The sequence below is a fragment of the Ylistrum balloti genome, unplaced genomic scaffold (genome assembly GCF_031769215.1).
Source record: "Ylistrum balloti isolate Yb309-2 unplaced genomic scaffold, AGI_CSIRO_Ybal_v1 Utg370892, whole genome shotgun sequence".
NCBI classification, from domain to species: domain Eukaryota; kingdom Metazoa; phylum Mollusca; class Bivalvia; order Pectinida; family Pectinidae; genus Ylistrum; species Ylistrum balloti.
In genome coordinates this window covers 385,647-440,583 of record NW_026782507.1, presented here as the reverse complement: position 1 = coordinate 440,583, position 54,937 = coordinate 385,647, and the positions used below count along the sequence as shown (strand labels likewise).

General features: G+C 35.4%; 3 protein-coding genes across 3 annotated transcripts; 1 reads left to right on the top strand and 2 right to left on the bottom strand.

The window, feature by feature from the left end:
• Positions 1-4,905: 4,905 nt before the first annotated feature.
• On the bottom strand, positions 4,906-15,523 carry LOC132559330 (plasmanylethanolamine desaturase 1-like). Its single transcript, XM_060223942.1, has 5 exons — positions 15,367-15,523; positions 7,809-7,928; positions 7,310-7,401; positions 5,834-6,052; positions 4,906-5,227 (listed from the first exon to the last, which is right to left on the bottom strand). Exons 1-5 carry the CDS (start codon positions 15,521-15,523, stop codon positions 4,967-4,969), a joined length of 849 nt encoding a protein of 282 aa, XP_060079925.1. The 3' UTR covers positions 4,906-4,966.
• Positions 15,524-19,722: 4,199 nt separating this feature from the next.
• On the top strand, positions 19,723-34,444 carry LOC132559318 (mitochondrial ribosome-associated GTPase 2-like). The gene is made up of 6 exons (XM_060223927.1): positions 19,723-19,872; positions 21,904-22,051; positions 22,463-22,578; positions 24,145-24,366; positions 25,310-25,448; positions 32,680-34,444. Exons 1-6 carry the CDS (start codon positions 19,723-19,725, stop codon positions 33,054-33,056), a joined length of 1,152 nt encoding a protein of 383 aa, XP_060079910.1. The 3' UTR covers positions 33,057-34,444.
• A 3,619-nt stretch (positions 34,445-38,063) lies between these two features.
• LOC132559331 (interferon regulatory factor 8-like) lies at positions 38,064-50,061 on the bottom strand. The gene is made up of 10 exons (XM_060223943.1): positions 49,894-50,061; positions 49,319-49,496; positions 47,358-47,398; positions 46,621-46,675; positions 45,413-45,502; positions 44,810-44,974; positions 43,403-43,530; positions 43,003-43,166; positions 40,743-41,004; positions 38,064-38,623 (listed from the first exon to the last, which is right to left on the bottom strand). The coding sequence occupies exons 1-10, from the start codon at positions 50,059-50,061 to the stop codon at positions 38,525-38,527; spliced, it is 1,350 nt and encodes a 449-aa protein (XP_060079926.1). The 3' UTR covers positions 38,064-38,524.
• Positions 50,062-54,937: the final 4,876 nt, after the last annotated feature.

Genomic DNA, 54,937 nt, shown 5'->3' with positions numbered 1-54,937 from the left:
AATTCTTTATGAACTGAAATAGGGAATACCAATGTAAATTTCACTCAGAAATCTACTCAAATATCTGATCTGAACAGCCATATCAACTGAAGTACAAAATGTATAAACATCTACCGCATGTCACCGTAAATATAATGTCTTTCCATTATTTTCCAAACTTTCATTTCCAACATTACTAATTAATTACTAATTATAACAATCATTCTTTAAATTTCATAAATTAATTTTATTTATAGTAAAGTAAATTTTTTTTCATTTTTTTTTTTAATCGTTTTTTTTTTTTTTTTTTTTTTACACATTTCTTTCAATTTCTAACTGGATGGAAAACAAACATTTAAATACAATTAAAAATAATATGTATACCCAAACACTGTACAAATACACAGGCACTTAAAATTCTGTTATTGACAACTATATATGGTGGGTATATCAAAGTCAGCTTATTGATTATGGTCAGTCTGGCAAACCAAAGTCAGTAAACAAATGTTCAGAAAGGTAAATAAGAAATTAAGACGAAAGGTCAGTAAGGTACACCCGAGGTCAATTAGATCAAGTCATTGATGATAATTATTTATAGATATACATCAGATAAATAACAATGCTACTACAAAATATGACTGCTTTCAATGAAAAAAACCTGGTTAAATAAAACCAGGTATTGACTGCTGTGTAGCATTATATCGACTGCTGTGTAGCATTATATCGACTGCTGTTTAGCATTATATCGACTGCTATAATGACTGCTGTTAAGCATTATATCGACTGCTGTGTAGCATTATATTGACTGCTGTTTAGCATTATATCGACTGCTGTTTAGAATTATATCGACTGCTATAATGACTGCTGTTAAGCATTATATCGACTGCTGTGTAGCATTATATCGACTGCTGTTTAGCATTATATCAACTGCTGTTTAGCATTATATCGACTGCTGTTTAGCATTATATCGACTGCTGTTTAGCAATATATCGAATACTGTTTAGCAATATACCCTGATGATCAGTGGGGTAGCAGCAAGCCTATTATAGAAGCCAGTATGTAATTACTCATTGATACGGTGGGACTAGCATATTAAATCAACACCTCTCATTCTTGACATTTTCAATATTTTCTTTGATAAATTCAACTTTTAGTTAAACATATGCTAATAAGACAGAAATTTTCCAAGCAAGATATGTGAAAGTAAGAATCTCGGATAAATATGGTAAATAATTTGTACATATGGGGGTTACCAAACTGACCTTCTAGGACTGTGATAGGTTGTTGAACCAACCTGGAGAATGTCAGCTTAGTTATCGTTCTTTGGTTTCTATGGTTACCAACTCTAAAGATTGTCAGTGGCATAATGTGGTATTCAGGCAGAACCTGTGACAACATTATAGGAATACATCGTGGTGTGAAACATTGGCTTAGTGGTATAAAATTCGGTTACCAACTCATGCAAAAAAAATTTGTATTAGACATTCCACAACTTGGTAATAACAGTTAATCAACAGTTTTAACAATCATCTCCACACTTCATGTTCTGTTAACATAATAAACATATCCAAACATCGTCTCCATAATTCATACGCATTAATATAAATATGATCTGATCCATAAAATAATCAAAACTGCTCACACAAAATAATCAATAACATCAAACAATATATAGATTATACATTTAACAAGTGCACCACCCCAAAAAATCAAAAAAAAGAAACATCAAAAGATTAGCAGTCTTCATAAGCTGCACAACAAGGCTGTACTGCCTAGAAAATCTCCACCCACACCCCACCAATATATATATTGGTCAGTAAATTGGCCGTCCGCACAAGAGTAATCTGTGTTTGTATAAAATATAATATTTAACATGCTCCATTAATATAATTTCTGTAGTAAGAGAATTTATCTTTTCTCAAACATGTACATATCAGTGTAACTAAACCATCATCAGCATTTCTTGATAGGAAATTCAAACAAATCTCACAGAAAAAATGTCAATGGACCAACTGGCTATTAAAAATATTTCGTATACACATAAGAACCTGTTCGATGTTTACTCTTATATCACGTATTACACTTGTATTGTCCTCCAGATTGTTGCTGATCAAAGTCCAATAGGTTAGGATAATGAGTACTTGTATCAGATACAGATAACAAGTACATCCCCAACACAACTGTATCCTTTTATAGTACATGTCATTATACCCCGACACAATTTTGTGTTTACACTTTCCGTAACAAATGTTGTAGTGAACTTTATACAATCATATAGAACGTATTACAGATGTTATTGTGGAAATTGCATAATTTTGCAATAGTCAGCATGCACCAATGTTAAGTTTTTTCACCTGACTGAGAAAAAAAAGCATGTGTTGTGGGTTAGTCAGCTTGTACTGCTCAGTATTTTTAGCTGCATGCCCTATGTATTTTTTAGCAGTTGTTTTCATAGACAAATCAATCTTTTTTTCGCAGTAGTTAGCATACACTATTTTAACTATTTCAAATTGAACACTTTTCTTAAAGAGGTCAAGGATGCTTAGAACATAAATATATGGTCCATAGGATAATTTGAGGTATTAAAACGAAGTATATAAACAAAACAGAAAGATGATAACAGAATGAACCTAAGCTAGAGTACACAGTGTACCAAAAGGTGATAACAATGATGTGGTCTGATAACAAAAAGCTATGTACCGTAGTTCAGGTACATGCGCACATACTTCATTTTGACATGATATCAGCATATCAATTTTACATCGCAGAAAATCAAATCATCGTAAAATTGTTCATTCCATCAAAAAAAAGAAGATTCAATTTCAAAAATGAAAATGAAAATTAACAAAAAATTAAATCAACATGGCATGGTCATAATAAAATCTTTGAGACTTAAAAACGGAGGGATTGCTAAACAGTGTATCTGTTCTGATCTATCATTTTTACCACAGACACTCAAAATTAGTAAAAATTAAAAGGTCCATTATCAACTTTTGATTTGCCTCCAGAGAAAAGTGGTGTAATTCTAAAATCAGATACTTCACTATTTTAAAGTAAATTCGAATTTAGATAAACTTTCATTGTTAGTGTCTAATCTAATATTGTATCGATGTGAGGACGGATCATTCTTTTGCCTTCTGTACATAAATAAATTAACTTCATTTCAAATTGATAAAGAAATAAAGGTTTATTCTTATCCAAATCATTAAGGAAAGATCAGAGGTGCATAAAAACTCCCCGACTGTGATGACGTGTCTTTTATGATATCAAAATTACATTCGTTATGTTTGGCTGTTCCTTAAAGTTATGTGTATTTCTCGAAATGTGAAAATATCTTTTTCTAAAAACAAAAATATACCATTTAAATTTATACAACATCTTATAAATGATAGTATAATTAATTAAATAATATGTAATGATGCGGATGGTACAAGATTTATATAAATAATTCATAATGATAAAGATCGCAGCATATTTTGTAATATTTTCCTAATCCCCTTGAAATATAATCAGTATTTCAGAGGTTTGGAATAAAAACACATGACCTGAAGAAGAAAGCAGTTTTCAAATTATGATATTCCAGAGTAAGGACAAACTGGTTCCTCTTTAAACATTGAATTACCTCCCTTTAGCATTGGCACAGCGAACCAGCTTTAGCCTACCAACAATTAAACACAGACATACATTTCGATGGGTGATAAAAACTAAATAATATTTTTTAAATCAACAGCTTATGTATATAGAAATAGAGGGATTGATACCTATTTAGAATATAACAACGAATCACTTCCAATTTCAAAGAATCTGAAGCACTTCTAAAACATAGCACTTAACAACAGCTACAAGTACATACCTTATGAAACCAAACAGATACAGAAATGGAGTACTCTGCACTATTTTTTTCTGTATACCAACCTACACTTGTACAAAATGACTGTTCAAAGGTATTCTGTAAGTTTTACTTTCCCTATTGTTAAAACTGAACCTTGCAAGTGTTCAAGAGCAATTAATTGGACAGCACTTTTACATACATCAGTTTAATATACAGCAAGAAAAGATATAAAAATGATAATGAAATAATTTTGATTTAAAAGATGAGTTAGATAATCATACATAAACAATATCTATAAAATCTACATAATGCTGAATTGATTGATCAAAGCACTAGAGATCACATATATATTAACTAAAGGCGGACAGCGACAAAAACTTAATATTCATCTTCCTCTGTCATTTTTTACTCATCATTTCATAATACAAGGTATATGCAGCATTTTACAGACTTCTTTTATTTAAATTTTTCATAATTAAGCTTATTTGTTTCATAAAAATGAACTTTTGTAATTACTGCCTCAGATCTAAAGGACCTCAAATCCACAAGTTCAACTTATTTTACGTTGTAGAATAAATGCTGCTTAATGTGATTTAAACTTACTGGCAATTCTTTATGCTTTTCAATACTGTATTTATCATATTCTTGCGCCTTTTGTACTATAAAAAAATCAATTTCATTTTCTGCTGCTTTAAAAAACAGCACACTACCAAAGTATATATTTGATTTAATTCAAAGAATTTCTGAAACATTAAATAAATGGGGGAAAAAAGGCATGTTTGAAAATTAATTTGTCATACCCTGTCATTTACAATAAATGAAGGTTTGTAAATAAGATTTAAATCATAAGATTTATTCATGATTTTGCAGAAGCAAAGTATGCTATGTACATGAATCCACATGTAGGATCAATTTCATTTTGATTGAATTCATCCATCAAAGGCAACAGTTTTCTTTCACAGACAATTTTTAAAAAATAAAACCTAAATGTATATACCGACATTCTAATAATATTCCAAATTGGTCAGAAAATAAGAAAATAACAATGAGAAAAAAAATCAATGAGAGATGATTGTGTAAAACTGTGAAATAAGGAATAAAATCAATTTTTAAAATGTTAAACTTAACATAAGCCACATAATGAAAAAACCTCCATTAACTCGTCTTTTTGGCCCATCTGAGGTCATCAGCCCGAGGCTTATTACCTGTTGTAGCCTCTATAAGATACTCAAATGTGCTCCAGAAACGGATCTTCTCAAGTGGTAAATTAAGCCAGCCAGTGGTAATACAGAAGTAAGTTTCATGAGGTGCTACATGGTGGATGCGGTGGTGTTTCCGTGGCAACACAATGTGAAGGTCCTGTAGAAGTGTGATCCATCGTGGAAGGCCAAAGTAGGTATGGGACCATTTGTGACACTGAAAACAAGAGACAGTTTTATTGATCAACAAAATTTTTTTTGACTCATCCTGGCCTCAAAACAAACCATCTTGAAAAAAAATTTGAAATATTCTAAGAGTACATCTTCCAAACATATTTTTTGGAGGATGTCCTGGTAGTGTAATGGTAAGGCATTTTGAAATTTCTTTGCTAGACGATATGGTACCATTCAACTACACAAAAAAATCAGTACCACGGAACTATGTCTACAGAACTACACAGGAAAACTTCTACATTGTAATTATAACTAGAGACCTACACAGAGAACTTCTTCCCTGTAACTATGTCTACAGAACTACACTGAGAAACTACTACCGTGTAACTATGTCTACAGAACTATACTGAGAAACTACTACCCTGTAACTATGTCTACAGAACTACACAGGAAAACTTCTACATTGTAATTATAACTAGAGACCTACACAGAGAACTACTTCCCTGTAACTATGTCTACAGAACTACACTGAGAAACTACTACACTGTACCTACAGGACTATACATGGAAACTCTTACCTTGTAACTATGACGACAGTTCTATAGGGGCTTTAAACATTTGAACTATTGCATGTGGATATAAGACTTACCTGATTAGTGACACTTATAAAGATAGTCAGAAGAAAGAGGTAGCACTCAAAGGTATAAGTCTCGCGGATCTCTGCAGGATTATATGTAAGGAACTTGTAGGCTGAGAGAGCCATCAATGGGATTGTCACAGAGAAGTTGTCCCCATTGGTCTCAATAAAATCATGCCTGGTGATAGAGGTGGGGTCAATGTGATGCTCCCGGAACGGGCGGATAAATGCCTGTAAACATTGAAACATCATTTAAAATCTAAGTGGGGGTCAATGTGATGCCCTTAAATTGGGCTATTAAATGTCAGCAAATGATGGAACAAAAAAACCTGAGGTGCCTGTAAACATTGAAACATCATTTAGAATCTGAGGTGGATCAATGTGAGGCTCTAGGAAAAGGCTGATAAATGTCTTTAAATAAACATTGAAATATCACTTAGGACCTGAGATTGGGAACATTGCGGCTCCTAGAGCAGGTAGAGGAATGTTTATAAACATCATTTAAAACCGAGGTGGATCAATGTGAGACCCATTAAACCCAGGGGATAAATGTTGACAAATATTGAAAAATCATTTAAAATCAAAGGTGAGGTCAATGTGATGCTACCAAAGCAGACAGTACATTGAAACAATATAAATAATCTGAGGTAGGGTCAATGCCATGCTCTTGAAATGAGGAATAAATGCCAGTATACACTGATGTATAATATAGTGTATATAATCAGTTGAGGATCAATATTACTGCATGGTTATGTCCCTTGAACAGGCGGATAAACAGCCATTTAACATTAGATAACACAACATAATATCTTACATCATATCACCATTACACAACTTATCATAAGGAACATAAAAAGGGTTTGTTGGCATCATTAAGCATTTTTCATAACAAGGAAGTCCAATGCTTATATTTTGGTTTTGATTCCCATTTGACTGTCTTACCCAGATTCTTGAATTAAGCTAAACAAGAGCCTTGCAGCCTTGATGGTCACCTCAATCAAGCAATATTGAATATAAGGGTTACAGGGTAAGTAGTTTTGACATTGATGATAGTAAGACTTATGTGATGTTGTAAGCCCTTAGAATGTCAGCTAGTGGCTGGGTGAGTGGAGGGTTAAGTACCCTAAAACTTCACTCATCTTTGGCAAGGGAAGGTGTTTCTACAAAATTTAATTGAAATCAGTTCCAGTTTTTTTTGGAGAAGTCCAAAATGTTAAAAGTGTGCAGGCACATGCCAAAAGATGATTGCAATAGGTCACTATGAGACAAACGACCTAAATATGCTGTCCTTTACAAACAACATGATTCTTCAGAAAGAGGTAATTTTAACAAGGAATGTCATCGCTATAGTAACAATAATAATGCTAGAGATAGGTAACAGATGAGTTTTATTGTTCTTTAATTCTTCCTAGCTTATCTATATAGTAGAGATGACGTGTAATTATAATCCCTAATATGTATTTACACATGTCCTAACAGTGTACACACCTTTCCTATGATGGGTAATTCCACTGATCCCCATGTATCAGCACTCCAATGGACTAGTCCACTCAGAAAATCTGCAGTCAAAATCCCAAGGACTGGAAAACAAAAAGAGAACCATGGCAATATATGTAAATCTGTACTTACAAAGCACAGCTCATAAAGGTCAAAGGGAATCTCCCCTATTTCCTCTGATGTTGGATTCATCCAAACCTGATCCATTGGACCATGAAATAAAAGTACCAGTACATCATTGACAGGAATGACATCTAAATCAACAACAGTTCAAAAAATGTATTTATCCTTCTATCAACCAAGGGAGTAAAAACATAACCTCTAACCCAAAGTCTGGATTTAATTATCACAGAATATTGAAACAGAATTAGTTGATAATTCAACTAAACAGATATTTAGCTGTGTAAGTGGGTGCATTGTGAGATAAACATGGTAAGTGATAGAGTTGTGTGCTGCACTTTAAGTAAAGCGTATACACTATTACACTTACATGCATATGCAATGATGTAGTACCACAGATCAGGCTGGAAATTCCAACACAACATGATGAAGTTGTAGGTAATCAAGATGATGCTGATCACGATACCTATGGTCTCCTGTATACGCTTGCCTGGAATTACACAAATAAAAACAGGTCAATTGATTAAATGTCATCCATGCCACCAACTCTACATCTGGGTCAAAGGACCACAAAATTCTATACCATATAAAAGTATATCATGTAAATACACAGTTCATTTTATAAACATTTCAACCAAAATCAAATGAAAAATAAAACTGACATACACGCAGCATTTCATGCTTCATATTTTCAAAATATGTGTTTACAGTTTTCATCTTTGACCAAGAACCAAGAAATTCAAACATTTGCATTAATCAATAGCCACTCAGTGCAAAGTTATTTCCAATGGAAGATATACAAATCATGCTCAAAAATGTAGTTTTCCTTTATGAACTATAGTCAATTTATCCCACCTCCAGGGGGAAATGTGAGAACCATGGACTATGAAATCCACAATTCTGGTGAGGCATCTTTAGACTGTAAAATTGATGAAAAGCATATGATTCTACAATATCTGGAATTTAAAAAGATTTTTTTTTTAAATTTGAGTCTATTTGACTTTCTTTTTTATTTTTTTGCTCTCCAGCCCAATCTGCTGCATGTCAAATTGGTTCGACAGAGATCCATGGGTTTACCTACTTTTACCTACACAAATTTTAGGATGTTTCATTCAAATTAGAAAAGAATTCAATAGCTAATTAATAGCATGTCCATCTTCAACTTTTTCTTTTCAAATTAAGTGACCCCTGACCTTGCTTCAATGACATGTTTCAGGACTACCATGCTGAATGTTAATACTTGTAAGGAGATTAAAAGTTACAGAAGAGTTCAGACTTAATGTAGTATGTACTGTGCCACGTAATTGAAAGTGTCTTAACCTTAGATCTATAAATACACCTAACAATTATGTTATGTACAGGATATACGTGTATGTAGTTTCATTGAATCGGTTTAAAATTTTATTTTGTTGTAACACATTGACAAATGAATGTGCATATGCCACACAGGTAAGACCGGTATGTAAGGCTATTAATGTTCTGCTGTATTGTGTTGGGTGGCGTTATGGATGGGATTATTTATGCTAGGTACCTGTATAAATATATTACACAATTTTTGCTTATTTTGTTGATGCAGTAAACTATCATTGAGCTATATAAATTTATCCACAAAATTCAGGAAATGCATTAAATAAAACACTGAGCCATATGGAAATACTGCCAATTAAGTTTTTTTTGTGATGCTCAATTTTCATGGTTTTTCAAATAAAAAAAAAAAAAAACACTATTTTGTGGTCATTTGATTCATAGCAAATTTGTTAGAATGACTTGCTGTGTCCTGGCATCCATATGCACTATGTTCAAATGATTAATAGGGTTGGTTGACATAAAAGTGTTCTAGATTGCCAGCCCTAATATTTCACAAGTCCCAGCAGGGATTTTTGGGGAACTATATACCCTATTTGAGTTCTGGACCAATATGCTTTTCCTGTAGGATCCTGTGGTATCACTGAATATATCAACTCATCAAAAAAAAAATTTAAATGGCTATCTGACTCACCAAAAAACATCATAAAAAAATAACTGTTCCAGCCTATGCAGCGTGAGATGTTGCTATGTAAAGACATCTATATCTGATAACAAAATCCACAAAGGTATACAGTAACTGTGTAATTTACTTGAAGTCTCTTGTACAACCATATTGATATGGCCCTAGCTGTTGCGAGGACCTAAACCAAGTTACAACAAGACCAAACTGTCATTGGCAGCGACAGCACACATTAACAAGTGTTAGCACCAGGTGGTATGTGGCACCATCCTTTGGCAGTCAAACACCTACCAAACTATTGAATTCCTATGAGAAATGGCTGTATGATCAAAGTCATTCATGAATTCCTTGGTATATATGTTTCTTTGTAAGTAATCAATGTCTATCCAACTGTATTGATTTCGAATTCCTCCTGACAGCACACACATTGTTATACTACAGCTATAATAGGTCACACATGTTTTATGGTATGTATCTGCATAGACATGTACCACTGAACCCTGATCTCGAGTGGTGCTACTCATCCCTCAGTCATCGTGACACCAGCATCATAATATACAAATATACATGTATATCAGTTGTTCAGGTGTATGTTGTTAATTAGAACAGTAACACTGATTTCAGATTTCCTATAGAGACAACACAAGCTGATCTGTTATTTACTCTCATGACTTTCACCTGACTGACTAGTTTCCATTCCCAATGACCCGACTTGTAATCCCCCTACCCCTATCACCTGACTTTGTAATCCCTTCCTGCCCCTATCAACTGACTTGTATCCCCTTCCTCCCATCACCTGACCACATCACCTGACTTTGTAATCCCTTCCCCCTATCACCTTACTTGTATCCCCTTCCTCCCCCCTTCACATCACCTAACTTTGACTTTGTAATCCCTTCCTGCCCCTATCAACTGACTTGTATCCCCTTCCTCCCCCCTTCACATCACCTGACCTATACCCCCTTTCTTCTCCCTTCCCCCCTACATCACCTGACTTTGTAATCCCTTCCTGCCCCTATCACCTTACTTGTATCCCCTTCCTCCCCCCTTCACATCACCTGACCTATACCCCCTTTCTTCTCCCTCCCCCCCCTACATCACCTGACTTTGTAATCCCTTCCTGCCCCTATCAACTGACTTGTACCCCCTTCCTTCCCCAATCACCTGACCTATACCCCCTTTCTTCCCCCTCCCCCCCCTCTACATCACCTGACTTTGTAATCCCTTCCTGCCCCTATCAACTGACTTGTACCCCATTCCTCCCCCCTACATCACCTGACCTATACCCCCTTTCTTCTCCCTCCCCCCCCCCTACATCACCTGACTTTGTAATCCCTTCCTGCCCCTATCACCTTGTATTCCCATCCTTCCCTCCCCCACATCACCTGACCTATACACCCTTTCTTTACCCCACACCCCTCACCTGACCTATACCCCCTTCCTTCCCCAATCACTTGACCTATACCCTCTTTCTCCCCCCCCCCGACCCCCATAAACTGACTTGTACCCTCTGCCTTCCCCCATCACCTGACTTATACTCCTTTTCTTTACCCCCCCCCCCCCCACATCACCTGACTTGTACCCCCTCCCCCCTGATTTGTACCCCTTCCTTTCCCCCATCACTTTATAATCCACTGTCTATCCCAATCGACAGACAGAAGCACCATTCATTCTATTTAATCCTCATACACATCAGTTCACTCACCCCATACCCATCAGTCTCTATAGCTACTGCAATGCAGACATTGGTGCTTAAGAGATAGGTAGCACTATGCAGTATTAACCTAAAAATGCCCAAAGGACTCGTAATAGCTTTATTACATTATGTATCAAAGATACTGCAGCATCAGTATGTGATGTTGCATCAAGAGGTCAAAAAGGCCTGCTACAACCAGCAAGTGGCCCAAAGGGTATCATAATGTACCCTAAATGTATAGTATATATTTCATGTATAAAGTTAAGCAAATGGCTATCAAGATCTAAACCGAGACAGTGTGAGATATATCTTTGCAGATATTGTCTGAATAACAGTCTGTCAAAACCTTAATGATTTGAACAGGTGATTCAAATGGATATAACCTTGTCTATAGGGCCTATATTTAACCTATTTCATAACTAAACACTCCAGTATTTATTGTTACAAAACATGGTCCACAAGGTCTTCATGTATAGCCTAGTTAAAAGGGCCTTTCAGCCTCAATGATTTAATGTTATACAGTACTTGACACAGTTTTAACTATTGTGACAACATGTGGTCCAAATGGCCCATATGTCTTACTAGTTTGTGTATTTAAACATCGCAGTATTTATTTTTATAACATGGCATAAAGGGCCTGTATAGCCTCAAGTTCTGTATATAAACATCTGAAGTATTTACTGCAATGACAAAGCATGTGGTCCAAAGGGCATATTTAGCTACAAGATAATAAATGATTACATATGTATTGTTATACAACATTTTGTTTAGTGGAGGATTGTAGATATATGTCTTATATTGTGTATAAAACTTTTGAATGAGTGTTGATCTTATAAGAGTACAGGGCAATGATTCCTATTAGTCAAGGGTTAAACAACTAAAACAGCTCCCAAGTTCTTCAATTCATTACACCCATCCACATGTTTTACCCTGTACAGGCTTCAACAGGGGGGATTTACACAAATTTTTAGCCCGTGAAGAATAAACATTGCAAACACAACTTTTCTACATGTAAAGCACTAACTTAGCAGCGAACAATATTCTTATTTGCATCTACAAATAATTTTTTATCAAAAGCTTCTAACATCATTATGGGTAAGCTGAATGATTACCCATTACATACATTGTATTGATCTAATTTACCATTAATATTTTAAAACAAAGACACAGACACACAGAAATAAGTCGGTTAATATACTGTACCAAAGACAATGATCTTGAATAGATACACCATCAATTGTAATAGATATGTGTGTTTAACATATGTGATCATGACTACAATGTATATATATGCAAATAATTCATACAAAACTAATGTATTGGAAAATATACTGCCAACAGGTTGACGTCTAGCCTTTAAACAAACACCTAAAATGTCAACTAAATCCGCTCGCCCGTCATGTCCCATGCATACCCCTTGTAGTTATAAGACATGCTATATTTCTAACTTGAACTTTAATAATGAAATAAAACTGTGTTTTTAACACACTACAGAATATACTTCCCTACAAAATCTTCACAGACATATGTTAAACAACGTATTCCTTCATCGACAGAAACAAATCTCCCTATTTGAACACTAATGAAAAGACAAGACAGTGATTTGTGATATTACTGAAACTACCCAGATTTTGGGACAAGTTTCAAAGAAAAAGAGCTAGGGAAATAAAAGCTACAATCGACAGAAAAAAAACTTGGGAAATAAAATGTACAATCAGCACAATATCCAATAACTTAACAGCCGGCACCCACTTTATGTTATACGAGTAATTGTGGACGTGAACAGTTGTAAACATATGTACGTATCGACACTGGTATTTATGATAAACACGATTACACAACCCTATTAGTCTGACATGTTATCATTCAATTTGCATTGATTTCATTAATATAAATGATGTTTCTGCATATAATTTGATTGATTTTTTTATCATGTTAGTGCAGGGAGCTATACACTGTGGTAGTTTCAGGCACGATATCAACTCGCCATTACTTCACAATTTCACCTACTGATATTATCATGTTTCGAGAGACAGCATAGTACCGAAACAAATTTTGTGTACCCTGAGCTACTTGTATATTTATACAGTTCTCTACTGTATCAGTATCGAACATTAAAAGTCAATGAAATGACACTTTCATTGATCAGTAAGACAATCTCCATTAAAAAGAGGCCCCATAGGCCTGAACTGCTCATCTGTTCTTCAGCTTACAAAGAAGACATTTTCCATTTGTTAAGTCAATATCTGCAATCTGAAAAGCCATTTGACAAGCAACCTAATTTACCATGACAAAAAGCCAATAGATTATTGAAAAGAAGATATTTTACGTTCTTACTATATTTAACCCCTTTGGCCTTGAAATGAATGAAGATCATTCACTTGAACAAACTGTATAGCGCCCTTCACTCCAGAAAGGTTTTAAATTGCGAAGTTGTTCCCAGATTAAAACACATTTGACCCTTGTGACTTTGAAAGTGGGTTAAGGTCATTTTTTTTAATAACTTGGTAGCCTTTCATCCCAGCATGCTAGAGGCACAATATCAGTACCCGGAGTCTTTTTGGTTATTGATAAGAAGTCATTTAAATGGAAAAGTTGAGAATGGATGACAGATGCCACACCAGGGCATAAGCTCACTATAATACACATATAAAGTATGATAAGTAGATTTCATATTATAATTTGTTTTCGTTTTAACTAATATATACTCTTGTCTGAACTGATGTAACCATCTCTACTTCATCAGTTATATTGGGTAATTGGGCATAACAGTAAGCCCAGATATACAGACAGGAAGTACATGTACTTCAAGTGTTATGACAAATGATTATGACATGTCACATGTATATTATGCATGTCTCATTGTCACTTTTAGAAAGCATTACGCAATATGTGTAATCATACATGTATTTCTTTTGCAACAAGGAACTAAAAATATATTTTTTATAGATTTTCTCTAATTATGCATATTCACCATGCACTTCTAATTTTTAATCTAATTTCATTCCACTGAAGATAATTTTTATCCAATTTCATTCCATTGAAGATATTGCACCTGCCAGTTAGCACTTACTTGACCTTTGCATAATTCACACAAATATGTAAACAAAATATATAAATGCATAAATTTCAAGCTACATTTTTCTTAATCATTAATGAACAAATGTTAAGTAAGATTATGCAATTTTATAAACTAAAATATGTATATACTAGTTATGATATGGATATAAACAGCATTGCAACAATGCCTGCTTCCAATAAATGTACATATTCAACAATTTTGAATCTTGGAATGAAGTAAATCATCAAACTTTTATCAGAAAGAGATGAAAAAAGAACATATAAGTTTATATAATTTTCTATGGGTTTGATAAATGCTTAAATATCACCTGGTGTTTTTTCATTTAATGCTGCTCCTACAGGGGAAACTAGACAGCTTAATCCAGACTTAATGTATTATTATATCATCCTATTTAAGAAACTTCAACCTCAGGTTATATAACAAATTCTGGATATCATTCAAAAAGGAAAGATTTCATAAACACTCATAGTGTATTACGAGAGTAATAGTAGAACTACTGAATACAGAAAAATTTGTTTGGTCCATTTCAAATCAACTGTCATTTTCTTTCTTCTGCTTCTATTGAAAGACTAGAATTTTAAACACGTTGCATATACAGTCTAAAGCTTTAAATCATTACAAAATTGACTGTTAGAGAAAAATGTCTGCTGTGGATATTGGTTGTTATTTGAATTATTAATCTAACGTTTTCCTCTCATTCGATTGTGCTTTCGAAAAAAATGCAACCGAAATGGTCACAAAAGTTATAAATTACGTAAGCACGATATTACTGATAAAGCTACTAAAAAGGACCATAAGCAAAGTCTATGTGTAGAGCCACCATCAATTGAATTTTCTAATAATGAACATATAATTTGCAATTAATCGTACCTTGGTTGGTAACTATTTAAATTAATTATCGTAACTGATTTATATTGATCTGAGCTGGAGGTCTGTAAGTGATCAGCGGTAGGTCATGAGCACACTGTCACCATGACACAAACATAAATTTGAATCTGCCTCATAAAAAATGCTCAGAGTTCACAATCTTTAATTATATACATGTTGACCATATTTGAGCATCGTTTGATCATAAAACTGAAACTTAACTGACTCGTTAATTTTACGGCATGTCAGGCTGGAAATCGAAATGATTCATGGATGTTAGCAACAGCAAACAAAACCTTTTGTGTATTGCCTGGCCAGTTCCTTTGCTCCTGCATGCTGAGGTCCCCATCTTGGCCCGGAAACTTCTTCTGCAGTGACAATCTGAGCGTTGGAGTTAACATCCTCCTCGGTCATAGAATATTTGATTATATCCTCTTCTGATTTTAGCACCATCTTCTCCGGTTTCTGACAGCCTGCTGTGGTGAACTATGACCTCTATCATACGTTGTAGGACCGCAGTGAATATTTCTTTTTTAAAAAGTGAAATACTTTTCGAGAATTATTTATGAACACTTTGTTTTTTATTACACTTTTTATCCAAATTTTTGTTTCCATTCAATAGAAATTGGTTGATTACCCATTCTCTGGAATTAAGTAGATAATATTCGGATTTATGGCTTTTTCCCTTTTCAACCTTGACCTTTGACTTCACATGGAATCACTCACGTGTTATTATCGTGAACATCATACAGTAAGTGAACAACTATGTTGAAACGGCATGCGCTATTATTTCACACTAGCGATTGCGTCAGTGCTGCAGATTGACCATATGCTATCTTCGCTTTAATATATTCAGTTTATAATACATACTGTAGACATCTTGCCAAGCAGAAATATCATTTAAGCTGATACAGTGGAAGCTGATAAAGCTGCCCTTCCTGTGTCGTAACTTTCCAGTGCATTCGAAACCTGAATTAGTCTATGTACATAGTTCATTAAAAAAAATAAACAGACAAACACACACACACATACAAAACAAAACAAACAAGAATTCCGATATACGCATTCCAACACATCACACAATCGTCAATCTAATGACAGCTTGACATTATTTTGAAGAAGAAACCTGTTAAGAACCTTAAACTAATCCGTATCATTTTCACTTTCTTTCTATCAACTTTTTATAGCGGCATGAAGTCGATGAACGCGAGAACTTTGTCACTTTAAAAAGATAGTGAAATGAGGGACCAGAGCATGATATTGCATTCAAATGATAATTGTGGGGAAAACATTTTCACATGTGCATTCGAAAACATTCGGACAGTAATGTAAACAACATTTTGTTCTCCCCTCTTCCACTTCACTTCTGGGCCATGTAAATAATAGACGTTTAGATTCATGTGCAATATGTGTGTGAAAATGACAACCTCTTTCCGCAATGGTCATTTGAATGCCCACCTCTAGCTATGCATGGTTTGCTTATTTCTCTCACTCATTACAGGGACAGAATTCTGACATTTATTGACTCCAATCAGATATATCAAATGACATAGCAGAATAATTCTGGGTAAACCATCAACATGACAACATTTCTGAAATGTAGATTTGTACAGGAGCATGTCGCATCAATCTGTAATAGAAATAGTGATAAATGATATATATATCACTAATTTTATCATATAAGACATTAGTTACATATTCCTCCGCATATATTTAACTAGATGGTTATGTCCCATGATTGGTTGAAACCTTATTTTCCTGGATCAACACGGCTTATGTATTGACACTCTGACTCTTGACTGTTAAAAAAAATTGGTGTAGCCATTTGTCCATGGATCCATTGCCCATTAGCACTTAAATAGTATTTGTTATCATTATTTCTTGACAAGATCTGGATGGCGTTTTCAAACTCTGTATGTATTTCTTTGGTACGTAGTTGTGCCTTGTCATGTCTTGGGACTGATCCGAGAAACTTAATGGCTGACAGGCAGTAATCTTTCATGAGTATATGACAACTTTGTTTCCTTCCTTTACATGATGTCATTGCACTTATTAGAGGACTGATGTGATTTGTACTCTATCACTGACAATTAAAACATACGAGCAACATCGTTCTGACCAGTAGCTATTTTACGGACGTCTGTTATAAAGTCCCTTTGTACCTGTTTGTTCTGTTTGTCTTTTAAATCTTTCTTTCATTTGGTCCAGACTAAATTTACGAGTTCCATTTCGCTGATTCAGCAGTCTTATTTCTTCAGACTGTTAACTTTCATGCTAATTGGCCAAGTATTACTCTGGATATAGGGTGACCTTGTCAGTTAAGATATTAAATATGTTAAATGGGCATTTGAGAAATATAAACTTACTTCTATTTTTATTTTGAACTGCTGTGTACAATTGAATGATAAATGGAGGATAATTTACAATTTAATTTCCTTGACACAGACTGGTTTGTAAGTTTGCTTTTTTTTCACCCTCAGATCACAATTACCTGTCTAAATTATCACAATGATTTTTTTTATATGTCTTGGAAAAAATTGAATTTCCTCATGAAATATTTGTGTTGATTGTTCTTTCTGGTGCACAGATCCTATCTATACCTTGCCTAGTGGTGTACCAACGAGAAAAAAAATGATTCCAATGATTGATTGTGTTGTTCATACTCAGTTAATCAGCAAATTTAAGAAATATCCGTACTTTTCTCTGTAAACATACCAAATAAGGAATTCTCACGAGATTGGCAACACTGGTAGATTTACAACCAGAATTCTAGAGAGATTTCGTTTGATGACGGCCATTGTAAATATGCTAGAATGTATGGTTGTTAGTGAAAATTAGCGGAAACATTTTTACAACATTTAATTACTTTGACACTAAAAAAGAATGATACAACACAAACAAACAGAATACCAGGTAGATAAGGATGGTGAAACCGACTATAATGAGCAAAATTGTATCGACCGATTCCAACCAATTAGTCAATTATGTCTGCAATCAATGTCCCTCCACTAACCTTAACACATATCGCCATCTTTTAGACAAATCCCCTCACTGTTACTGTTAAACATTGCTTAAAAGCTTCTGACTTACAGTTGGATTTCCAGTTGCGAAATATACATCTGTTTGTTCATTGATTAAAAATATTTAATAAGTTACTGTCCAATATGCACGCAGGTTGATATACTATCTGAAATGTACTGTAAAACAATGACACTTCAACACTAGTCTTTTTCCTGTATCTTTACTTAAAATGCATCCAGCAGGGATGTCGGCTTTCACAACTATTACATGATATTTAATTAAGCATGATAACTTTTAATTTCCTTATTGTGAAATTTCCATTTCTGGATAGTGCCTTATATGCTTAATTTCCTATCCTTTGGTGTTTACAATTAATAGCTGATTCAACATTCAATGTGGACCCTTCATCAAAATTTCCAGTATTTAGTGATATTGATGTAGCTATCAGAAAAACTGACACCATAGGCTTTTAAAAGATGCAAGTTGATGGAGATTAAGGGAAAGTTTTAAGACTATGAGGAAGTTTTTATCAAATTATGCTTGTTGTTATGATGCATGATCACATTTGGAAATATTCTATTTCCTTGTACATTAAATGTATTCAATGCTGCAAAGTTTCCTTAGTGGGTTTATTGTTATAAACCTTATCTTTTCTCATTTGAAAACCAAACATTTTCCTTGGATTGACCTAGATATACATGGCAGGCATCATCAATTAAGCAGAAGTTGCTTATCCCTCTGGAACACCTGGTTTTATTCTCCTTGTATTTATTCTCCATTGTCGCAATGAAAATATTTCCATCATTCATATTTTGCTGATGTTTTATCATTTTTAAGCTCAAATTATGATATTTCCAAACTATGGGATATAGGGAACAATGCCAGATTTTCATAATATAATTAATTCTATATTGTGAAAATGTTCATGCTACCAAGTTTTAACCAGAAAACTGCTTTGCAGATAGGCGGAAGTGAACACTGTGCACTTATATGTCATGGATAATATATTTTTTTTTGTGTGGTGAAAGGCGAAAAAGTGTTAATTTTAACTGGATGTTAAGCTCATTAAATGATAAATATGATGATACTGTTTTTGGAAGAGTTACTACCCTATGCTGTTTTCATAATCCTAGTATTCTCCAGAAATCATTGAATCCTGTGTTTTAAAATGATATTTTCCAAATGTGGTGGGATTAATCAAAATGATATGGAGTTGTGTTTTCCTGAACAGCAATATGATTCAACTGTTTTTGGAAGAGTTATTGCCCTTTGTTGTTTTCATAATATTAATTGTGTTTCTCATTGGTATTCTTAATCACCATGACGTGAAGCTGTGTTTCAACAATTTTGAAGAATTCTTGCGCTTGTTTTATTAGCATTTTAATTTTGTATTGAGATCTCCTTCCTCATGTTTTTACCAACATTTCTGAATCAAAGCAGACTTTGTAATCATTATATGAAATTGTATTTTGCTTAATGGCATTGATTGTCATATATAATTTTGGGCAGAGTTTTTGCCCTTTGTTTTTACAACATTTTTACCTCATTCACTTTCAGTATTTTCAATTATGTATAAAGAAGATAACTTTATGATAATTTCTTTCTTATTTCTTTAAAACCAAAGGTTGAAGATGGTCCTGTTACAGAGAATGACATACTGTGTGCAGCGTTTGTATATACAACAGGGTCTGAATATCCCATTAAAGATGGTGAAGCGACACGCATCCAAAATAGCACTTCCTGTATTTACCACTAAACCCAAAGGCTTGGATGTGGAAGAGGTAGGAAAAATTAAAATCAATTTGCATGAAGTATTTAATTAGAAACTCAAATGGCTTATAGAATTTCTACAAAGTACAAATTGAATTATCACCGTTTTTTTAACAGCCATAGGTAGAATTTTGATATCGGAATAATGCCTTACTCAAGAATAATGATTGAATCCATTTATGTAATATCTTACTAGATATTTTCTATTTTCATAAAAAAAAAAATGATTGAGGGATTTGAATGAGTTACGTAACATTGAAAATCTCGCTTCTGTGACTGGCTTAGAAATATCCCTCAGGTTTTAACAGAATGCACTGTTAACCTGAAACTGACAAAGTCCTACACAAGAAGATATCACAAACTGATAAATTGATAACCTAGATTAGAAATAGTAAATCATCGTAGACTGATAAAGTAGATTAAAAATAGTAACAGGATTTCTATTACACAACTTAATAGTCTCAACTAGTACTACATTCTGTATCAGGGAATTTCCGTGATGCAAGGATATCATCGCAAATTGATAACAAATAGACTAAAATAAATTTTTTTTAGTTTTAACATCATAAATGCAGTGGCATATAGCAAAACAGTTAATGACTTATTAAGGTATATAAAAGGAATTGTCTGTCCTAGAAAAGTGATATTACCTCGACCTGCAGCCTTGGGAAATATCAATTTTTTCAGGTCAACATGTCCTTCGTCTAAACCTTGAAAAAGCAATTATTGTATAATATCAAATGTTATTTTTCAAATTCTAACTCCAAGTTTGTATAAAACAGTGGATCATAAGGAAATATATAGAGAATATTAATTGGTTTACTATTTATACAATGTAGTATCATCTATTTCATAAGTTTGACAGAATAGATATACAAGTGAAAAATATCAATACATATGTATTATTCTGTTGTATAAGTGAAAAATATATTATATTTAATGGAAAATTTATTTTTTTCATTTACATTTTTAAAATACAAAATGTTGATGCAAATATTAAACAAGTCAGAAGAAGGGGTAGGAAGCATTACCATATACTTTAACTAACATCTGACGGTTATCAGTTTATGTTTGACAACAAATAACTTCATTTTGTATCGGTCACTATACTCCATATCCTACCTTTCTATGCTGTTCTTTGCTAGAAATCGCAGATACAAATTCAAAGAAAACCTGCAGTTTGGTACACAGCAAAGATTTGGTGACAATTCCACCTATTTAACCTAAAATGGCCCCATTTGCCAACAAACACAAAAATGGAGAATTTTAATGCAGTGAATAAAAGAAAGCACTATTCTGATTGGTAAAAACTTAACAAGTCACCATGCCTGGTAAAAACTTTACAAGTCACCATGCCTGGTAAAAACTTTACAAGTCACCATGCCTTAATGTATTCAAATCATACTTCATCTGTAATTGTGCAACATCTGTTTTTTTGTTTTTTTTTTCTTTAAAACCCTTCTCCTCCCAATTAATTCAGCAGATTTCAACCGAATTTGATCTGAAATATAATGGTTGAGGACAGTCATTTTTTGATACATGAAGTTAGTACAATCAACCCTTGGAGACAGAGGGGAGGTTACATGTAGCTAAGTCCTCCTGAACACCTGAGAGGATTTCAACCAAAATTAGTCTTATACATCAGGGAGGAAACAATTTCTCACATTAATGAGGTTCATCTCCAGGGGTTGTAGAAAAGTTCTGGTTTCTAATTTCATTCCCAAAGAGATACCCATTATAGTGTCTAAATCTGGGTTGTGGATGCTGTTAAAGCCTATAGGCCTTTTGTTTCAATAATGCCTTTTAAAAATTTGATTTCTTTTGTTCTGTTTTGAAAATTTAACAATGGGAGGTGGTTCTTTAAGGAAAGATGGTCATCTTAATTGCAATATAATTTAACAATCATATGGTTGTGAAAGAGAGAAAATTATACATATTTTTAAACAATATAAAAGTATGTTGCACTCCGTGATAAAACAATGAACAGCAGGGAAAAAATCTGGTGATTTTAATTAATATCTACTTTAAATTTGTTGTTTTAGCCATCATATTTTGTCGACTGGCATGCTTGTGTGGTTAGTGGTGGTAAAGGGGGCGATGGCGTGGTGTCCTTCGCCAGTACTCGACACAACCAATTTGCTGGACCTGACGGGGGAAATGGAGGTTCAGGAGGTCATGTTATCTTTCAAGGTTGTTTGTTTGTTTATTTTATTTTGTTTTTCTTTAGAAATCCTTGACGCTTTTTGTTAAACTATGAATAGATAAAAGTGTGTAAGAAGTGATGAATATTTGTGTCACTTTTATATGACCATTTTGCTACAGGGATATAACAAACCAAAATGAACAGAATGAATTAACATTATTATCAAAAGTAGTATCAGTACACATACATGTATAATATTTCCAGTGGGTTTTGATAAACTACAACATTACGTAGGGAATGAATTAATTATAAAATAATACCATTTGAAGAAAGAAGTGTATTGACAATTGTATACCAATACTTGACATCAAATTAACTGCCTGCTTTCCAAATAATTCCATACCATGTGTAGCTATGTCATCATTTTGATCACTTCATAATGTTATACCTTTGATTAGTGAATGAAAATGTGAAGTCCTTGGCGAAAGTTCCAGGACAGGTGGCTGCTGTAGATGGACGGAATGGTGCAAAACGTAACTCCCAGGGCAAGAGTGGTCAGCACACCTTTGTATCAGTGAGTAGATAACATAAGTGAAATATATGTGTAGTTCACAGTTGTGTACAAAATTCCTTAACCTCAGTTAAAAGGGTGTCACAGGTATGGCATTCCTTATCCTCAGTTAAAAGGGTGTCACAGGTATAGCATTCCTTAACCTCAGTTAAAAGGGTGTCACAGATATGGCATTCCTTAACTTCAGTTAAAAGGGTGTCACAGGCATGGCATTCCTTAACCTCAGTTAAAAGGGTGTCACAGGCATGGCATTCCTTAACCTCAGTTAAAAGGGTGTCACAGGTACAACATTCCTTAACCTCAGTTAAATGGGTGTCACAGGTACAACATTCCTTAACCTCAGTTAAAAGGGTGTCACAGATATGGCATTCCTTAACCTCAGTTAAAAGGGTGTCACAGTTATGGCATTCCTTAACCTCAGTTAAAAGGGTGTCACAGGTATGGCATTCCTTAACCTCAATTAAAAGGGTGTCACAGGTACAACATTCCTTAACCTCAGTTAAAAGGGTGTCACAGGTATGGCATTCCTTAACCTTAGTTAAAAGGGTGTCACAGGTATGGCATTCCTTAACTTCAGGTTAATAAGGACTTATTAAATAGTATATGGTCATCATATCCTAAACTGATGTTAGATTAACATTCATACAGGTACAATTTCCCTCTATAATGGGTTGGACATCTTCTAACAAAGAAGAATTTTGTGCTCTGGAGACACAAGGGAAGTGACCTTTAACCTCATTCTCTGTCAGATACAGGTTAAAGGATTGGTTTAATTCCCCTCACCAAATATCCTTTTCGGCAACACTAACTGCACCCTTAGGTATTTTCACCAAAATTTCATTAGGCAACAGAAAATGTTGAACAGAACATAAAACAATTGTATTGTTACTTCACATGAAAATGAGATGAATTTTCTCTGAGAAAATTCACTTTCGTCTGATCAAGCTGAAAAAGTCATGGCAAAAGTATCATTTAGAATACACCTATGACTTTTTAAAGAAAGTTATTTCTTGGTAATTGATACTAATTTTACTTTCCCTCTGCCATCATATTCTCTTCATTTTGTTCTTCTATGTCTCCCCCTTTCTCATTTTACTGACTGTTAACACATGTACAACATTCTCTAACCTTAGATAAATGTATGTATATCCTAAAGATGTCCCAGGTACAGCATTCTCTAACCTTAGTTAAATGTATGTATATCCTACAGATGTCCCAGGTACAGCATTCTCTAACCTTAGTTAAATGTGTGTATATCTTACAGATGTCCCAGGTACAGCATTCTCTAACCTTAGTTAAATGTGTGTATATACTACAATTGTCCCAGGTACAGCATTTTCTAACCTTGGTTAAATGTGTGTATGTCCTACAGATGTCCCTGGTATGGCATTATCTAACCTTAGCATTGTATATCCTACAGATGTAAGTAAAACATTAACTGTATATCATGTCCCACAGTTAACTGTGTGTATATCAGGTATGGCATTCACTTACCCTAGTTAGTTATCATACAGGTGATAACATTTTCTGATATGTTTAACTACTGTTACAAATATTTATACTTTATAGGTACCTCAAGGTACTGTTTTTTATAGTGGTGATGGGGAACAGCTTACCTGTCTGGATGAACCAAATGATTATTATGTAGGGGCACATGGAGGCAAAGGGGGGCGAGGCAACACAGCATTTGCCACCAGCACATTTGTTGCCCCTAGAATTGCTGAAAAGGGAGCCATGGGTGAAAAGAACTCCCTGCAGCTTGAGATGAGAATAATGGCAGATGCAGGGATGGTGAGTAACTTCAGTGTGAATAGGAACAACTGATCTACATGGTTAAGATGAGTATAGGATATCAGTTGCTTCTGATACCAGTTTTAGATATTGTCATTCTTACTGGGAGTATACAGTTGCTGCTTTTTTGTTGCTTTTCTGTCTGTCCTTTTGTATCCAGAGCCTAAAAGTAAACAAGGATCATGAAACTTTATGAGCTGTATATATTGGTAATACCAAGATAATGTGCAGTATTAAAAATTAAGGGGGCCCACAACCCCGATTACTTAGTTATTGCCCTTTGTTTAAATTTTGTGTCTGGAATCTTAATTTCTTCACATTTAAATTAATAAAGTAAAACTTGGTATATGAATCGGTCATACTATAATGATGCACAGTGCACTAATGTTATGACGTGCAACCCCTTATTTACAGAATTATTGCCCTTTGCTGAAATTTTGTGTACGGAGCATGCATTTAAGTTCCAGATATTTAAGCTAGGATGATGACACTTAGTGTAATACACTGGTCAAACGAAGACTGTTCAGTATACCAGGGTCAGGGTCGGTAACTCCTTATTCACAGAGATATTGTGCTTTGTTAAAATTTTCGTGCCATTAACTTGGCTTGCATTTAAACAAGGATAATGAAACTTGCTGTATACATTAGTTATCAGCTTGCTTATATAACAAATATAGATTTTCTACCTGTAAAGCCACCCGATTTATGCAGGTCATATACGAAAAGATTCACAATTTTGTATTAAAAACCCACCTGAAGACAATGACCCAAGCTTGACCAGATGTTTGAAGACCGTAATAATTTTCTCCATTTACCTAATGTCATGTCAAAGTGGGGAATTTGACTGGATATAGATATTTGTGAAACTTAACAAACACATTTAAGTTTGTATAGTTTGGATACAATACAAACAATATTCCAACATATGCTTTATTGATGACAGGTTGGGTTTCCCAATGCTGGTAAATCCTCACTTCTGCGAGCAATCTCACGGGCTCGGCCACTTACTTCTGAGCAGGCTTTTACCACACGCAGTGCACATGTTGGAATGGTACAGTACGATGACCATGAGCAAGTTTCAGGTAAGTCATTAGATACAGAATTAAGACAGAATTCACAATGACTTTCTATAACAATCTTTAGATATGTGTTATGCCTTGGTTCTATGTATATCATAGTTCTTTGTTACCTGTTAGTCACAATGCTCAGGTGACAGGAAACAACTCTTAAATTATATCTTATTTCTCAGAAATACATTATTGGTTGTTGAAACTTTCTCATCTCAGGTCATATGACTTTGTAGGCCCATTCTTAGTACCTAGGTATCTCAGGTCATGTGTACTTGTAGGCCCATTCTTAGTACCTATATTTGTATGCCCATTCTTAGTACCTAGGTATCTCAGGTCGTGTGTACTTGTAGGCCCATTCTTAATACCTAGGTATCTCAGGTCATGTGTACTTGTAGGCCCATTCTTAGTACCTAGGTATCTCAGGTCATGTGTACTTGTAGGCCCATTCTTAGTACCTAGGTATCTCAGGTCATGTGTACTTGTAGGCCCATTCTTAGTACCTAGGTATCTCAGGTCATGTGTACTTGTAGGCCCATTCTTAGTACCTAGGTATCTCAGGTCATGTGTACTTGTAGGCCCATTCTTAGTACCTAGGTATCTCAGGTCATGTGTACTTGTAGGCCCATTCTTAGTACCTAGGTATCTCAGGTCATGTGTACTTGTAGGCCCATTCTTAGTACCTAGGTATCTCAGGTCATGTGTACTTGTAGGCCCATTCATAGTACCTAAGTATCTTAGGTCTCGTGTACTTGTAGGCCCATTCTTAGTACCTAGGTATCTCAGGTCATGTGTACTTGTAGGCCCATTCTTAGTACCTAGGTATCTCAGGTCATGTGTACTTGTAGGCCCATTCTTAGTACCTAGGTATCTCAGGTCATGTGTACTTGTAGGCCCATTCTTAGTACCTAGGTATCTCAGGTCATGTGTACTTGTAGGCCCATTCTTAGTACCTAGGTATCTCAGGTCATGTGTACTTGTAGGCCCATTCTTAGTACCTAGGTATCTCAGGTCATGTGTACTTGTAGGCCCATTCATAGTACCTAGGTATCTCAGGTTTCGTGTACTTGTAGGCCCATTCTTAGTACCTAGGTATCTCAGGTCATATGACTTTGTAGGCCCATTCTTAGTACCTAGGTATCTCAGGTCATGTGTACTTGTAGGCCCATTCTTAGTACCTAGGTATCTCAGGTCATGTGTACTTGTAGGCTCATTCTTAGTACCTAGGTATCTCAGGTCATGTGTACTTGTAGGCCCATTCTTAGTACCTAGGTATCTCAGGTCATGTGTACTTGTAGGCCCGTTCTTAGTACCTAGGTATCTCAGGTCATGTGTACTTGTAGGCCCATTCTTAGTACCTAGGTATCTCAGGTCATGTGTACTTGTAGGCCCATTCTTAGTACCTAGGTATCTCAGGTCATGTGTACTTGTAGGCCCATTCTTAGTACCTAGGTATCTCAGGTGTACTTGTAGGCCCATTCTTAGTACCTAGGTATCTCAGGTCATGTGTACTTGTAGGCCCATTCTTAGTAGGTATCTCAGGTCATGTGTACTTGTAGGCCCATTCTTAGTACCTAGGTATCTCAGGTCATGTGTACTTGTAGGCCCATTCTTAGTACCTAGGTATCTCAGGTCATGTGTACTTGTAGGCCCATTCTTAGTACCTAGGTATCTCAGGTCATGTGTACTTGTAGGCCCATTCTTAGTACCTAGGTATCTCAGGTCATGTGTACTTGTAGGCCCATTCTTAGTACCTAGGTATCTCAGGTCATGTGTACTTGTAGGCCCATTCTTAGTACCTAGGTATCTCAGGTCATGTGTACTTGTAGGCCCATTCTTAGTACCTAGGTATCTCAGGTCATGTGTACTTGTAGGCCCATTCTTAGTACCTAGGTATCTCAGGTCATGTGTACTTGTAGGCCCATTCTTAGTACCTAGGTATCTCAGGTCATGTGTACTTGTAGGCCCATTCTTAGTACCTAGGTATCTCAGGTCATGTGTACTTGTAGGCCCATTCTTAGTACCTAGGTATCTCAGGTCATGTGTACTTGTAGGCCCATTCTTAGTACCTAGGTATCTCAGGTCATGTGTACTTGTAGGCCCATTCTTAGTACCTAGGTATCTCAGGTCATGTGTACTTGTAGGCCCATTCTTAGTACCTAGGTATCTCAGGTCATGTGTACTTGTAGGCCCATTCTTAGTACCTATATTTGTATGCCCATTCTTAGTACCTAGGTATCTCAGGTCATGTGTACTTGTAGGCCCATTCTTAGTACCTAGGTATCTCAGGTCATGTGTACTTGTAGGCCCATTCTTAGTACCTAGGTATCTCAGGTCATGTGTACTTGTAGGCCCATTCTTAGTACCTAGGTATCTCAGGTCATGTGTACTTGTAGGCCCATTCTTAGTACCTAGGTATCTCAGGTCATGTGTACTTGTAGGCCCATTCTTAGTACCTAGGTATCTCAGGTCATGTGTACTTGTAGGCCCATTCTTAGTACCTAGGTATCTCAGGTCATGTGTACTTGTAGGCCCATTCTTAGTACCTAGGTATCTCAGGTCATGTGTACTTGTAGGCCCATTCTTAGTACCTAGGTATCTCAGGTCATGTGTACTTGTAGGTCCGTTCTTAGTACCTAGGTATCTCAGGTCATGTGTACTTGTAGGCCCATTCTTAGTACCTAGGTATCTCAGGTCATGTGTACTTGTAGGCCCATTCTTAGTACCTAGGTATCTCAGGTCATGTGTACTTGTAGGCCCATTCTTAGTACCTAGGTATCTCAGGTCATGTGTACTTGTAGGCCCATTCTTAGTACCTAGGTATCTCAGGTCATGTGTACTTGTAGGCCCATTCTTAGTACCTAGGTATCTCAGGTCATGTGTACTTGTAGGCCCATTCTTAGTACCTAGGTATCTCAGGTCATGTGTACTTGTAGGCCCATTCTTAGTACCTAGGTATCTCAGGTCATGTGTACTTGTAGGCCCATTCTTAGTACCTAGGTATCTCAGGTCATGTGTACTTGTAGGCCCATTCTTAGTACCTAGGTATCTCAGGTCATGTGTACTTGTAGGCCCATTCTTAGTACCTAGGTATCTCAGGTCATGTGTACTTGTAGGCCCATTCTTAGTACCTAGGTATCTCAGGTCATGTGTACTTGTAGGCCCATTCTTAGTACCTAGGTATCTCAGGTCATGTGTACTTGTAGGCCCATTCTTAGTACCTAGGTATCTCAGGTCATGTGTACTTGTAGGCCCATTCTTAGTACCTAGGTATCTCAGGTCATGTGTACTTGTAGGCCCATTCTTAGTACCTAGGTATCTCAGGTCATGTGTACTTGTAGGCCCATTCTTAGTACCTAGGTATCTCAGGTCATGTGTACTTGTAGGCCCATTCTTAGTACCTAGGTATCTCAGGTCATGTGTACTTGTAGGCCCATTCTTAGTACCTAGGTATCTCAGGTCATGTGTACTTGTAGGCCCATTCTTAGTACCTAGGTATCTCAGGTCATGTGTACTGTAGGCTTCTTAGTACCTAGGTATCTCAGGTCATGTGTACTTGTAGGCCCATTCTTAGTACCTAGGTATCTCAGGTCATGTGTACTTGTAGGCCCATTCTTAGTACCTAGGTATCTCAGGTCATGTGTACTTGTAGGCCCATTCTTAGTACTTGTAGGCCCATTCTTAGTACCTAGGTATCTCAGGTCATGTGTACTTGTAGGCCTATTCTTAGTACCTAGGTATCTCAGGTCATGTGTACTTGTAGGCCCATTCTTTGTACCTAGGTATCTCAGGTCATGTGTACTTGTAGGCCCATTCTTAGTACCTAGGTATCTCAGGTCATATGACTTTGTAGGCCCATTCTTAGTACCTAGGTATCTCAGGTCATGTGTACTTGTAGGCCCATTCTTAGTACCTAGGTATCTCAGGTCATGTGTACTTGTAGGCCCATTCTTAGTACCTAGGTATCTCAGGTCATGTGTACTTGTAGGCCCATTCTTAGTACCTAGGTATCTCAGGTCATGTGTACTTGTAGGCCCATTCTTTGTACCTAGGTATCTCAGGTCATGTGTACTTGTAGGCCCATTCTTAGTACCTAGGTATCTCAGGTCATGTGTACTTGTAGGCCCATTCTTAGTACCTAGGTATCTCAGGTCATGTGTACTTGTAGGCCCATTCTTAGTACCTAGGTATCTCAGGTCATGTGTACTTGTAGGCCCATTGTACCTAGGTATCTCATCATGTGTACTTGTAGGCTCCATTCTTAGTACCTAGGTATCTCAGGTCATGTGTACTTGTAGGACCATTCTTAGTACCTAGGTATCTCAGGTCATGTGTACTTGTAGCCGTGCGCCCCGTGCGCCGTCCGTAAACTTTTCATTCAAACGACTTCTTCTCAGGTCTGGGGGCTGTACTTGGCACAGAGGATACTCATGGAGCTCTACCAAGTTTGTTCAAATGAATGTTGACCCACTTTAAAGGTCTCAGGTCATGTGTAAAATCTTTAGGCTTCCATTAACCAAAAGGCTCAGATTGCTATATTGTGCCTGTGGCATGCTCAGGTATGTGTACTTGTTTCAAGGTCACGGGTCAAATATGTCAAAATTTTAAATAACTTCGTCTCAAATACTAGAAGGCCTAGGTAATACTTGGCCCATAGCATGCTGGCATGGAGCCCTACAAAGTTTGTTCATGTGACCTTGGCCCACTTTCAAGGTCACAGGGGTCAAATATGTTAAAATATACAAAGGACTTCATCTCAATAAGCAAAAGTCTGTGAGTACCGATATTGGTAGCATGCTCAGGTCTATTTATTTAAATGTGACCTTGAACAACTTTCAAGGTAGGCAAAATCTTTAAATAACTCTTAAATACTAGAAGGCCTAGGGGGCTAATACTTGACTAGCATGTATCCCTACAAAGTATGTCAAATGTGTACTTTCAAGGTACAGGGGTCAAATATGTTAAAATATACAAAGGACTTCATCTCAATACCTAGGTATCTCAGGTCATGTGTACCCACTTTCAAGGTAGGGGTCAAATATGTTAAAATATACAAACGACTTCTTCTCAAGAAGCAAAAGTCCATGAGTGCTGATATTGGGGTCATGTGCTTGGAGGAGAGGCTACCAAGTTTGTTCAAATGAATGACCTCAACCCACTTTCTAGGTTTGGCTTGCTTTTTGTCAGATGACCGTTAAGGCCCATGGGCCTCTTGTTCTTAGTACCTAGGTATCTCAAGTCATGTGTACTTGTAGGCCCATTCTTAGTACCTAGGTATCTCAGGTCATGTGTACTTGTAGGCCCATTCCTAGTACCTAGGTATCTTAGGTCATGTGTACTTGTAGGCCCATTCTTAGTACCTAGGTATCTCAGGTCATGTGCACTTGTAGGCCCATTCTTAGTACCTAGGTATCTCAGGTCATGTGTACTTGTAGGCTCATTCTTAGTACCTAGGTATCTCAGGTCATGTGTACTTGTAGGCTCATTCTTAGTACCTAGGTATCTCAGGTCATGTGTACTTGAAGGCCCATTCTTAGTACCTAGGTATCTCAGGTCATGTGTACTTGTAGGCCCATTCTTTGTACCTAGGTATCTGAGGTCATGTGTACTTGTAGGCTCATTCTTAGTACCTAGGTATCTCAGGTCATGTGTACTTGTAGGCTCATTCTTAGTACCTAGGTATCTCAGGTCATGTGTACTTGTAGGTCCATTCTTAGTACTTAGGTATCTCAGGTTTCGTGTACTTGTAGGCCCATTCTTAGTACCTAGGTATCTCAGGTCATGTGTACTTGTAGGCCCATTCTTAGTACCTAGGTATCTCAGGTCATGTGTACTTGTAGGCCCGTTCTTAGTACCTAGGTATCTCTGGTCATGTGTACTTGTAGGCCCATTCTTAGTACCTAGGTATCTCAGGTCATGTGTACTTGTAGGCCCATTCTTAGTACCTAGGTATCTCAGGTCATGTGTACTTGTAGGCCCATTCATAATACCTAAGTATCTCAGGTCATGTGTACTTGTAGGCCCATTCTTAGTACCTAGGTATCTCAGGTCATGTGTACTTGTAGGCCCATTCTTAGTACCTAGGTATCTCAGGTCATGTGTACTTGTAGGCCCATTCTTAGTACCTAGGTATCTCAGGTCATGTGTACTTGTAGGCCCATTCTTAGTACCTAGGTATCTCAGGTCATGTGTACTTGTAGGCCCATTCTTAGTACCTAGGTATCTCAGGTCATGTGTACTTGTAGGCCCATTCTTAGTACCTAGGTATCTCTGGTCATGTGTACTTGTAGGCTTATTCTTAGTACCTAGGTATCTCAAGTCATGTGAACTTGTAGGCTCATTCTTAGTACCTAGGTATCTCAGGTCATTTGTACTTGTAGGCTCATTCTTAGTACCTAGGTATCTCAGGTCATGTGTACTTGAAGGCCCATTCTTAGTACCTAGGTATCTCAGGTCATGTGTACTTGTAGGCCCATTCTTTGTACCTAGGTATCTGAGGTCATGTGTACTTGTAGGCTCATTCTTAGTTCCTAGGTATCTCAGGTCATGTGTACTTGTAGGTCCATTCTTAGTACCTAGGTATCTCTGGTCATGTGTAGTTGTAGGTCCTTTCTTAGTACCTAAGTATCTCAGGTTTAGTGTACTTGAAGGCCCATTCTTAGTACCTAGGTATCTTAGGTCATGTGTACTTGTAGGCCCATTCTTAGTACCTAGGTATCTCAGGTCATGTGTACTTGTAGGCCCATTCTTAGTACCTAGGTATCTCAGGTCATGTGTACTTGTAGGTCCATTCTTAGTACTTAGGTATCTCAGGTCATGTGTACTTGTAGGCCCGTTCTTAGTACCTAGGTATCTCAGGTTTCGTGTACTTGTAGGCCCATTCTTAGTACCTAGGTATCTCAGGTCATGTGTACTTGTAGGCCCGTTCTTAGTACATAGGTTTCTCAGGTCATGTGTACTTGTAGGCTCATTCTTAGTACCTAGGTATCTCAGGTCATGTGTACTTGTAGGCCGGTCTTAGTACCTAGAAATAAGATTCCTTTAGTTCAAGGGGAACAACTCTTTCAGACTTCATAGTCATACAAACAGACAGCATGATTGGATGTAATGATCAGCAGTGACATCCAAGATGAAGTTTATCAACGTAATAAAGAATACTTTCATAGTGATTTTATTATACAAGAAATCCTAAAAATGTCTTATTCTTCTCATTGTGAATCTGGAAAAATACTCCTTCATGTTTCAGTTGCTGATATTCCTGGTCTGGTAAAAGGTTCTCACGAGTCCAAAGGACTCGGCTTCTCCTTCTTGCGTCACATAATGAAATGTACATGTCTCTTGTACGTCCTTGACCTTTCTAGTGATGACCCCTGGCAGCAATATGAGGACTTAAGACATGAACTCCAACAATACAATTCAGAGTTGATGACACGACCACATGCGATCGTTGGAAACAAAATTGATTTACTGTCATCCAAATCAAACTTTCAGATCATACAAGCCAAAAGTGATGTTCCTGCATTTGCCATTTCGGCAACTGAGGGGACTGGCATCGTAGAACTGTTAATTCATGTCCGTAAAATGTATGACACCATGAAATCAAGTCAGTCAGTGAATGTATGAGTTGTGATCAGACTGTTGTGAACTGTTCCTGTACATGCTGAGGTCAAAGTGGTGTTATTATTCCCCAACAGTGAAACTGTGGGGACGTTGAATGTCCAGCTCCTGAACAGATGGTGAAACCATCACTTTTTCCCAGGATCTATACTGATAAAAAAGCATCCTTTTCTTTAAATGTTTTGTTTTTTACAACTAGTCTTGATCAATTAATGCATAATTTAGTTCATATGCTCAGCATTTATTTGCGTCCAGAGTGTAAATCTTATCTTATTCAATGAGAAAGTAAGGGAACATTTACATTTAAGTTTACATTCAAGAAATCCATGACCAAAAACCAACTGAAGAGGACCAAGTTTCGGATCTTACCAGCTGGTAACACCAACGGTAGTACTAACATTACCCAGCCAGTTCATGTTGAGGACATGCTTTGTGAAGACTTGGTTCTAAGTGACGACTCTATCTATACAGCTTCAAAACCAGGGAATTCAGGGCTACTAGCAGTGTCAAAGTGAACTGTAGAAAATTACGGTAATTATTTAAATCAGAGTCTACTTCAACTGTTTGGAGGGATGAAATGGACTAAGAGATTAATATCGTGTAAGTGACACCCAAAAATTAAACTAATTGATTAGTAGGGTAAAAATAACTGTGATTGAGTTATACTACATGAACAGATGTGATACGAGGGAAAATAGAGAAGTTGTGAGCCTGATGTTTAAAGGATTGACTTTTGGCTGACATATTGCTTTGTCCTTCAGTATCTATACATACTTTGCCAGCGATGTTTAAGGGCCACTTTCAAAGGAGTCCTTTGCTTGACTGTTCATAAAGTCCTCCACTGCATATATGACTTCATCATATGACCAAAAGTGGGTAGTTTTGGAAATAGATGAAAGTCTGATAGAGCGAGATATGGTGAATAAGGCAGATGCTCAGTCAATTCAAAGCCACAATTATTAATGGCAGCCATGAAATGACAGACTAGTGAACAGAAGCATTGTCCTGGTGGAACAACGCACCTTTACTGAGTTTTCTGCTGCACTTGAGCTCAATATTTTCTCTTAACTGCCAAAGTGATGCATAATATGTGCCATTGATTTATGTATGCCAATGTACATTCATATAGATATGCATCACCAATATACGATGTGTCACATGGTCATGTTGCATCAGGGTCAAGGTCAAAGCCAAATACCTACAGATTTGTTTTGTCACAAATTCTGTAATCCCCTTGGTGCACAGAAGGGCCTTGTCATATTGACAGCATTTCTATCATAAAGATATTTTTAAAAATTCTCAAACAAAAATATATTCTTTTCAATGTTTTTATTTACGTAATATTAAGTATACATTAAATTTTAGAATCATAAGCAGATAATTGTCACTATAAGATATCGAAACAATTCCTCCTCTCTTGGAAATGATTTACATATGTCATGTATATATGTGTATCCTTTTTTTAAACTTACACACTTACATTAATCAGAATAAAACCAGATCACTCATTTCACTTTGTCACAGAACAAAGAAATGAAATCATATCTTTGATTTTAATTAGATTGATCACAGTATACACTTAATAAGTTCTTCTATAAACCATATTTATCCTGCAATAAGTCCATGTTCTGTAATAAGCCCATGCAGGAATGCAGTTTTGTTATACCATCATAAGCCTACCCACCTTGAGTAAGAGATTATGAGTGAATCCCCTGGTCTTATTACAGGATACATATGGTACACACTAGTGATGGGATGTAATTTAAAGATAATGAAAAAATAATTCAATTAAAGAAATGAAGCCAATTAATTAATGTTAGAATTGCAAAGACAATTAATCGGGTGAGTTTGGGAACGACTTCTAGGTCAATGAAAACCAAGGTCAAGTGTAATTTATTATCTTATGCTGTTGATGTAGAGGTTGTATAAAGTCATCAGCTTTGACTAGCTTTTATCAATAATATGGAATAGGAAATCGGTACAAATAAAGATTAGTTATTCAAAAGCAATGTTTCATAATTTACAATATTTTCAATGCCAGAAACAAACTATTTAAACTAATTTTTTCATTCATCCAATATGAAACTGGAATCAATTCTCATCAAAACATACATATATTACTGTTTAATACTTCATTCTCACATAATACATTGTCACCTGACCTACAGCTGTTGGTAACTTTCATAAACCCTTGAACTTCTTAATTAGAGGATATATATTAAACTATTATGATAATAATAGGTTACATCAATATTAGTAGGAAGTAAAAATGAATTAGTGAAATAAAACCAGTCATAGTAAAATGTATTGCTGCATTTTCATAGTTAATTAATGTACAATGTTATATTAAAACTGAATGCAAAACAAAGTATTAGTGAGACAACATGCACAGACAAATCATGTATATAAAAAACCTTTGAAAAAAAACCCAATAATGCAGTTACAAATCAAATTAAGTTAGGATTAAGTTGCACTCTCACCTGATTTCAAACTTTGTCTCTGAGAATATGCCGAGAATATGGTTAAAGCAACGAAACTCTTAGCTATGACATTTACATTCGACATGAATGACACAGCTTTGCATGCTATTGCAATGTAATTTGTTTGCCTGCAAAACTGAATTGTTTCTGAAGATTGGTTTTTTAAATTGCCTTTGTTAACATGACTGTTTAGTAATTAAACATACCTCTGTACAAATGTATTTACAAATCCTACACCCATGGCTGTACTAATACAGCCAGACTCTTGTAAACATGATACAACTAGGACAATATAATGGACATGTTTTTTTTATTTATTTTTACAAAAAAAAAACCCAAGCTGGCCCTGGGCCCTTGGAACATAACCTTTAATCCAGTTCAATGTAAAAGCCAGATTTACTTATTCCAGCAAAAAATCCAGTCTGGCCCAGGGGCCATGAAACATAATCTTTGATTCATGTCTGAGAATGGGCTTAATTAAGGACACTCTGCTTGTTTTAGATTCTACTGAAGTGCTAAACATGCGTGGGCTAATTAACAGGCTATCTAACAGCATTACCATGGTGATCTGTATTTCGACAAAAATGTCCGACCAATATAGGTGTTTTGAGTCTTTTACTAATGATCATAATGATAATTTGTGGTAGTTTACAATAGAAGTAGCTTCAAATTTCAGATATATATATTTATACATATTCCAACAATTCACAAAAAAAAAAAAAAAAATCTACATTCAGAGCATAACAAAGGACCATGGACAACTTCCAAACAAATTCGAAGAAAAACTAATCACGTATTCTAAGTGATACAATAACAAACTTTTACTGTAAGATGACAGTCTGTCAGCTACTTTGTTTTAATGTACAATCTTGTAATTGAAAGAGCATCTTAAGGACGGAAAGAAGCCTGTATATGAAATATAAGGAAGATTCATATTTACTAAGGAATAACAATTAAAATCCTTCATTGTCAAAATTTTAAACGGCCATCTCTTGTCAGCCATTTTGTTTATCTGGTTAGTCTCCAAATGAAAAAAAAGGCAAAATTAGGGACCAAGGGGAACCTTCATTTGAAATTTATAAAAAGGCCCATCAAGTGCTTCTCAAAACTTAGTTATAATACGAAATGTTTAAGGATGGATGGGAAACTTATTCTGACCATGGATGAACCATGCACATGGAGCGAGTTGAACAATCCACCATGTGATGCCTCTTAGAGGTTTCTATTCTACATGGCTGAGGAATGCTGCACATCAAACCGTGTTATGAACAGGCAAACAAATGAAAAGTTAGAGATAGATATGTCAGCATTTTGTACATGTTGAAATATGTATGTACTGAATCTTAGTAATATGGGCCCTCTATTGAAGCGAATTTATATATATACACTACTATAACTATTATTTCTGTAAACAATATGCCCTTGGGAATTTGGACACACTTGTTTCTGTATAAAACATAAATTTTAGGCTTTCCCTCAAATAAGTTTCAGTGTACAAAAACGTTTTTAATTACTTATACACATTTTCCATAATAAAGGCTTCATGGTATATCTCACAAGATTGATCAACATATCAACTTTCCTCAAAAATAGAGCGTAACGTTTTGTTAATGATGTCGATAAGTGAAACTACATGAAATAATCACTGATTTTCATATTTTCAAAAATTTCACAATTACATATCAGTATTAAAACTTTTAAAGTAGATCAGGTGTCACTCTCAATCATGGAAACTAATGACATCCACACAGCTTAAATTAGAATAAGGATACCCACCCAACTTTAAAGGGACATCACAGTAATATTCTTTTTATATGTTACCTGTTTCCTTTTTATGATATCCCGATTTAGAATATCCAGATTTAACACTCAATTTATTCAGGGAATTCCTCTCAAATTTAAAGCTGATGTTCTCATATAACGGTGTTAAATGAGTATTTCCATTTGTATACATGAACATGTGAAGTTGGAGAAAAATGTAGTGACACAGTACATCAACTATTTTTTTTTTGCACTGAAATTTTTTGACAAAAAGACATTTGATTTGTAAACGCTAAAAAATATGACATTGTAAAATTCTCTCTCCAGCTGTACACTTATTGTAAACAACATCAAAGCCTTGACCTAGTTCCTTTTGGTCAGTCATCAGTCAATTAAGCAGAATGCACGCAAACCATCCAGATTGCTTTCTCATCAGATAAGTTCCCATCTGCCATGGGAAGCTTTCACAGCAAAAATTCTGTGATTTTAGTCTGCCAATTTTGCCATTCTTGTTTACTGATGTCGTGTTTTGTGTACATATGTTAACGTATATGACACAAAATTTACATATACAAAGATTTACAAACAGTAAGAAATTTGATTTTTCTTTTTATATATATATATGATTATTAATTAACACCTTTATGTGCAAATTTAAGCGGAAACCAGCTGACATTGTCCATAAGGTGATACACATATTATATATATACAATTGTAATAAGACAAAAATTTACTGTAATTTCTTTTTAAAATAAGGATACCCACTGTTTTTTTAAAGTACTATTATCCACACAACTTTAAAGTATTGGTCTAAATATCGGTCAAATATATATATATATACCATAGTTTGGGATTTATTTTCTGTATATTTCAAATTTGTACAGTTTTATGTAAAAAACCCATTTTTTATGGAAATCAAGTAACGGGCTCAGATTTATTCCATAATTTGGGATTTATTTTCTGTATATTTCAAATTTGTACAGTTTTATGAAAAAAAACCATTTTTTATGGAAATCAAGTAACGGGCTCGGATTTTCATTATTATTTCATTTTTAAGGTATATCTATCTTTGATGATTTTATATATTCCTTGAATATGGCAAAAATTAGAATCCCTAACAATAACGGCATCAAGTACTCTTGATTCACCTTAAATGTGTTATAAACAAACCAACGTATACTCTTACAATGTAATATGGATGACAACAAAGAAAGTCAATTTTGTGCAGTCATTTCAGTAACATTCTACATTCTTATATAATTTTAAGAACTTGTCAAAGTCATCGGAATTGGACACTTCCATCGGCAGTGAATGTGGACTCATGAAGCTAATCTGGAAAACAAAAAAAAATCATGTGTAATACAGCAACATGAAATAGGACATAAACTAGAGCACTTCATCGACTTCTGGAGGGATGATTTATTATTTAACACACCCATAGTTCTGTACGGGGGACTTACAGTGTGGAGGACTAGCAATTAACTACCCTTATTCCTGTCCAGTACGGGGGACTTACAGTGTGGACTAGTAATTAACTACCCTTATTCCTGTCCTGTACAGGGGACTTACAGTGTGGAGGACTAGTAATTAACTACCCTTATTCCTGTCCTGTACGGGGGACTTACAGTGTGGAGGACTAGTAATTAACTACCCTTATTCCTGTACTGTAATTAACTACCCTTATTCCTGTCCTGTACGGGGGACTTACAGTGTGGAGGACTAGTAATTAACTACCCTTATTCCTGTCCTGTACGGGGGACTTACAGTGTGGAGGACTAGTAATTAACTACCCTTATTCCTGTCCTGTATGTGGGACTTACAGTGTGGAGGACTAGTAATTGTGGACTAGTAATTAACTACCCTTATTCCTGTCCTGTACGGGGGACTTACAGTGTGGAGGACTAGTAATTAACTACCCTTATTCCTGTCCTGTACGGGGGACTTACAGTGTGGAGGACTAGTAATTAACTACCCTTATTCCTGTCCTGTACGGGGGACTTACAGTGTGGAGGACTAGTAATTAACTACCCTTATTCCTGTCCTGTACGGGGGACTTACAGTGTGGACTAGTAATTAACTACCCTTATTCCAGTCCTGTACGGGGGACTTACAGTGTGGAGGACTAGTAATTAACTACCCTTATTCCTGTCCTGTACGGGGGACTTACAGTGTGGAGGACTAGTAATTAACTACCCTTATTCCTGTCCTGTACAGGGGACTTACAGTGTGGAGGACTAGTAATTAACTACCCTTATTCCTGTCCTGTACGGGGGACTTACAGTGTGGAGGACTAGTAATTAACTACCCTTATTCCTGTCCTGTACGGGGGACTTACAGTGTGGAGGACTAGTAATTAACTACCCTTATTCCTGTCCTGTACGGGGGACTTACAGTGTGGAGTCCTGACTAGTAATTAACTACCCTTATTCCTGTCCTGTACGGGGGACTTACAGTGTGGAGGACTAGTAATTAACTACCCTTATTCCTGTCCTGTACGGGGGACTTACAGTGTGGAGGACTAGTAATTAACTACCCTTATTCCTGTCCAGTACGGGGGACTTACAGTGTGGAGGACTAGTAATTAACTACCCTTATTCCTGTCCAGTACGGGGGACTTACAGTGTGGACTAGTAATTAACTACCCTTATTCCTGTCCTGTACGGGGGACTTACAGTGTGGAGGACTAGTAATTAACTACCCTTATTCCTGTCCTGTACGGGGGACTTACAGTGTGGAGGACTAGTAATTAATTACCCTTAATCCTGTCCTGTAGTACAGATGGCAGGCTTAAAATATATACTGATTACTGCTAATGCAATGCATGTTAATTTAGAAGAAAAAAACAAGAAAAATGTACAATTCATTTGTAACTTATTTAAACAGAACAATGCAATGATTAAGTATGATAATCTGAAAATAGTTGAATCACAAATGTGTTATATGTTATGGTCATTTCTAAGTACGTGAAGTTTGATCAACATCCAATAAGGAAACAAGCAATTAGAGTGCCAATAACAAGTTTTAAATTACATATATATATACAGTGACCTTGACCTTGGCCTAGACCGAATAACTGTGAAGCAGAAATTTGTGCAAGATATTCTGATGCTTTCAAAGTGTGAAGATTGATGAGAGTCCCTAAAGCTCTGACAATGATTTTCTAAAAATAGTAACCTTGACCTTTAACATGACCCTAAATCCTAGAATCTCAAAGTTGTCCAAGATATGTTGATGTTTTATAAGAAATGAAGCTGATAGTGGAGATGAACTTTTCACAGTGATTAAGACAAAAGGAAGGATTGAGAGGAAAACTATAGACCCCTCCCCCGTACCCCTACCCCTTCCCCTGGTTTCATCATTAGGGGACAAATTTTCAGGAAGGAAAACTAGCACAAAAAGGCCAGTAAGCTTACTATAGAGATTCAAATCATCAAAATTGTTCCAGACATACCTGTGAAATCTTATGCCTGGCTTTGGCACTGCCTACCACAGCAGCAATCAACAAGTTGCTCAAGGGCTGGTCATTTGCTCGCCAGTTTTGGCCAAATCCAAATAAGATTTCAGGAGAGGGTTTGTTTGAATTGTTGCTGATGTATCTGTACAACATGGGTTCAAAGTATGTCTGGTAATTAAAAATGAGAGTTCTTATATCACGCTGGAGTTTCGTAGGTTTGCCTTCCTCTAGAGATTGTGAAGAAACGAAAACAACACATCTGAAACAGGAAAAGAAAAACACTTTTTTCATTCTCCATATTTTCACATTTCCATCAACTGTAAACAGATTTCCCTTGATGGCTGTTGATTTTTCTGTTTTAGCAATATGACTAGTTCATAATATATCACTTTCACAAATTCTGAACCAAGCATGTAAAATTCTAAAAACATGACCTCCATTTAAATCTTGAAGCTGCATTTCAAATCTCTATCGTAATTCACAGGTTATACTGTGGAACATAAATTTCAGGTCTTTATCACAATTCACTGGTTATACTGTGGAGCATAAATTTCAGGTCTTTATCACAATTCACTGGTTATACTGTGGAACATAAATTTCAGGTCATTATTACAATTCACTGGTTATACTGCTGAACATAAATTTCAGGTCATTATCACAATTCACTGGTTATACTGTGGAACATAAATTTCAGGTCATTACTAGAATTCACTGGTTATACTGTGGAACATAAATTTCAGGTCTTTATCACAATTCACTGGTTATACTGTGGAACATAAATTTCAGGTCTTTATCACAATTCACTGGTTATACTGTGGAACATAAATTTCAGGTCATTATCACAATTCACTGGTTATACTGTGGAACATAAATTTCAGGTCATTATCACAATTCACTGGTTATACTGTGGAACATAAATTTCAGGTCATTATCACAATTCACTGGTTATACTGTGGAACATAAATTTCAGGTCATTATCACAATTCACTGGTTATACTGTGGAACATAAATTTCAGGTCTTTATCACAATTCACTGGTTATACTGTGGAACATAAATTTCAGGTCTTTATCACAATTCACTGGTTATACTGTGGAACATAAATTTCAGGTCTTTATCACAATTCACTGGTTATACTGTGGAACATAAATTTCAGGTCTTTATCACAATTCACTGGTTATACTGTGGAACATAAATTTCAGGTCTTTATCACAATTCACTGGTTATACTGTGGAACATAAATTTCAGGTCTTTATCACAATTCACTGGTTATACTGTGGAACATAAATTTCAGGTCATTATCACAATTCACTGGTTATACTGTGGAACATAAATTTCAGGTCTTTATCTTTACCTAAAAACTGTAGGAACAAGAGGCTGCCTTAACAGTTACATGTTTTTTTTATAAAAATCTTAGGTTTTGTTTCTGTAGTATACCTTAGAAATAATCTTCTTAATCAAGTAATATCACTTGAACTACAGAAGAAGGACCACAGTTACCAGGATAATATTCTGTACATGGAATGTGTCAAGTGCAAGGAAGATTTTAAAATTTTCATTCAATTTGGCAAGCATTGGCTCTGCCCTTCCATCCTCGATACTCAAAGGGTTACAATCACTATCACTCTGCACCCATTGAACAGTTCACGACAAAATTGAAGGTTCCATGTGCAATACCTTGCCGACAAGACAAAAAGACCAGGTGGATTCTTTGATGTACATCAAACGAATCTCAAGGTCGCATAATGGTATATTGTAATGACTTTGAAGTTTGGTGACTCCTTTAATCTTTAAAAGAAGTATATCAGCCTGTGATTGGTCAGTTTATTTCTCCTGGAACCAATCAAATTACTTCACTTGTGCCTTCAATTTTGCCATGACATGATCCACAGGTGGAGAGAGCGACAGAGACAAACTGGACATATGAGGATGCTGCCCCTCGGGCCTCTGGGTAGTAGGGATCATATGATTTACTATTTTATATCATCTTTGTCCATTGAAGGTTTGTGCAAAATGTCAATAAAATTGCTTTTTGGGTTATTAAAAAGTAAAAAAAAGATAAAAAGGTTAATTGTTTACACAAATATGTAAAAGACGATGACAGAAAAAAGTGATATTAATAGGTCACTTGAGAAAGGATGATAATGTATATGAAAATGAGAAGAATAAAACTGTCACATGTAATAGGTTCACTTCCATTTGAGTGAAACAAAATGTACGTTATTCATATAAAAAAAGTTGTGAAATGGTGCTACACACTTGCACTTCCTGGTTGCATATATATTGCCATTCTCACACTCCAGAATGATCCCTCGGTCAAGGGCGTTCAACAACTGATTGGTCAAGGTCACTTGTTTCTGGTTCCTAAGTATCCCATCACAATGAGGGAAGCATATGTTCTCCAGTCCATCTGGTCCGAACACCTACAAGTGAAGTAACGAGATGAATGAATATTTCCATATATTAATATCACTATCAGTTAACTACCAATATACCAGATTTTGAAACCAGTATGTACAATCAACATCTAAAGGTAGATTAACATCAATATCTACAAAAAACTGGTCAAAACGAATGTAAATATATATATATATATACATGTATGTAACATTTATTTCAGCATCCATTGCCATTGGTTTCAACAACCAATAACACTTACCGCCTGTTGTACTACATCTTTGATCTCGGGATCCTGTCCGTAGAACAGTCGACAACCTGTGGCGTTACTACAAGTGGATTGATGGACATCCAAGTGACGATACATCAATTTGATGTCCATTTCATAGTCTACAACAAATATTTTAGTTCATTACCACACAGCTAGAATGGTAGACATATTAATTCTATGATACAATGTTCTACTATCAGAAAAAAGAAATCAATATGGCCATGGACGAGAAACGTGTTTCTCCATTGTTCCAACTTAGTGACTAGTAATATATAATCAGACTTACTACCAAGAAAATTTTTGTGCAGGAAAGTAAAATAATAAGCTGTAACCATAAACAGCTCCTTGACAACGTACATGTAGGTATGTCCTTCCTCTACTGAAGAGCATATTAAATTTACATGTCATTTTGGCTAACATACACATTAGAAAATTAAATTTTACACTGACAAGAAATTTGTAATCAGTGCAACATTACTATACTGTAAAGTCATATTTTTTCAGGTGAATCAAATTTTGTGGTTTCTTAGTAAATATCTATTTCTTTGGCACTTTATTTGGTAAAATTAAGTCTTTAGAAAATCAACTAAGATTCAAATAAATTTTAAATTGTTTGATGTTTTGTGGAAATATATTTGATAATTTTGTGAGTTTAGAGTACCCAAGAATTTAAACAAAAATAAAACCCTCATGTAAGACAGTATAACAATGTTAATGAAATAATAAAATTATAAAATTTAGAATTTTAAAGTCCCGTAACTCAGGGAAACGTTAACAGATTCATAGTCGTCCGACATTTTTTATATAAAGTAATATACAAAATTTGGTTCAATTCTGATAAATAGAATCAATTCATCAGACAAAACCCTAAAACCGACAGACCATGAGACATGATTAATCCAATCCAAATATAGAATAAATCATTGTTTTAACTCGACTTTAACCCGTCACAAAAAGCAAAGTCAGAAAAACGTAAATTTGTGATTGTATGTTAACAATATATCACTGTAACATACATATGACAGTAGAGCTATCCCTATTTTAGTTCATAAGATTGAGATGAAAAAGATCTAAATCAATGTTGTCATATTGAAAATTCCAGAAAAAATTATTTCAGAATTACGATTTTGTTTTTGACTTCATTTTTTATGACATTTTAGGGGTCGACTGGGGTCATTGATGTCATTTATAATCATGATCTCGGTAAGATATGTACAAATGAGAAATTTGCGGATGGTATATCACATTTATACTGTCGCAAATTGTTTCATTGACCAATCAAATTAAGTAACATCTCAAATGGATAAGGACACAGATTTGTGCTGTGTGCCTCCCAAAGCTTATAGTAAGGGCTGTGAAAGGCACCCCAGGGGTGCAAATGGTAGCAATCCAACAGACCTGGGGGCTCTGCCTGTTGGACTGCCAGGTCTCCACTAGACATCATGTGATGTGCATTTGACTGGGCTGGGACGATCTCTCCCATAGCCGGGGACATCGGTCCTTCTTCTCTTTTTGTTGTAGGGACAATAACAGGAATATGGGAATGAAACTGACAGGGATGACCTGAAGAAGACAAAATAAATTGCATGTAACACAATCAGAAATAAGAATGTATCCATAATGTTTTAAGGTTTTACTAAAACATTGAAATGTAAAATATTGTTCCAACATTAATCAAAACAGTCGGGTAAAGCATGTAGTCATTAAAAGGGCATGCATCAACAAGTTACAGAAATGATAATTTCAGCGAGGAAGAGGCGAAAGTGGTGACTTCTTGTGTATTACAAGCGGACTGCAATTTAAATGATTTGTCAAATTTGTACTTTTACAACATATGACAAATCTAGCAGCCTTTTTTTTTTTTTTTTTTCATTTAATGATACAACCAAGAAGCTGAAATGGGTATGCCTCCAGAAAACAAAACCTATTTAGAAAAGCAGACATTTGACAAATTGAAAAAAAAAAAAAGTGTTAAAGTGCTTCATGCCCTGCTCCTCTCACCATTATGTTGATTTGGAACGTAATTTTCAGTTTCCATAGTGGTGACTTCATTGAAGAAATCAAGGTCAATTCCATGCAAAAGATTATCATCTGAAAAGAGTAGAAACACATGACAGGTAAGTAACATAAACCGTAAGAGAAATAAAGGTTCGAGAGAATGGTCAGGCTGCCATTTTTTATCTGATTATAGGTGAGCCAACAGCAAACACATGGAAGAAACATGAATCAAAGTTCATCAAGGAAAAACAAGAGATGCCATAGTCCTTTCCCTGTTAAGATTTTTATCCATATATGGTAGCAAATCAATTTATTCATTAAGAATTGCAATATGCAAAATAGTTGTAATAAATTTCAGTGATTCATTTTAAGGTAGTATCTCAAGAAAATGAAAATGTAGCATGCCCTATTTGGCACCTTACTGAACTTATAAATATTCATGACTTATTTAGTACAACAGAAGTAATTTTAAGCTCAAAACCTGAATGTCTACTGAGAGCTTTCTTCATTACCCTATCATGCTTGAAAAATTATACGTAAACTGTAAGGCCCATAAAGAACATTTCTGTCCAGAATTCATGCCTTAAGTTGATAGAAATAAAAGGCAATCAAAATCTAAAATGGCCACTGTCAGCCATCTTGAAATTGGAAAGATGCTAAAATCATAAATGGTTCTGGATGAATAGCAGTAACAAAACATGGGATAAACAACAGAAAAGTGACAGACAGAAGAAGGAAAAACAATTTGATCTTCATAAAATGTCATAATGTATATTTTCTGCCGTATGAGAGGAGTATTAAATTTGTTTTCATATCTGTTTGAGATTTTATAAAACTTGTCTCAAGAGTATTTATATTTTTGCTTGCAATTGCTTGCAAACATAAAAACTTGTATAACTTGTTTGATAAAATTTCATACAAAAAGAAAATTCACTTCAGATTTCATATTTACCCCCAGGTACCAGTAGTTGAAAACAATAAAATCTTTTAACCCCTGGGGCTCAATACAGGGATCTCAACTCAAAGGGGAAGCTTGTTGGCAAACAGAAGTTGCGATATTGCAACTTATTCATTTTCCTCTGGCGTTCAAGATGCTCCAAACACATCACTAACTCTGTAAACCTTGTGTTCTCTAATTTCATGATATTCCCCTGGTGTCGAGATTCACTTATTTCACCAAATAATTAAGAAATCTTAAAAATGCTACCTACCATCTTGTCGTGTAGTGAGATCCATAGTTTGTCCCATATCCAGTGGTGTAGTGTACTGCGGAAAAAACACGCAAGTTTCAATAATTAAAATATGATTAATTTCATACAAGGGAAATAACTCTTTAAAAAAACAAAGAAAATAATACACAAGAAATACAAAATAAAAGAACCTTGTCAAAATGATATGGACAGCACTCCTAAAAAAAATCCTCAAAAAAAAAAAAAAAAAATTAAGCAAAGCTGTACAACTTTTTAAAGCATGGTAATATACCATATAAAAGATACTGGCTTGGTTATCTCCCTTTGATTAGCTTATAGGCTCACATTGAGATGGACACTTTGTAGAACTTGGTGGTTTCCTCAAAAGGCCCACTGCATACTTTCAAACAAAATTAGTGTAATTTGTCCTTCAAATGGGAAAAAGCTTTACAGCAGGGATGGTTTGTATTCTTATCTTCCACAGAAACATATTCTATAACTGATAGAAATCAAATGAAAAACCTCGAAGCTTTAACTGAAGTTGTTGTGTTACTGAAATAGATATTATATATTTCGGAACAAATGAGCTATAATACTGCTGATTTAAGAAGTTTTTAAAAGAAATGTAGCTTAAGTTGTCCAGGTTACAGACGTATCAATTAATTAGGGTTTAAGAGAGGTGTATGCCGCACCCCTCCAAGACGACAGTTACAAATCTACCCATTGTAAAATTGATAGTTCAATAAAAGGATACATACCTGTGATGCTGTCACTGATGGACTCTTGATATGTTTTGAATCTGTAACAACATGTAATACCACATTTAATACTACTTTTAAGTGAAAATGTTTTACATTTTTTCTTAAAAGATACTATTTCTGTAAAACGTATAAAAGCAAATTATGAGGCAAGTTAGTCATGCTTAACTAAAACACAGTAAAAGTTAGTCACGCTTGACTAAAACACAGTAAAAGTTAGTCACACTTGACTAAAATGCAGTAGAAAAGATGGCAAACTGTCTGAAGGTTTGATAAACACAAGAGGCCTACCGGCTTTAATGGTCATCTGACTATAAAGACCTTTGTAAAAAAACAGGCCAAATAAATCACTTAATTACACTACAGCTTACACAGAAGACATTGGGTTTAAATCATGTTCTTTATACAAGCACTATACAATGTCATTACTTCACAGAAATTGCTAGTTGAAAAAGTATACTACAGCCCTAATATCAAGACCCTTGGCCTTTTGGTTACTGAAAAGAAGTTATTTTAAAGAGTTTGACAGATTTGACCCCTGTGACCTTGAAAGTGGATCAAGGTCATTTACTTTAACAAATCTTATAGCCCTTTGTCCCAACATGCTACAGTTTCAATATCTGGACCATTGGTCTTTTGGTTAATGAGAAGAAGTTATTTATAGATTTTGACATATTTGACCCCTGTGACCTTTAAAGTGGGTCAAGGTCATTTAAATCAACAAGATTGATAGCCCTCTATCCCAACATGCTACAGGTCTAATATCAGCACCATTGGCCATTTGGTTACTGAATAGAAGTTGTTTAAATATTTTAACATATTTGGCCCCTGTAACCTTGAAAGTAGTTCAAGTCATTTATATTTAAAAAAAAACTTGGTAGCCATCATGCTACAGGCCCAATGTCAGTACCCTGAGCTTTCTGGTTACTGAGAAAATCATTTGAATGAAATGTTTCCGCACAACGACTGATGAAACATGATGGCTATAGAAGACCTAAAAGCCCTGTAGCACTGGAATTCAGACTTGTCCCCCACCCCCTTAAAAAAAGACTAATCTATGATCTTAACAAATTGGCACGGTTGTGAGGAGGTCTTTGAGAACATATTTGGAATGAAGTGGGATCTTTATTTTGTATGGTACAAGAGTGGTAGAGCATGACAGAGATAGGACAGTTTTTTAAAAAGGTAGTTACAGTGTTTAATGATTGGAGTGACATCACACTGAAATCATTAAAGAAGCTTAGGGACAAATGTTATGTAACTTAACTGAAATATGAAAATGAAAGGAACTTTAAAGACAAAACCTGCTCTTTCAACATAAGAATATAAGGCATTCTAGGAATACACAAATCTTCTGTGCCAGCACTTACAGAATATCAAATGATATACATGCTTAAACATTTTAGGACAGAAACATAGTGTATTAACCTTCCCTGGATATGAATTTGTGGACCCCGCATTATGTTTATTGACCTTCCCTGGATATGAATTTGTGGACCCCGCGTTATGTATATTGACCTTCCCTGGATATGAATTTGTGGACCCCGCGTTATGTATATTGACCTTCCCTGCATATGAATTTGTGGACCCCGTGTTATGTATATTGACCTTCCCTGGATATGAATTTGTGGACCCCGCGTTATGTATATTGACCTTCCTTGCATATTAATTTGTGGACCCCACGTTATGTATATTGACCTTCCCTGGATATGAATTTGTGGACCCCGCGTTATGTATATTGACCTTCCCTGGATATGAATTTGTGGACCCCGCGTTATGTATATTGACCTTCCCTGGATATGAATTTGTGGACCCCGCGTTATGTATATTGACCTTCCCTGGATATGAATTTGTGGACCCCATATTATGTTTACTTACCTTTCCTGGGTACGAATTTATAGGCCCCATGTGATGTATATTGTTTTTTGTGTTTTTGTAGGCCCCATGCTATGTATACTGACCTCTCCTTGGTATGAACTTATAAGCCCTGTAGGGCTCAGCTCCATCCAGTGAACTTTTTTCTTTGACTTCCACAATGTCAGGTAATTTGTTGAGAGCACATCTAAAGCGTGTTTTCCAGGTGGGCCATTCTGCATTGTCCACTCCCTCTCTGTAACGTCCAGTGTGGATAGCCCATTCCTGACAATGTGTTAATATTGGATGATGAATTATAATGTAATGTCCTGAATTCTTAACTTGGTTTGAAGTTTACACAAACACACAAAAACAAGAGCAAAGAGTTACAAAGCACACAAGTATAAAGTTTTCAGAAACACATCTGTTGATATTTGCACAAGCACACAAGTATTAAATTAACACACACACACAAGTATAAAGTTTGCATTAACACACCAGTATGAATTTACACAAACATACAAGTATAAAGTTTACACACACGCAAGTAAAATGTTTGCACAGTTACAAAAATACGTAAATATTCAGTTAAAAAAGTTTACATAAATACCCAATAAATATCATGTTTACGCAAATAAACGGTAATCATTAGAATAACGAAGACCATATCTTGATGGCTTACCTTAAAGATCATCGAGTCCTCCTCATGCCAGTCATGTTTTCCACCATGTTTCCATGGTACCCGAAATATTTGTTGTGAACTGTCCAGCCACTGAAGTCCAGGAATTGTATTAGAGTTAATCTTGGCTTCAAGCCAGGGACGTAAGCGTTGACGGCTCTGTGTATCCATAACCAAATGAGGTTCCCTGAAAAAGGCATTGATAAATCAAATTTATCACATTAATTTATCATCATTGAATTATCGCATAGTCCCTTTCTACTTATCCTTCATTTCCTAATCTTTCTCCATACACTAGGTTAATCTGTCTTTTAGAAAATTTTCGATTCACGACGACGCGCTGGAACTCCGCTTCATTTTGCTGTCCTTTGGATTACACTGTACAGTGTACGATTTATTGAAGTGTTAACAAGTTACACAAATTTATTTTGAATTTCTTAGTTTATGGTGACTTAGATATTTGGCGTGGCTATTTTCAAAATGCATTTTATGATTTACCTGCACACTAGTGAGTTTAGAGGAGATTGGGATCTGTAATGAATGTGTTGGGAGTTCCAGTACATCTTCACAAAGTCAAGGATTTTTTCCAGTCTGTTTATATTAGCATGTAAATACAATATTCAGTTAGAGACACACTGTGTTGATTAATGAAGCATTCACTTTTAATGGAACTGTGATTATCATTATGAATGATTTCTTCTGAGTCTGTTAAACTGCATAAAGTTTTCATGGATGCACAATATGTCACATATCCAAGTTTATTTATCCCACAATTACCTTGTGGTGTCATACATAAAAATTCTGACTTAATGCCGAGGGTGGGCTTATTAAAAGAAACTGATATAACATTTGTTTGTAATCCTTTTAACCACAACTGATGATGGGTAGGCTTATTACTAATACATGGGTTTATTTTTGTTAAATAGGATACAGGTAATTAACTGATATAATGAGTTGTGATGTGTTTATACAGTATTTGAAGAAGTGTATTTAAATCATGTTAAAGACATTTGATAAAAATTGTTCATTGCACCCAACAACATAAAAATATGACTCCAACCAAAAAAAACGAATAGACAGGAAATTAATCAAATAATGTCAAACTTTAAGTAGATGTAAATTTGCATAATCAAGTCGTGTACCATATACACCCACAAAGACAGGAAGAAAATCTGTTGATATTTCTCACATTGTCAGTAATAATTTCCTTTTACATGTCCTTAAACATAACGGTGTAACTAGCGCAACAGTACAAGGACCATGTCTACGATATTGTTATAGTTCTAACAACTGTATTCTACATCCATTTAACATGTAATAGTACAACCTTGTCCATACCACTCATTAAATCATAGATTACTTACTTTTCTATATAGCTGTCAAAAATATATAACTCACCCGAGCTGTGACGAGTCAGTGTCCATGACTTTAGTATGACATAAACGATACCACGTTTAAATAGTCTGTAGGGTCTGTGTCATTACATTGACCCTGATCTCCACTGATCTTCGTAAATATCTTGCCAGGAAGGAATTAGATTCTCTAGTCCCTAGGCAACATTTATTCTGTAATTTTTAAATCTAAAAAGGCTGCTTAAAACAAGGAAGTTTTACTGATTGTGTCTCGACGCAATCTGCTGTAATCTAGGTCGACATCATTATTGTGATATTTGTGTTAAAGACCAGTGTGTGTAAACTATTGGGTACTGACAATAGGTGTCAGAAAATCCTGTAATCTATTCTCCGAGATAATTATACAAGTATGGTGTCTGGTGTACCTACGTATGTCATCCTGGTGCTCCAAAGTTGTTTAACTGGGACATAAAATACAGGTCAATCTGGACTGCTTATCTTGTCAGAAAAAAAAAAAAATGTTATAGCGATGCATTGAGTTTTTATACTTTGGATAGGAACGACTGTGCACGTGTTGTATACTGCTTTGTAACTACCTCTAGTTTGCTAATTATGCATTTTACCTAGTATAACACAAGTTCATCACTGATAAAGATTTCATATAACATCACTGCACTGATGATATAAGCTTTCAGCAAATTTATAAACTTCTATAATTCACTGGCAAAAATGTGATAAAATGTATATATGTTTGTTAGCTCACATTCATACTCGACTGATATATTGATGAAAACTACTTCCTGTAAAATCATCAATTTTTGTAGGGGATTTGGTGGGCACTCTAAATCCATGAATGTATTATAAGTATACTTATGAACTCAAGTGGTCTCGAAACAGAAATGTTAAGAAAAACCATTGAAAGTGAGCTCAATGAAAACATATGATTTCACAATACACATATTCCATTGATTTGACATCAAAATGATACTTTTTTCCGAGTTATTCTCGGTGAGCGGAGAGTAGGGTCTTAAATTCTAGCAACCTCACTATTCCTAGAAGACATGAAAAGAAAAAGTGTGGAGAAGGTTTATTTGTGGTAAAATATTGCTGTTCAGGGTACACACTATCTTTTTCAAATATTTTTATGTTTCAATTAGATATTGCTCAGAGAACATTTTACTAGCTAGGTCCACAGTTTGTATATCAATTTTATTTGTTTATTGAACTGATATTTTTAGTACACCAAACAATAAAACAGCAACATGACATGGTAAATCCATAATTAAATATATATTGACTTATGACAGTAATAACAAATTACAGTTATTGACAGATTATAACTGGTCACATGTACAGGAAGACCCATTATGAACCACATCCCTAAATCTTGATAATGTACTTAGTCACTCCATGAACATATATACAACAGGAAATATCAAACATGAATAATGTTTGATTAACATTATAAACACACAATTTGATTTTCAGTATCTTATATAATCAAAATTTTTTATCACCATTATCAATTTTTTTCTCTTTATTTTAGGTTCAGATACATCCGGTTATAAGTCATGAAATACAAGTGTGTTTCCCTGTATTTCACTGTGTTTCACTGTATTTCACTGTGTTTCACTGTGTTTCACTTTTCACTGTATTTCACTGTGTTTCACTGTATTTCACTTTTCACTGTATTTCACTGTGTTTCACTGTATTTCACTGTATTTCACTGTGTTTCACTGTGTTTCACTGTATTCCACACACAACTAAGTATTATACATGTACAAAGTGAACTTCATTCATTTGTATATGATCAAAATTACAGATGAAATCAGGAAAAGAAATATTTATCAGCCAAAAAAAGAAATTGGAAAAGGAGACAAATTAGAGAAAGATAATGGAAATAGAGAAATTATTAGGAATAGGAGAAAGATACTGAAATGAGACAATGTTATACACAGGAATAGGAGAAAGACACTGAAATGAGACAATGTTATGAGACAATGTTATACATAGGAATAGGAGAAAGACACTGAAATGAGACAATGTTATACATAGGAATAGGAGAAAGATACTGAAATGAGACAATGTTATACACAGGAATAGGAGAAAGACACTGAAATGAGACAATGTTATACACAGGAATAGGAGAAAGACACTGAAATGAGACAATGTTATACATAGGAATAGGAGAAAGACACTGAAATGAGACAATGTTATACATAGGAATAGGAGAAAGACACTGAAATGAGGCAATGTTATACATAGGAATAGGAGAAAGACACTGAAATGAGACAATGTTATACATAGGAATAGGAGAAAGACACTGAAATGAGACAATGTTATACATAGGAATAGGAGAAAGACACTGAAATGAGGCAATGTTATACATAGGAATAGGAGAAAGACACTGAAATGAGACAATGTTATACACAGGAATAGGAGAAAGACACTGAAATGAGACAATGTTATACATAGGAATAGGAGAAAGACACTGAAATGAGACAATGTTATACATAGGAATAGGAGAAAGACACTGAAATGAGGCAATGTTATACATAGGAATAGGAGAAAGACACTGAAATGAGACAATGTTATACATAGGAATAGGAGAAAGATACTGAAATGAGACAATGTTATACACAGGAATAGGAGAAAGACACTGAAATGAGACAATGTTATACACAGGAATAGGAGAAAGACACTGAAATGAGACAATGTTATACATAGGAATAGGAGAAAGACACTGAAATGAGACAATGTTATACATAGGAATAGGAGAAAGACACTGAAATGAGACAATGTTATACATAGGAATAGGAGAAAGACACTGAAATGAGGCAATGTTATACATAGGAATAGGAGAAAGACACTGAAATGAGACAATGTTATACATAGGAATAGGAGAAAGATACTGAAATGAGGCAATGTTATACACAGGAATAGGAGAAAGACACTGAAATGAGACAATGTTATACACAGGAATAGGAGAAAGACACTGAAATGAGACAATGTTATACATAGGAATAGGAGAAAGACACTGAAATGAGGCAATGTTATACATAGGAATAGGAGAAAGACACTGAAATGAGACAATGTTATACATAGGAATAGGAGAAAGACACTGAAATGAGGCAATGTTATACATAGGAATAGGAGAAAGACACTGAAATGAGACAATGTTATACACAGGAATAGGAGAAAGACACTGAAATGAGGCAATGTTATACATAGGAATAGGAGAAAGACACTGAAATGAGACAATGTTATACATAGGAATAGGAGAAAGATACTGAAATGAGACAATGTTATACATAGGAATAGGAGAAAGACACTGAAATGAGACAATGTTATACACAGGAATAGGAGAAAGACACTGAAATGAGACAATGTTATACATAGGAATAGGAGAAAGACACTGAAATGAGACAATGTTATACATAGGAATAGGAGAAAGACACTGAAATGAGACAATGTTATACATAGGAATAGGAGAAAGATACTGAAATGAGACAATGTTATACATAGGAATAGGAGAAAGATACTGAAATGAGACAATGTTATACATAGGAATAGGAGAAAGATACTGAAATGAGACAATGTTATACATAGGAATAGGAGAAAGATACTGAAATGAGACAATGTTATACACAGGAATAGGAGAAAGATACTGAAATGAGACAATGTTATACACAGGA

Excerpts from the sequence above, each read along its gene's own strand:
- LOC132559330 (XM_060223942.1), bottom strand. The coding sequence starts at position 15,523 with ATGGTGCTAAAATCAGAAGAGGATATAATCAAATATTCTATGACCGAG. Across the intron at positions 7,929-15,366 it reads GGCCAGGCAATACACAAAAG|GCAAGCGTATACAGGAGACC; the intron begins GTTTTGTTTGCT and ends GTGTAATTCCAG. Across the intron at positions 7,402-7,808 it reads CTACATCATTGCATATGCAT|TCCTTGGGATTTTGACTGCA; the intron begins GTAAGTGTAATA and ends TTTGTTTTCCAG.
- LOC132559318 (XM_060223927.1), top strand. The coding sequence starts at position 19,723 with ATGGTCCTGTTACAGAGAATGACATACTGTGTGCAGCGTTTGTATATA. Across the intron at positions 24,367-25,309 it reads TAATGGCAGATGCAGGGATG|GTTGGGTTTCCCAATGCTGG; the intron begins GTGAGTAACTTC and ends TATTGATGACAG. Across the intron at positions 25,449-32,679 it reads TGACCATGAGCAAGTTTCAG|TTGCTGATATTCCTGGTCTG; the intron begins GTAAGTCATTAG and ends TTCATGTTTCAG.
- LOC132559331 (XM_060223943.1), bottom strand. The coding sequence starts at position 50,061 with ATGGATACACAGAGCCGTCAACGCTTACGTCCCTGGCTTGAAGCCAAG. Across the intron at positions 45,503-46,620 it reads TCTCACTACACGACAAGATG|ATGATAATCTTTTGCATGGA; the intron begins GTAGGTAGCATT and ends TACTCTTTTCAG. Across the intron at positions 44,975-45,412 it reads CGTTCCAAATCAACATAATG|GTCATCCCTGTCAGTTTCAT; the intron begins GTGAGAGGAGCA and ends TGTCTTCTTCAG.